A 72,089-nucleotide genomic window follows, 5' to 3' on the forward strand; every position below is an offset into this window, starting at 1 on the left:
CTGAAATTCAGTCTCTCCAACTCAAACATGTCAGGGCTGGAACATAACCTCTCTTAGTCCAGGCAACAATGCCTTTTGCTTATTATAGCAAGGATACAATTGGCCAAAGACAACAAATGGCTTTACAGAGTGACTTTTTAAACTTCTCTTCTGGGCCAACGCCTAGACCTTTTTAGATTCAAGCAGCTCTGCAAGACCTGTGAACAGAAGATTCCAAAGGTCCAGAGATCTGGCCGTTCCTTCCCAGACACAACATCAAACACATAAAATATGTCAGGTTTTTTTTGTGTATTTTGAAATATGGAAGCATATTTTAAATATTCTTAAGGCATTTATTTATTAAAATGTACCTTGCCAAGATTTCACATTAGCTTAAAATTCAAATCAGTCTTTACATTTTTTCTACTGAGGTATCTGCCTCAGCATATTACATAAAAACACTACCTCCTGGAGCACCTGGGTGGCTTAGTTCTTTGAGCATCCAACTTCAGCTCAGGTCATTATCTCCCGGTTCACAGGTTTGAGTCCACAGTGGGCTCTGTGCAGACAACTCAGAGCCTGAAGCCTGCTTCTGATTCTCTGTCTCCCTCTCTCTCTGACCTCTCCTGCTCGTGCTCTCTCTCTCTCAAAAATAAATGAACATTAAACAAAGTTTGAAAACAATGTCTTCCTCAATCAGTGTTACCAGCATCCACACAGGGAGCCCCAAGGTCAGCCTCTGTGAGCTGCAGCCTAGGTGAAACAGCTGGGTGTTAATACTGCCTCGCTATAAAATGAAAGCCCCTAACTCAAACTCATTGGAAAAAAAGTGAAACTTCTGCAGTGTTCTTTAAAAGAGGTACTTTTTGCTCATGAAAAGAAATCAGTGTGTCCCCTAAGAATAATAAAAGGAAATATTTTACAGTTAAGCATATGATTTGGAGTGAAGAATTTGGATATTGCTCTGCTGGTCCAGACTGTTAACACTCTTCTTCTTCCTCCTGTGGGCCCCATTCATCAGCTATCACAAAAGTTTTGTCTGTGGCATACAGATTGCCCATGGTACGCTGCAGTACAGGGTTGTTTTCCCCCTTGTTATTTTAGCAAATCAATTCAATGTTCCTTAGATTCCCAAAATAGAAATCTCTTTCTCCAAGTCTTCAACATTAAGTTTCAACACGTTGACCTGCTGCATCTATTAGCTGTTTCATCATCCCAGTTGCCCACACCAGATTCTTTAGCACCAAACCCAGGTCAACCTTAGGGGTTGCAGTAGTTCTGTGGGTCACAGAGGGCCTCTGTGGAGCTGCACTCCTAGAGCTGAGAAGTTTCTTCAGTTTGTTTAAAGCTGGGGCAACAAGGGAGTGAGCCACTAAAGTTTTCTCACCTTGTCTGGCAGCTATAGGGTCATAGTCTTTTCCATCATAGTTTGCATCAAAAAAGTTCTTGAGGGGCGCCTGGGTGGCGCAGTCGGTTAAGCGTCCGACTTCAGCCAGGTCACGATCTCGCGGTCCGTGAGTTCGAGCCCCGCGTCAGGCTGTGGGCTGATGGCTCAGAGCCTGGAGCCTGTTTCCGATTCTGTGTCTCCCTCTCTCTCTGCCCCTCCCCCGTTCGTGCTCTGTCTCTCTCTGTCCCAAAAATAAATAAATAAACGTTGAAAAAAAAATTAAAAAAAAAAAAAAGTTCTTGAACCACTGAACAAATTCAAAATTGCCTTGAAAATTTCCTTTTCTAATTTGTCCACAGGGATTATTTTGTCAATACCAATTGTCTTAAAACCTGCTTGTAGTATTTTGAAGTTCTAGATGTATTCGTGTTCTAGCTTAGTGTGGAATTTCACTTTCTTCAAGGCAATGGAGCAAAGGAACAGCATGCCCATAAACTGATGATAAGCAGTTACTGAGTGCAACTGTTTGATCTTTGTCAGATTCAGCTGCAGAGACTCATTGACCCAGGCCCAGCATGTCGTGTTGTCTTAGATTATTGCTGGTGACGGACGTTGAGTATACATTCAGTGTGTTCTTTGGTTCTTGGTGGGACCATATCCCCTGTCTGTGCCTGGCTTTGGTTCTGTCTTGGTCTTGCTCAAACTGTCCCACCTTACTATATTAAGATTTTTATTTGTCACATTTTCCAAATTTTATAACAATATATCTTAGTGTTGGCTTACTTTTTTTTTAAATGAATTTCTCTGTGCCTTCTGCATCTGAATGTGTGTTTCCTTCCCTAGATTGTGGAAGTTTTCACCTATTGTTTCCTTAACCACATTTTCTGCCCCTTTTCCTCTCTCTTTTTCTTCTTCTTAGACTCCTATAGTTAAATGTTATTATGTTTAATAGAGTCACTTTTTGCCCTGAGTCTATTCTTGTGTTGCATTATTGTTTTATTTATTTTTTTCAGTTTTTTTCCATTCCTTTGTCTTTTTTGGTCACTAATTCATTCCTCTCCTCCCCCCAGCCCACTATGCATTGCATCAAGCCTTTTTCCAATTTGTTTATTGAATTTTCAAATGATTTATTTTTTTTAATTCTTTTAACTATGTGGTGTGTCACCGATGTCTTCTATTCTTTGCTCAAGCCCAGTGAGTATCATTATGATCAATGCTTTAAATCATCCATAATAGAATATTTATCTTATTATCTTTCTATTGTTATTTATACCTGTTTGGCCTAGCTCTCTGACTGTTACCTTATCTTGTTCTTTCATTTAAGATAAATTTCTCCTTCTTCGCATTTTGTTTATCTCTACCATTTTCTGTGTGTCAGAAATGCCAGTTTGTCTTCTGCTCCCGAAAGTAATGGCTTTATGAAGAAGTCATGTAATGTCCATGCCCTTTGGTTTCATGGAGTGTCTCTGGTGTGTGCTGTGTGTATTCTGATATTTTGTTCTGGCTGCTCCATCCTTCAGTCAAGTTATCTGCAGAGGCTCTCCTTGCTTTCTATGGACAGTGTTTGGTCTCTGACCTGAATTTGGCAAGTTTTACTTGGTGTGCTCTGGTCTGTTTGTGAAATAAAACTTGTCATCATCCCTACCAGGAGGAACTGGGGCCCTGCAAAACTCTCTGGTCAGTAGATGTGGTGTGGGTAGGAGTTTAGGCTTATCTTGTGGGGAATGGCCTCACTGTGCTGGACTGATGCAAGCTTGACTGAGAGTGGCAGTCCTACCAGAATTAAGGGGTCTGGAGCTTGGTGTAAACTAGTTAGGCAGCCAGTATAGATGCTGCTCTGCTTTCTGCAAGTAGCTCTGTCTTTATGCTAAGGAGCATGGGAGGGAAATAGTGCCAGCCAGCTCCTTTGTTCCAGGAAAGGTGTCTCTGAATGCTGCCTCTAAGAACTGTGCTCCAAAAAGAGCAAATAATCTCTACCTGTGTGCACCAGGCATTCTTCAGATTGCTGTTTCCACACCATCTGCCACTGGGTTGTTTGCTTGCCTTCTCTCTAAGAGGAGGACAGTGCCTTTGGGATCTATCACAGCCAAGGCCACTGACAATTAGGACTCCAGATTTTAATCCTCACTGATTGCAAGAACTCTCAAAATGTAGCCCCTGTCTTTTTCCAGAACAATGTTTTGAGGAAATGTTCTCCAGGTGTGTTCCCCGATTTTCTCCTCCCTCTCTCACTCTCTCTGTCTACACAGTTCCTCTGACCATTTTGTAAGAAAATTATTTCCTTTATTTGATTTTACGAGTTGTTTATATATTTTGGATACTTACCCCTTATTTAATATTGGGTTAGTAAAACTTTTCTCATTTTGTAGGTTGCTTTTTCATTTCTTTCTTTAATGGTTTCATTTGCTGTGAAGATTTTAAGTATATTTGATTCCTATTTGTTAATTTTTACTTTTGTTTTTCCTGCTTTCAGTGTCATTTCCAAAACACCATTGCCAAGACCATTGGTGAGGTGCCATATCTTAATGTTTTCTTCTAGTTTTATGGTATCATATCTTGTGTTTAAGTCTTTGATCGTTTTGAATTATCTTTTTGTGAGTGACATGAGAGGTGGGTCTAACATTATTCTGCATGTATGTATCCAGTTTTCCAAACTTTTGATAAATAAACTATTCTTTCCCTCTCTTTTTATTTTCCATATTTTCACCAGGTGTGACTGGTGACTACCTTAATAAATATTAGTTGATCATACATGTGGGTGTTTAATTATGTGCTGTCCATTTGCTTCCATTGGTGTGTGTTTATTTTTTTGTGCCAATAACATACTATTTTATTACTATAGCTTCGTAATATAGTTTGAAACCAGAAAGTGAAATATCTCTAGCTTTGTTCTTTCTTAGGTTTGCTTTGGTTATTTGCTCTTGCAATTCTTACAAATTTTAGGTCTTTTGCTATTTCTATGTCTGTGAATAATGCCATTGGAATTTGGATAAGAATTGCATTGAACCTATAGATGACTTTGTGCAGTATGGGCATTTTAACACTATGAATTCTTCCAATCATAGCACACTGGATGTATTTTCATTTGTTTGTGTCTTGTTTGATTTTCTTCAAAAAAGGCATGCATTTTTCCTTGTACATATCTTTAATTCCTTGCCTTAATTTATTCCTATATGTTGTATTCTATATATATATACACACACATATACATATATATATATACATATGCATGTATATATATACATAAATAAATGTGTAGAAATTAAACTGATTTCTGATATTGATTTTATATTCTATAGTTTTATTGAAATCGTTCATTAGTTCCAATAGTATCTTTGTTCAGTTGTTGAGATTTTCTATATACAAAATGATATCAACTACAATTACTGACAACTTTAATTGTACTTTTCAGAATCAGTTGCCTTTTATTTCTTTGTGTTGTCTAATTTTTTCTAGCTCAAACTTGGAGTATTATATAGAATAAGAGTAGTGAAAGTGAGCATCATTGTCTTGTTTCTGATCTTAGAAGATACACTTTCAATTTTTTCACCATTGTGTATAAAGCCTGTTGCAGTTGGATGTAGATAACCTTTATTAGGGTAAGGTATGTTTGTTCTATACCCAGTCTGTAGAGGGTTTTTTATCATGAAAGAATATTGTATGTGTCAAATGCTTTTCTGCACCTATTGTGATGATCAAGTGATTTTTATCTTTCATTTTATTGATGTAAAAGGTTGCATTTTATTTGAGTATGTTGAACCATTCCTGCATCACAGAGATAAATCCCAAATGGCCAAAGTGAACATTTTTAAATTGATTCTTGAATTAAGTTTGGAAATATTCTGTTGAAAATGTTTACATTAATATGTGCAGTGATATTGGTGTATAGTTTTCTACTTTGTAATGTTCTTATCTATCATTAGTATCAGTGTAATGCTGGCCTTGTAAAAAGACTTTGAAAGTGTTTCCACCTCTTCAATTTTTGGAAGAATTTGAGCAGGATAGGTATTAATTCTTTGGTAAATGTTTGGTAGAATATACCAGTGAAGCCATCTGATCTGGGTTGTTTTCTGTGTTGGGAGTGTTTGTTTCTTCTTTACTGTTTTTAATTCTTTCCTACTAATTGATCTGTTTAGATTTTATGTTTCTTCATGATTCTGTCCTGCTAGGTTGTATGTATAAATTGTAGGTATATAATTATTCATAGTAATCTCTTATGATCTTATGAATTTCTGTCATATTAGATGTAAAGTCTTTTTCTACAGTTATAATTTTATTTATTGAGGATTCTCAATTTTTTTCTTACCCTATGTAAAGTTTTCTTAATTTTGTTTACATTCTTGAAAGATGAACTCTTAGTTGTACTAATCATTTTTCATTACTGTTTTGAGCTTATTTATTTCTGCTCATATCTTTATTATTTCCCTTTTTTTTTTTTGCTTTTTTTTTAGCTTATTTTTTTCTTCTTTTTCTAGTTCATTGAGACCCTGCAAGGAAGATCTAGTGGTGGTGAATTTTGTTATATTTTGTTTGCTTAAGAAACTTTATTCTTCCTACATATCTGAAGGATAATCTTTCTTGGCATGGTATTGTTGGTTGCCAATTTTTGCTTTTCAACACTTTGAATATGCCATTCTACTCTTTCCTTGTGTAATTATAGTAGAAGGGACTAAAGCAGCTTCCCGACCTCCTTTGTATCTGCAGCCCTAATTGAGATATTGTTTTTGGGGGGCTGCACAGGAAAATTAGAAATGTCTCAGGTCTCTTGGTATAAAGTGCAGAGGCGCATTTGTTTGGTAATGGATGTCAAGTTAGTTGTATAAAAAAAAGGGCTAGAAAAGAATAATTTGCCCCACCATGGTACTAAAATCATTTTCCAGAACATAATAGATTGCGTTAATAAGTTTTTTTCTATCAGTAATGCCTTTTAAAATAAATTGAAAAAATTATCCAATTAAAAGGCATAAAGTGGATGAACTTAAAAAAAGGTGGGGGGGAGGGAGAAAAAAAGGGCCCCAGCTATATGCTGTCCACAGACCACATTAATTTTAAGGAAAATGTAGATTCATAATGAAAGGATGGAAGAAATGTTCCATATGAATGGAAAACAAAAGGCAGGAAGGCTAGCTATTGTTGCATCAAAGTACAGGTTCGGTCAAAATCTTCAGTAAAATAAAAGTAAGGTTATTATGTAATGACAAAGAGATCAATAAATCAAGAGAATATAATAATTGTAAATATATACAGACCCAACATCAAAGCATCTACATATATTAAGTCCACAATAACAGATCTAAATGGAAAAATAGACCCATAAGTATAGAAAACTTAATACCCCAATTCAACAATGAATAAATCATACACACAGAAAAGTCAATAAGGAAAAATTGGACTAGGACTATATTTTAAACCAAATGAGCATAACATACATGTATAGAACTTTTTATTCAACTGCATCAGAATATACATTCTTCCGAAGGTCACATGGTACATCCTCTAGGATAGATAACATATTAGCTCATAAAACAAGTCTTAGCAAATTTAAAAATATTAAAATAATAAAAAGTATATTCTTTCAATCACAATGATAGTAAACTAGAAAGAAATAACAAGAGGAAGCCTGAAAACTTCATAAAAAATTCATAAACTAGACAACTTACTACTGAACAACCAATTAAAGCACCATATATAAATAGGTATGAAATTCTGCTAAAGTAGTGCTAAGAGAAAAGTCTATTATGAAACACCAAAATTAAGGTAAAAAATCTCAAATAAACAACTATGTTTACTCTTTAAAGAAATAATTAAAAGAGACCAAAGCCCAAATTTATAAAAATAAACGTTTAAAGATATTATATAGATCACAAATAAACTACTAGAAAAAAAATAAAAATATCAATGAAACAAAGAGTTGCCTTTTAAAAATGAAAACAAAACAGAAAAAATTTAGCTGAAGGAAAGAAAAAAGGGAGACAATACAAATAAATAAAATAAAAATGATAGAGAAGACATAAAAAATGATAATTTAGAATTAAAAGAATTATAGTAGATTACCAAAATAATTTATACACCAAACGACTGGATAATCTAGATGAAATGTATAAATTCCTAGAAACATGACTTGTCATCTATGACTCATGAAGAAATAGAAAATCTGAACAAAGCAACGACAGGAATACTAAATCATTAATCAAAAACCTCCCAAGGCCGGGGTGGGGGGAGGGCATGACCAAATGGTTTCAATGGTGAATTCTAACAAACATTGAAGGGTTAATGCCAAAAATCTCAAATTATTCTGAAAAACTGAAGAAGAAGGTACACTTCCAAATTCATTTTACAACGCCATTTTTAAGATACCAAAACTAGATAAGGACTCTAAAAGAAAATAAATTTAAGGTCAATATTCCAGATAAATGTAGATACAAATAGTCTAAACAAAACATTAACAAACACAATTCAACAACATATTTATAGAAATATATAGCTTGACCACATGGGATTTATTCCTGTTATACAAAGATGGTTCAGCATATGCCAATTAATAAACATGATATACCATGATAAGAAACTAACGATAAAAATTATGTCATCTCAGTACATGTAGAAATAGCATTTGACAATATAAGATATCTTTCATGATACGAATCTTCAACAAATTGGGTATAGAAGCAAGATGAATCAAGAAAATAAAATCTATTGTCACAAGCCCACAACTGACATCAAAGGTAAAAGGTAAAAGGTAAAAGGATGAAAGATTTTCCCTAATTTCAGGAACAAAATAGTGACTTCACTCCCCACTTCTTTTCAACATAGTGCTGAATACTCTAGCCAAAGCAATCAGGCAAGCAAAACAAACAAACAAACAAACAAAATGCATCCCGATTGTAAAATTGTCCCTGTTTGTGGATGACATTATTTTATATGAGGGAAAACTACAAATTCCATGAAAAACTACTAGAACAAATAAAGAAATTTAATAAATTAACATGATACAAAATAAACACAGATTTAGTCATGTTTCTGTACTAACAATGAAATATATAAAAATAAAGCAATCCCATGCATAATAGCATCAGACACAATAAAACACTAAGAAATAAACAAAAAAAGATAAAATATCTATACACTAAAATTATAAAACATTAATTAAGATAATTGAAGAAGACAGAAATGAAAAGATATTCCATGTTCACTGGAAAAATTAATTGCAAATTATGAACATCATTAAATTTCCAAACTATCCAGAACATCTATAGATTCCATGCAATCTTTACCAAAATTCCAATGGCATTTTTCACAGAAATGGAAAAAAAAATCTGAAATTCATATAGAACCACAAGAAGATCCAAAGAGGCAAAGCAATTATGAGACAGAAGAACAAACCTGGAGGCATCACACAACCTGATTTCAAATTGCATTATGAAGCTATACCAATCAAAACAATATGATATTAACATAAAAAGAAAACTATGAAGCAAAAGAACCTACAATCAAGAAACTACAAATAAATCCATGCTTATGCATTCAATTAAAATCTGACAAAGGAGGATCACATAGGTAGCTCAGTTGACTAAGCATCTAACTCTTGATTTCAACTCAGGTTATGAACTGATGGTTTGTGAGTTTGAGACCCACAGAGCTATGAGCTGACAATGTGGAGACTGCTTGGGAATCTCTCTCCGTCTCTCTCTGCCCCTCCCATGCTCTTCCTCTCTCAAAATAGATAAATACACATAAAAAATAAATAAATAGAAGTTGGCAAAGTGTCCAAGGGTATTCAATAGAAAAACGGATATCTTCTCCAACAAATGATGTTGGGAAAGTTGGGTGTTCACATGCAAAAATAATGCTACCCCTATCTTACACCATTCATTAAAAACAACAGAAATTGTATGAAAAGTATGGACGTAAGACTGAAAGCCATAAAGCTAATAAAAATTAGAAAAAATGCACCTTGACATTGATCTTAGCAATGATTTTTTGGCTATGATGCATAAGGCAAAGGCTACAAAAAAATTAAGTAAGTGGGACTCTATCAAATTAAAAAGCATCTACCCAGCAAAAGAAGCAATCACCATCAAGAATTTAAATGCACCATACATAATGGGAGAAAATATGTACATTCCATCTATCTGTTGTGAGGTTAATATCCATAATATATAGGACTCTTAAGCAACTTAATAGCAAAAAAAAAAAAAAAAAAAGACAAATAATCCGATTGAAAAAATGGTCAGAGAAGTTAGGAATTGTTTAAAAAGAGGCATACACTGGCAAACAGGCAAATAAAAAGATGCTTGCGAAATGTAAATAAAATAAAAACAATTTATAATACCTCACAATTATTGGAATATCTCTAAATTAAGACAGGAGATAGCAAGAGATAGCAAGGTTATGAAAAGAAAAGTGTATATAACTACTAACACTATTTTGAAGATATATTTCCATGTTCATGTTCATTGTAGTGTTATTCACTATAGTCAAAATAAAACATAAACAATACCTAAAACACAAACAAAACATACCTGAACAAAAATAAAACAAAACATAAACAAACATAAAAAACAACATAAGACCCATTATGATATGTGATATACATAGATATCTATATATATACATATAGATATATATTGTTATTCCTAAAAAGAAGGAAATCCTGCCATTTGCAATAAGATGGATAAACCTGGAGGGTATTATTCTAAGTGTAATAAGTAAGGTAAATGTGGAAGATAAATATTGAATGAACTCATACGCACATGCAAGGTCCCAAATAGTATTACTTCAGCCAAGTCTCCAAACTGGGGCTCATAATGAATATAATGACAATTTCTAATACCCCTGATATATTTAAATATATATATATATATATATATATATATATATATATATATATATATATATATATATAAATTTATATACCCAGGATGATGTGAGAAAAAAACTGATGTTCTGGTTACATTTGTTTTTTGTAGGAGGTCTCTTGACCTTTTCTATCCCCCATACAGACCTTTTCTATCCCCCATAAGAAGATCAGATAAATCCACCTATTAAGACAAACTATTCCAAAATGAAGGTAAGATCACCTAATAATCTTTTTTTTTTTCTTTTCTGTTTATGACTTTTTTTGCCAAACCTTTAGTCTTTCCCTTTTGGTAGACATTTGGAGCTGCCCTCTACTTGCTAGATGGGATGCCACTCAATTCATGAATCATTTAATAAAGCCAAATAAAATTTTAAATTTACTTGGTTGAATTGTGGATTTAACACTTATAAGTAGAATCATAAAATGCTGAGCTCATAGATACAGAGTGCAAAATGCTGGTTGCCCAGAGCTGGGAGGTTGGAGTAAATGGGAGATGCTGGTCAAAAGGTACAGACTCCCAGTTATAATATAAATAAGTGCTGGGGACCTAATACATAGCACAGTGACTATAGTTAACAAATGTCTTATATATTGGAAAGCTACTGGGAGCAAATCTAAAATGTTCTTACCACACAGACAACAAATGTAATTTTATGATGTGACGGACATAAGAACTAACTTTACTATGGTAATCATTTTGTAATATATACATATATCAGGTCAATATGTTGTACACCTTAAACTTGCTCAATGTTGTATGTTAATTATAGCTTGATAAAGCTTTCACAATACTAGTAAATATGTTAATTTCCAAATACATATATGTAAACATTAAATTATTTTACAATTCTATCTGGTTTAAGATCTATCCTCAACAATAATTTGTAAATGGTGACATGTAAAATATTGAGAAAATCACCCTCAATGTTGCCCATGGGAGAACACAAAACTATAACAATTATAAATTTATAAATTTTAAATGTTATTAACTAAAAAGGATGTTTAAAAGAAAAACATGGAAATAATGACAAAGTAGAAATATTTGAAAATATATTGCTTGATAATGCCAGTAGTCACTAATTTCATTTAAATGAAGTAATAAGTAAGGAAGGGTGGTGCCCAAGTAATTCCAAGCTTTAAATACCATCCATTACAAAATGCAGGTTTTTTCCATTATATTTCCATAGTTTCAATGCAATATTTATTATTTATTACCAAATTTTCACACACTTTAATAGAGGATAATTTTCTACTTTTCTACGAAGTCTTGGAAGCTCTGGTATAAACAATATATGTAGTCTTTATTGCAGAGCTTTTTAGCCCAAATGTAAACAACTTCATAAGGGAAGAAATAAATGTCATAAAGGGTATAAATACTCTTAGATTAAATATGCCATGTCAAACTAGAGCATGCTAGAAAAGAGGAAAAACAATAACAGAACTCGATTTGGTTAGAGGGCATTTATTTACTCATAAGGGGACAAATTATATCTAGTAGTGTTCTGACCATCAGGTGATATTACTATCATTTTATATCTGATATTATGCATTAGAGAATATTTTAATTGAAACTCTTGGGAAATTTAACAATTTCCCAATCTCTATGGTGAAAACCTCTATAGTTGGATTACTGTGAATATAACAAAAGGAAGGAATAAAATTATAAATCTTCATTGTCCTCTAGAGAAAATGTCTCTGGGGCACACAACCGAGATTAAATATCTGCTTGGTATCCCTTTCTCATGGGGAATTGAACAGACTGTCCTGGAAGCTCCCTAAGAACATGTAAATGTTCTATGTGCTTCCTTACTTACCTCATTTAGTCCCACATTCTTCAGTTACATTATTATGTTCACTATCAATTCATCATGGGCAAGCTTTATCAGTGCCACAGAAGAGTAAACTGGTGGATCTATTCAACCCATTTATTGATGAAATGAATCAGAAATGAAAGCAATGAAAAGCATCCAAAAATATCACATTAATTTAGGTGCGTTATTTCAGCTTTTTACAAATGTCCCTTTCGCTGACTGCATATGATGCATATAATCTCTATGTGGGGAACTTTAGAATTTATAGAATGAGTATTCTCCTGCCACTGTAGAACTTGACGTTAGATATTTTGTGTTTTTTTTTTTATTCTAGATGTTTGTACACAGATGTCTACACAAATTTCTAACAAGGCTTAGAGGTATTGATACTATTTAGTATCTGAAAACTATAGTTACGGGTGGCAGTTTTCATTTTTAAAGAATGTTGAAATAAAACCTTTTCTAACAGTCTACTTCTATAAGTGTAGACAAAGCTATTGTAAAAATATTTAAATGTATATGACTTACACATTTCTGAATTTCTTTTTTTTGTAATATGAGATAAACTACTCATTGATTTTATGCTAATAAGACTACAAAACATGTAAACAATATCAACTTAATTTATATGGTAAATTCAACATTTCGAAAAATATGTTTATTTCATGAAACACAACTATGCAGGCAACACGTACAATATTTTGTTCTAGTATGTATTTGCTAAATATGCATATTATACACATGATCCTCTGTAATAAATATTACATATTTTGTCTATTCCAGGGATTGATCATGATATTTGAGCAAGAGCTTCTCTACCCAAGACCTGATAACTGAAACAAACACAATTGATTTGAGCCATAAATATATTCAGGAATTATAGTTATTTTCATGGACTCCTTTGGTACTGATTTTACATAATATCCTTTTAAGGTTCTACGTTTGAGTTCTTTAACCTTTAATATGGGAGTTTACTCTATCTTCTTTTATGATTGATTCAATAATCAGTACTTTGTTTTTCTTCATTTAGAGGTTACTTGTGTTTCAACAGAACCATACAATTGTCTATGTTTGGAAAATCCCTTTGTATCAATAAATATAAGACAAATTATTGTAGTTTCCAAAGACATGTTAGCTCTAAGGCCTCCAAATACCCCTTATATTTCAAAAATATATAAATTTTTGAAAGGATGATGTGAGAAAAAACTGACATTCTGGTTACATTTGTTTTTTGTAAGAGGTCTCTTGACAAAATTATATCTCAAAAATCCACACACTTTAATGCTTCTTGGAACTGATATATTACAAATTGCAAACTAAACTTCTATCCACTCCAAGAGCATTAAGTCGACTCAAAAAATAAACCTCTCATTCAACTGTAAGAAGTAGTAGAAACATTCAACAAGGTAGGCACAGGTGACCTAAATAACACAAATGGCAAGATGTCTGATCTTCATACTCACTCTGTAAAATTATTGCGATAATTAAAGTAGCTGTTTTATTTGATATTCTGTGAATCAGAAAACTATCAATAAGAGATTTTTATTTCAGAGCTACAGGGCTAATAATCTTTGAAGTCTTTTCTCTCCATGTTTTTTCACATGGAATTATGTAATTTTTATTGATATATTTAAGTCATTTATTTGCTAATTAATAATTGTCTGGTATGGATTTACTCCCAGAAATGGAGAGAACCAAAGTTTGTGTATTACTCCAATGTATTTTTTATGAATTACTTACTAATTCTTTTCTGAAAATGGAAAATATAGCTATAGTTTCACAAATTATTCTGTTTTAAGAATTATTCATCTAATTATTGCATTAAGCCTATGTTATTTAGTTCTATCATAAGCCAATGTCTTTTAAAACACTGACATACAAAAGTAGACATGACATAGACTTTATTATCCAGTGTCTTGCAGGTTAATGAGAGTAACATACATTAAGGGGTGACTACATTGTAATGGTTTAATTGTTATGATAAAGACAATAAACTCTGAGACCAGATGTAAAATAATCTAGAATGAGTCTTCTGGAGATAGTAAAGTAACAAGAAAATTGAATAGAGATCATAACTCTTACTTTTGATATAAGTACAAAAGCAACCAGGCTTAAATACTTTTATGTTTCACATTTTCATGGTGAAATTTAAGCCCCTTGTGAATTGAAAAAGAACATTTAGTCAGGAAAACTGTGTTGAAATATCATTTCCACTTATTTATATCTTTATGATCATGAACAAGTCTTAAACTCTATGTCTCCATTTCTTCTTCAGTACAATTGGATAATATTTCCAAGTGACATAAATTAAAATAAATTAGATAATGTATTTAAGAGCTCAGTTTGAATGTGATAAAATGTTAATAGAAAATAAAATTAATTTTGCACCAACTTGATGATGAGAAACATGACCACACCATACCCTCAAATAAAACTTTCTTATGATATTTTCAGAGTGAACACCTCCCATGGATTGATGACCTGATTAATTCTGTTTGATGAACTTCATACTACTATATTTATCACAAGAGTTACATACAGATGATGGAATTTATGAAGACACTAAACCAAAGCAACTTTTTTGAGTTCATCCTCATGGGGTTTTCTGATGATCCAGCCAAACAGCCACTCCTGTTTTTCCTGCTTCTCTGCATTTACCTGACCACCATGGTGGGAAACCTTCTCATAATCCTAACAAGTATATCAAATGTTTGCTTTCACTCCCCTATGTATTATTTCCTTAGCAATTTATCCTTGATTGACCTTTGTTTGTCTTCCACTACTGTTCCCAAAATGCTTGTAGACATCCAGACAGGAAATTCTACTATCTCATTTAATAACTGCATGATGCAAATGTGCCTATTTATCTGTTTTTCAGGGATGGAAACATTACCTCTCCCTATTATGTCTTATGACCGTTTTGTGGCCATCTGCCTTCCTTTGTCCTACTTATCCATTATGACTCCCAAATTCTGTGCTCGTCTGGTGGCCACCTCCTGGATCTTTGCAATCTTGAGTGCACAGATACACACCATCTTATTGGTTCAATTATCCTTCTGTAAGGATAACAAAATTCCTCAGTTCTTCTGTGATATTGGACCACTGCTAAAATTGTCCTGTTCAGATACCCATATCAATGAGTTATTTATTTTTATTGAGGGGGGACTGGTGGTGGTGGTAAGCTTTATCTGTATTTTAGTTTCTTACATACTCATTGGTTATTCTATAGTCAGAATGCCATCAACCATAGGGAAATTTAAAGCATTCTCCACATGCTCTTCTCATATCTGCGTGGTCCTCTTGTTTTTTGGCACAATAATTGGCGTTTATTTATGTCCCTCCAACTCCCATATAGCTGAAAAAGACCAAGCAGCAGCTGTCATGTACACTGTGATTACTCCCTTGTTAAATCCTTTCATCTATAGCCTAAGGAATAGTCATCTGACAGGGGCTCTTAGGAAAACTATTCAAAAGAAATTGTTTCTATAACACATTTCAAGGTGTGGAGACTTTTCAGGTAAACACATAGAGGAGTCAATGATTTTATTAATTGTTGTTCATTTATCTTTGCATTTTGTGATTGAAATGCCTACTGATAGTTTCTTCAGTAAATTACTGTTTTGTGTGTAGCAAGAAAATCCATGAACTATAAACTAGTAAAATTGTTACTGTATCATTTTTGACTGTATTATTCTGAGTTGCAGGAATATTGTAGATGGTATAGAAAAAGCTATATGTTGTGAAATTTCTGCAAATTCTACCAATCCTAACGTGTCAAACAAACCTCAAATATGATTGACAAAATTTGTTTCATTGGACATGACTAAAAGTATTTTACAAAAGGAATTACTATTTTTTGATATCACTTTTGATATTGTGTTTTGATTGAATATTTTGGATATACTAAGTGTATACTCATACCAAAGCAAATAAAAATATATTTCCTAATATATTTCCAATTTGTATTATTTGCATGTCTAGTTGGACTACATTGGTTAATAATTACAATACATGTCAAAAATAGACATAGTGAACTTCTGTCTTGTTTATGATGAAACATAAAATTTTCAATGCTACTTAGTTTTTAATATACTAGAATTTGGATATATATGGAGATTTATTTTTTCTTTTATTTTATATTAGGGTATGACTCTGTGTGTATGCGTAATCTATCATCATTTATTGAAAAGTTTATTGTTTCTCCTCGGTGCACTGTCAACATTCTCTTAGAATTTATGTATATATATGTGTGGTCTCTGAACAATCCATTGTATTGCAATTTTTAAATTCCTGAATCTTTCAGCAGTGCCTTACTACTTTATTTCAATTGTATAATAAAACAGGCTTTGAGTTTGAGCTACAATATGTAAAGAGCTTAGAAGTTGTTACCTTACAGTAAGAATAAGTTGGCATACTAAAAGTCAAGGATCGCTTTGACCTAACAGAAAACTGTGATTTCAGGACTAAAAATCACACCAAAATCTCAAAATGCAGGAGAATCCAGAGCCAAGATCTCATCTATTTTTGGCTTCTGTTGAGACTGCTGAGATACAAGTTCTTAAGTTCCAAGAGGAAGGATCTTGATTGAGAAGCTCCATAAGAAATATCCTCACTCCTATGTGAATAGCCTGACCTTTTGATTTTGAGAAGGTTTTAACAAAAGCTAGTACAACCATTCACTCAGCTATTTCCCAATATCATCCTTACAGTGGATATTTCTGAATATTGGCATATTTTACTGTGTGCATAAACTGACAATTTCCTTTAGTAGGGTCTGTTTTGTTGTTGTTGTTTGTTAGCATTGCAATCCTTGATTTATCTCTTTTATTTCACATTGTACTATAAGCAGCAAGGGTAAACTTGACTGTAACTTAGAAACTTTGCTTGAAAAGGTCCTTAAATATTCGAGTTGACTATGTCTGAGTTCTGCCTTCTGTGTAACTGACAAAAACACATTCTGGACTACATATCAATAATTCATCTGAAGACAGATTCCAATGATACACTCCCCATTTCCTTCTAAACTCCACTAGAAGTATTTTTAAGTCCAGATTCCCAATGTCAATTTGTTCAGGGTGATTTAAGCTTTCTCCAAAGCAACTTAAATCTTTTCTATAATTCTCCTATTTTTTTTGTTATGAATCTTATCACTGGCAGTATCTTTAATATCCAGATCTCAACTAATACTCATTTCAAGGAAATCTAGTCATTTTCTGTTATGCTCCTCAAAGTTCTTTCAGTATATATCCACTTCCTAAGCATGTATTATATTGACATACATGAAATGGCCAATTTTGGGGGGAAAAATCAGAAAATATTCTCACATATATTGTTTAACTTAATACATAACTTTAGCAATATGACTTGACATCTTGTAAACACAGCTTACATTAATACACTGGCTCTTTTCATAAAATGTTTTGGCCAGTTCATGATTTTATCTTTCCCCTCTGCAATAGGAAATTTAGAATAATTTCTCCGTTTTAAATTTTAAAATGTCTTCTTGTGTTGAATGTGATTGAAATGTCTTTCCTTTGTTAAATTTTCTTTTGTTTCATTTATTTATTTTATAGACAACTTTATAAAGCAAGTGTTTGCTACTTGCTTATTCTATTATTATGAAAACAAAGTGACATGCTGTTGACTTGAACTATTTCTGGTTGGGGTTTACATAATACAATTTTTTTTTTCCTAAAGGGAACATGACACCAGTTAAATTCACAATATTTTACTGTATTTATAGTGGCTAAAACACATCAGAGAGTACTGGAAGTTTTATTTATTTATTTATTTATTTATTTAGTATTTGTTTATTTATTTATTTATTTATTTATTTTAATAATCAAGAAATTCTCCAGAATGCAAAACAGTGCCCTGTTTATCATTTTTATCATACTACAAGCTTATTCTTTTTCTCTTCAACAGAAACAAATTTTAAAGTCTTACCATAATGCTCTTATAAGAGAAACCAGCTATATCAAGAGTAAGTTTGTTTTGTTTCGTTTTTCATATTATAGAGACACCTGTCTGACACATTTGGTAGAGCATGTGACTATTGATCTCAGGGTGGTGATTTCAAGCCCTTCAGTGGGTGTAGACGTTACTTAAAAAAATAAAATATATTATAAATTCTTAATCATTTGATGTAGCTATTTTTATTATAAGGTCATTAGCATTTGTATAGGCTCTGATGAATAGGTAAAAACCTTGGACAGATAAGAACTTTTTCTCCCTGGCTTTTCTTTGAAATTGGTCAATATTTTGTTTCAATTGTTTGTTTTCTCGATTGTTAACGGTTCAGAGTAGCATAAATCATCACATAATGTATTTATAAAATATTCAATAATCCTTTATTTCTTTCTTAATGAAAACTGGCATCTTAAACAAATTCCTTTACTTCTTGTTCCTCAAAATTTCACTGTAGTTTCAGGTCCCTGGTTAGATGGATTTCTTTCTTTTAGGTAAATATGAGCCTCATCATCTTGCATATATATGTATATACGCATATAAACAAGATATATGTGTATATACATATACATCATCATCTTGTATATATATTTTTTTTTCTGTAGACTAATGGCTGAAATGAGAATGTTTGCACAAAATATAAGAAAAAAGTAAAGTATGTAAGGTTTATTGTATTATTAGATATTAGAACTTTAAAATTTTAGATTATTTCACTCCAAATCTGTGAATGTCCACTTTAGTAGTCAACTTCCATGTGTGACTACTTAAATTTATGTTAGTTGAAAATAAATTGAACTAAAATCTTATGTCTGCATTGCACTAGCCACATTTTCATCACTGAAGAACATCTCCTGAATGGTGCTGCTCTACATGATTCAGTGTCATCAGAAGATTCTACTTAAGTACTTAAGCTATCTCACAGTCTACATCATTTTTTGGTATAAGCTTACAAGGCCCACAGGATAGTCTCTTTAGTAATCACATAGGGTCAGATGATTCCTATAAATAATTTAAATAGTGAACTCATAAGTATCTGTTCTGAGAAAATAACCTGGAGTTTTATTGTTTTCCATTCTATGCTTTCCAGATAACTGGTTGAAAATACTCAATACTTTCATGAACATATACTGACTGACCCATTCCTGTCTCTCTTGCAAAATTCTATACCATTTCAAAGGTTATCCTAGTTAGATCTGAAGTAGTTAATGGACTCAAAGTCCAAGTTGAATGAACAGATTTAGAGAGCACAATAAGAGGACAATACCAGACATTTGAGTTGTTACAGAAAGATGCCTTCAAAGCATATGACTGAAATAAATTAGCCCACAGTTTATTAGATTGCTTGCCATTCTGGACAAAGTTATCTTTCCAGGGAGAAAAAAACAACAAAGCAAAACAAACAAACAACAACAAAAACAACAAAAACAGAAACAAAAACACTAACTGAACTACATACTATGAATAAAGTAAAAGAAAAAGAAGAAACAGAAGGTAATTAGCAGTCTCCAAAATTAAACCCAAAGAACAATGGAGACATTGAGATCAGGTAACAAAATTCATCAATGATTCAGACAACAGATAAATTCCAATGTGAAGCCACACACAGACATCATTCTACACTTATGACTGAACTAGATGAATCCAAAATGATGTATCATCTCTATTTGAAATTTAGTTAAGGGGCATCTGGGTGGCTCAGTCAGTTAAGCTTTGAAGTCTTGGTTTCAGCTTAGGTCATGATCTCAGTTTGTGAGTTCGAGCCCTATGTTGGGCTCTGCACTGTCATACCCATAAAATATGTAGGACTCCTCAAATCAGTATAAAAATATGAATACAGGCAAAGTGCATGTGAAGAATTCCCAGAATAAGCATAAAGAATTAATAAATGTATGGCAAGTTATTTAATTTCATTAGAAAATCAAATTTAAATAATTATGGAATATTATTTTGTCAAATAGTTCAGAAAATATTAGAAAATTTTAAATAGTTACAGCAAAGATTCAAAGAGAAGCAAATATTCTGAAGCATTGGTGAATGTGGATTATAAAAAAAAGTTCTTTGAAGTTTTTAAAGATTTGGAATTTTAAATATCCACATATCTGATGGTGAATTTCAAGTTTTGAGTTGTTGAACTGGCAATATACATGTTTACATAGATTTTTGCTAAATAAGCTTAATAGCAGTGTTTTTTGCAAGCAAGGAAAAAATCAGAAAAATGCTAATATCTATCATCTATCTATCTATCTATCATCTATCTATGTCAATTAAGGCATAGAAGATAATGTTTAGTTGACATTGTGTAACACATATAGTTAGTAAGCTGGAAAATACATTTAAAATACACTTACATAAGAATAAATGCAAAGTGATTTCTCTTTCCAACAAAAGAGCCTGCTTGGGATTCTCTCTACCTCTCACTGCCCTTTCCCTACTTGTGCTGTCTGTATCTCTCAAATAAATAAATAAACTTAAAAAATCTAGTTAAATATCAATAGTGAATATTGTACATGAGAAAGACCAGATAATAGAGTTACAACATGACAGGATTTTGCCCAAATTTACCTTTCTTAGAGCATCTTTGATGTCTGTATTTCTCAAGCTGTAGATCATGGGATTTAGAGTTGGAAGTGTACCAAAGGGAAAAGATAGACAAAGGTCCAGAAGAGATGGAATACCTGACTTGGGCTTCAAATAGTGTTCACTGGCAGTTGAGAAAAAATAAGGTTATGGTTAAGAGATGAGGCAGACAGGTGGAGAAGACTTTCGATATTCCCTGTGCTAGTAGGATTGTCAGGAAGGTCAGAAATACATAAGTGTAGGGCATTATGAAAGTAATAAAATATCTAAGAGCTAGAAAATATGACAGTTGTGACAGGTTTTACAGTATGTGTGGCAAAGCATGAAATCTTCATTGAGGAAGAGACATCACAAAAATTTTTTTTTGTAAGAGGAAGCTGGAAAAGGTTAATAAGAAGGTGTACATGACCCCACTTATGCACCAGCTGAGCCAAAAGCTGCTGCAAGAAGTTCTGCACACAGAACTTCCTGTTTATGATGACCTCATAATGTAAGCAATAACAAATGGCTAGTTGGTGGTCATAGAGCATCACTGTAGGTAGGACCAGTTCTGAACATGCCATTTAAAGCAACAAAAACTTCTCTGTGACACAGCACAGAAAAGAGATGGTCCTTGTGTGTTTTATTGAATGAATAATAGATTTGGGTACAATGTCAGATTTAGAGGGGAATCTAAAAGTGGGAGGTGTTTCAGGAAAAAATACAAGGAGAAAAAGATTGTGGTCATGAGCAGTTATGGTGATGATGTGGATATTTCTCATTAGAGATGTCATCTAGTTCAATAAGAACAGAGTAGCATGTAACATTTGAAGGTCATGAATCTCTGAGAATCCAATGAGGATGAAATCTGTCATACTAGTGGTGTTGGCCATCTCCAATATGGAGGTTCCTTCAGCTGAAGAAAGTAAGGGTAAAATTAAGAAAGATAAATTTGGTACTATCAAGATGAAGCAACATCTCAATTAAGTTTCAGTTTAAATATTTTTTTTCTAAACACAAATATCCCATTCCCTTGACAGATGTGCATAATTGTTTGATAACTAGAGACATCAAATTTATTTGAGACATTTTATATTTTCATATAAACATACTATCCATACTGAGGAATTTAAGAAACTCTTTATGAAAAGTCACTTGTTTTTTTATACAGCTTAACTTTTTATTTTTATTTTTATTTTTTTATTTTTTTTTTTTAATTTTTTTTTTCAACGTTTATTTATTTTTTGGGACAGAGAGAGACAGAGCATGAACGGGGGAGGGTCAGAGAGAGGGAGACACAGAATCGGAAACAGGCTCCAGGCTCTGAGCCATCAGCCCAGAGCCCGACGCGGGGCTCGAACTCACGGACCGCGAGATCGTGACCTGGCTGAAGTCAGACGCTTAACCGACTGCGCCACCCAGGCGCCCCTACAGCTTAACTTTTTAATTTTTTCTCTATTACTCACCATCAACGACTCAACAAATAAAGACATGTAGAAAGGAAATGAAAGAAGGCTGTTTCATGTTTAAGCTCAATTGAAGAACCTTATGTATGACTTGGAATTCCCTTCAAACTCTCATTTGTATGTGTTTACACTGCTACCAGTCTGTTGTTGTGAACAAAAATATGGATATATAACCTTTGTCTACTATGAAAACAACCATATGAATCTCTAGGTCTATCCTTTATGGGGGTATTTAAAATTCTTGAAAACTTTAAATTATGGAAAAAGCCTAAATGTCCATCAACTGATAAATGGACAAAGAAACTCTGGTTTATATACACAATGGAATACTACTTGACAATGAGAAACAATGAAATATGGCCTTTTGTAGCAACGTGAATGGAACTGGAGAGTGTGATGCTAAGTGAAATGAGTCATACAGAGAAAGACAGATACGATATGTTTTCACTCTTATGTGGATCCTGAGAAACGTAACAGAAGACCATGGAAGAGGGGAAGGAAAAAAAAAGGTAGGAGAGGGAGTGAACCAAACCATAAGAGACTCTTAAAAACTGAGAATAAACTAAGGGTTGATGGGAGGTGGGAGGTAAGGGAGGGTGGGTAATGGGCATTGAGGAAGGTACCTGTTGAGATGAGCACTGGGTGTTGTATGGAAACGAATTTGAAAATAAATTCCATATTTAAAAAAATCTTGAAAACTTAAATTCATGTATTTTATCAAATGTAGAAAAATTTTGTCTATTATTTTCTCAGATATTCTTTCTGCCACTTTCCCTCTCTCCATCTCTTTTTCTTTTCCCTTAGGCTCTTATAATGTGTATACTTGTCTACTAGATGGAATTCAATACATTCCTATGTCTCTGATTATTTCTATCTTAATTCTGATACCCAGATTTAGTAATTTCAGTTGTCTTATCTTCAAATTTTCTGATTATTTCCTCTGTCTATTCAAATCTACTGCTGAATTTACTACTGAATGACTGATATCAGTTTGTATTCTTTCCACCTCTACTATTTCATTTGAGTCAATATCATAGTTACATCATTTCGTTTGTATAATTTTATGCATATATTTTTCTGATTTATATTTCCATGTTTTTATTTGTTTTATAATTTTATCATATTTTGTGTTTGTTGCTTTAAAGTCTATGTCTGGTCACTTCAAATTCTATGCTCTTTCTTGAATAATTTATGACAATTAATTTGTTCCTTTCAGCCATATTTTCCAATTTATTTTTCTTGTGTGTCATGATCTATTTGTTTGTGAATATTAGACGTTTGGCTATCGTAATGTGCAACTGGAAATTATATGGACAACGACATATAGAAAAAGGAACCTGGGCCACTTTCCTTCACCAGACACAAAAAGAAACACAAAATGGGTGAAAAACCGAAACATAAGACAGGAAGACATCAAAATCCCCGATGAAAAAGCAGGAAAAGCCTCTTTGACGTCGGCCACAGCAACTTCTTACTCAACACATCTCTGGAGGCAAGGGAAACAAAAGCTAAAGTGAACTGTTGGGACCTCATCAAAATAAAAACCTTCTGCACACCAAAGGAAACAATCAGCAAAACTAAAAGGCAACCGACAGAATGGGAGAAGATATTTGCAAATGACATATCAGAGAAAGGGTTAGTATTCAAAAATCTATAAAGAACTTAACAAACTCAACACCTAAAAAGCAAGTAATTCAGTGAAGAAAAGGGCAAATGACATGAACAGACACTTTTTCAAAGAAGACAAGCAGATGACAACCAACACACGAAAAATTTCTCAACATCACTCATCATCAGGGAAATACAGATCAAAACCTTGATGAGATACAACCTCACACCTGTCAGAATGGCTAACATTAACAACACACACAACAGAGGATGTGGAGAAAGAGGATCTCTTTTGCACTGCTGGTGGGAATGCAAAAAGGTACAGCCACTCTGGAAAAAATCATAAAGGTTCCTCAAAAAATTAAAAATAGAACTTACCCTATGATCCAGCAGTTGCATTACTAGCTATTTATTCAAGGAATACAGGTATGCTGTTTCAAAGTGGCATGTGCATCGCAATGTTTATAGCAATAATATCAACACTAGCCAAAGTATGGGAGAGCCCAAATGCACATCGGTGTAAAAATGGATAAAGGTGTGATATATATATCCAATGGAGTATTATTCAGTAATCAAAAAGAATGAAATCTTGCCATTTGCAGCTACATGGATGGAACTAGAGGGTATTAAGCTAAGCGAAATTGTTCAGAGAAAGACAAATATCATAACTTCACATCTGAGTGAAGAAATATTTTTCCTGCACTTCAAAGATTTTTGATCATTTTGTTTTCATTGTTATTTTCCCACATATTTTTAAGTTCTCTGTGATTTTTTTGGTGATCCCTTCATTGTTTAGTTTAGTATCATGTTATTTAGTATCCATGTACTTCTGTTTTTTTTTTGTTTTGTTTTGTTTTTCCAGGTTTTGTCTTGTAATTGATTTGTAGTTTTTACCTTCTTGGTCAAAATGATGCTGGGTATCATTTCAATCTTCTTAAATTCATTGAGACTTATTTTGTTGTCTAATATGTGATCTATTTCAAAGAATTTTGCATGTACACTGGAAAAGAATGTGTATTTTGCTGTTTTGGGATCAAATGTTCTGTACTTATGTTTTAGGTCCATTTGCTCTAATGTGATGTTCAGAAATACTGTTTCATTACTTTTGTTTGGATTATCTATCCACTTATGGAAGTGGGACATTAATATTCCAACACATTTTATACTACTGTTAATTTATCTCTTTATGTCTGTTTTATTTGATTTATGTATTAGGTGTTCTGATGTGTTGCCTAGATTTTTACAATTGTTATATCCTCTGGTTGGATCGATCCCTTTTTCATTATGTAGTGCCCAGATTTTTCTTTGGCTACACTCTTTGTTTTAAAGTCCATTTTTTCTGATACAACTATGGCTACTACATCTTTCTTTGTTAATCTGTTCAGTCACCTTAAACCTACTGAATGAAGATTTTTTTCCATTTACATAAAAAGTAATTATTTATAGATGTGTGCTTATTTTCATTTTGTTGGTGTCTTGTTGTTTTTGTCGTTCTTCTCTATTCCTTGTTTTCTCTCATTCTCTTCCCCTGTGGTTTATATAGTTTTCTGTCTTTAATATAATGCTTGGATTCTTTTCCAGTCATTTATTTGGGGTGTGTGTGTGTGTGTGTGTGTGTGTGTGTGTGTGTGTGTATCTATTATAGACTTTTGTTGTGTGGTTATCATTTGGTTCAAATATAACATTTTATGGGTATGGAAGTCTTTATTAAATTGATAGTTGCTTAAATTGAAACACATTGTAAATGCAGCAAATTTGTAATGCCCTCTTCATGTATTAGGCATGTGATGTCATATTTGACATACTTTTATTTTGTGTATCTCTACTAATTTTTATAAACATAATTTATCTTCTTTGTATTTTAACCTTCACATTAGCTTTATAAATTACTGATTTATTATCTTAATTGTGCATTTTGTCCTGTGATTTTTTTTTACCTTTTATAATTTTCTAAATTCTACTTATGGCCTCTTATTCCCAAAGACTTTCCTTTAATATTTCTCACAAGAATGGTTTAGCAGTGATGAGCTTCTTTAACATATATTTCCCCAGGTAATGCTTTACTTCTCTTTCCATTCTGATGATAATTTTGCTGGATAGAGTATTTTTATTTCCAGTATTTTTCCCCAGTACCTTGAGTATATCCTGTTACTCTCTCTTGGCCTACAGATTTCTGCTGGTTAATAAGATGATATAGCCTTATTGAATTTCCCCAATATATAACTTTTTTTTCTTGGTGGTTTTATAAATATCTGTTTTAATTACTATTTCCCATTTTAATGATGATGTCTCTTCTGTATACCTCTGTGGGTTCATCTTGTAGTAGCTCTCTGTGTTTCTTTGATCTGGATGTCTGTTACCTTCTCCAGGTTAGAGATGTTTTCAGCTATTGTTTCTTCAACTGAAAGTTTTCTGCCCCCTTCTTTCTCACTCATTCAGGGATTCCTATAATAAAATATGATTACACTTGATAATGTTGCTGAATAATCTTAAATTATTCTCAATTTATATTATTATTTTTTTTAAGTTTTTAGTTAAATTCCAGTTAGTTAACATAGAGTGTAATATTGGTTTCAAATGTACAATTTAGTGATTCTTGTTAAAATGTGCTAATCCGTGAATTTGTTTCAAAGGCTAAATTTTTGTTCTATAATTCAGAATGACTTGTGTAAGGATACAGGAATTTTCCATTCACATATTTAGTAAAATATACTGAAGAAATTATATGTGCTCAGAAATATTATAAAAACATACACAAAGAGGAAATTTTAATTTATCTATCATACTTCCATTGAACTTTTATTTTTTTGCCTTTTAAGTTTTTATTTTAATTCCATTAGTTAACATACAATGTTATATTAGTTGCAGGTGTAAAATATAGTGATTCAGCAAATCTATACATTACTGAGTCTTCATTACAGTAAGTGTATTCTTTTTTTTTTTTTTATCTTTAACGTTTATTTATTTTTGAGATAGAGAGAGACAGAGCATGAACAGGGGAGGGGCAGAGAGAGAGGGAGACACAGAATCTGAAACAGGCTCCAGGCTCTGAGCTATCAGCACAGAGCCCGACGCGGGGCTCGAACTCACGGACCGTGAGATCATGACCTGAGCCGAAGTCGGATGCTTAACCCACCAAGCCACCCAGGCGCCCCTACAGTAAGTGTATTCTTACACCCCTTCACATATTTCACCACTCCCATACCCACCTGCCCCGGTAACATTCAATTTGGTGTCTATATTTATGCTTCCTTTTCTTTGTTTTGTCTCTATTTTGTCTTTGTGCATTTGCTTAGTTTCTTATATTCCATATAGAAGAGAAATCTTATGATATTTGCCTTTCTCTGACTCATTTTACTTACATAATGCACTATAGACCCATCCATGTTTTTGAAATGGCAAGATTTTATTATTTTTATGGTTGAATTGTGTGACTACACAACATCTACTTTAGCCATCCATCTATCAATGGACCCAAGTTGCTTCCATAACTTAGCTACTGTAAATAATGATGAAATAAAGAATACATAGGTCTTTTTAAATTGTGTTTGCATATTCTTTAGGTAAATGCCCAGTGGAACTATCGGATCATATGGTAATTCTATTTTTAACTTTTTGAATGCACTCCATACTTTTGTCCATAGTGCCTGCACCAATTTGCATTCACACCAAAAGTGCATGAGTGTTCTTTTTTCTCCACATCCTTGCCAACACTTGTTCATTCTTGTGCTTTTCAAGTTAGACATTCTGACCTCTGTAAGGTGAACTCTTTGTGCTATTGATTTCATTTCCCTGATAATGAGGGATCTTGAGCATCTTTTCATGTATCAGTTGACCATTTCTAAATCTTCCTTGGAGGAATTGCTACTTGTGTTCTGCCCATGTGTTCTGTTTCTAATTGGATTATTTGTCTTTCTGGTGTTGATTTGTATTAGTTCTTCATACATTTTGGATACTCACACTTTATCAGATATATCATTTACAAATATCTTCTCCCAATCAGTAGGTTGTTTTTATTTCTGTTGATCGTGTCAAATTCTGCGCTAAAGTTGTTCTTGTCGTTGTTGTTGTTATCACAATACTTTTCTTTTTTCTTTCCCTTGACTCAGGAGACAAATCAGGAAAGATATTGCTATGACTGATGTCAGGGGAATTACTACCTTTGCCATTGTTTAGAATTTTTATGGTTTCAGGTTTCACATTTAGTTATTTAATTCACCTTGAATTTACTTTTTAGTATGATGTAAGGAAGTGGTCAAGTTTTCTTTGTTTTGTTTTGTTTTTCTGGCATATGTCCAGTGTCTTTAAACACTATTTCTTGAAGATACTATATTTTTCTATTGGATATTCACTTCTCTTTATTGAAGATTAATGGACCATACAATCTTGGGTGTACTTGTGGGTTCTATTTTGTTCTATTCATTTTTGCATCTATTTTAGTACCAGAATCATACTATTTTCATTACTATAGCTTTGTAGTATATCTTGAAATCTGAGGTTGTGATATCTCCAATTCTGTTATTGTTTTGGCTATTTAAGATACTTTGTGTATCCATACACGTTTTAGGGTTATTTGTTCTAGGACTGGAAAATATTGCTTGTATTGTGATAGGAAACACAATAAATCTGTAGTTTGCATTAAGTAGTACAGATATTTTAATAATGTGTCTTCCTCCAACCCATGAGCATGGAATATCTTACTATTCCTTTGTGTCATCTTCAATTTATCCATCAATGTTTTATTGTTATCACATACAATCATTTCACCTCCTTGGATATGTTTCACTCCTAGGTATTACAATATTTTTGTTGCAATTGTAAATGGGATTGTTATCTTTCTACTACTACAATATTAGCTTATAGAAATACAACATATTTATGTATATTGATTTTATATCTGGTGATTTTGCTAACTTTATTTATCAATTCTAGCAGTCTTCTAGTGGAGTCTTACCATCATACCTTTTAGTATGATGCTACCTCTCAGTTTTTCATACATTACCTTTACTCTACTGATGTATGTTCCCTCTAAACCTCCTCTGTTGAGAGTTTTCATCATGAATAGATGCTTTACTTTGTTAAATGATTTTTCTGCATCTACTGAACTAATCATATGGTTTCTATCCTTAAATTTTGACATCATGTTGTGTGTTGATTGATGTGTGAATATTGAAATACACTTGCATCTCAGGGGAAAAAATCCCAGTTGACTATCGTGAATGATTTTTTGATATATTATTGGATTCAGTTTCATAATAGTTTATTTTTTTCCTTCAAATTTTATCTGAATTCCAGTTAGTTAACAGAGTGTAATATTAGTTTCAGGTGTAGAACTTAGTAATTCAATACCTGGTGCTCATCACAAGTGCCCTCCTTAATCCCCATCACCTATGTAACCTATCTTCCACCTGCCTCCCATCTGGTAAGAGTTTGTTCAATATAGTTAAGAGTCTATTTCTTGGTTTTCTATTCTTTCCCTCTCCCACTATGTTCACTTGTTTCTTTAATTCCACATATGAGTGAAATCATAGGGTATTTGTCTTCTTGTGCCTGGCTTATTTCACTTAGAATAATCTTCTCTAGCTCCATCCACATCATTGAAAATGGCAAAATTTCATTCTTTTTCATGGCTGGGTATATACCACATCTTTATCCCTTCATCAGTCAATGGACACTTGGTCTGTTTCCATAATTTGGGTATTGTTGATAATGCTTCTATAAGCAATCAGGGTGCATGTGTCCCTCTGAGTTATTGTTTTTCTATCTTTTAGGATTGCTGGATTATAGGGTAGTTCTAGTATTAACTCTTTGTTTTCCAGAGTGGCTGCACCAATTTGTAATCCCACCAGCAGTGTGAGAGTGTTCATTTTACCCTCACCCTCAGAAACACCTGTTGCTTTTGTGCTGTTAATTTTACCATTCTGACAAGTGTAAGGTGGAATTTAATTGAAGTTTTGATTTGTATCCCCTGATGATGAGTGATGTTGAGCATCTTTCCATTTTTCTGTTGGCCATCTGTAAATCTCCTTTGGAAAAATGTCTATTTAAGTCTTCTGCCCATTTCTTTTTCTTTCTTTTTTTTTTTTTTTCTTTTTTCTAAAATGTAGTTAGGTAACATACAGTGCGATATTGGTTTCAGGAGAATACAGTGATTCATCAGTTACATATAACACCCAGTTCTCATCACAATTGCCATCCTTAATACCCATCACCAATCTAGCCAATCTCCAACTCACCTCTCTCCAATAACATTCAGTTTGTTTTCTTCCTCTCTTTTTTAAGTAATTTAATTATTATTATTATTTTTTAATTTACATCCGAGTTAGTTAGTGTATAGTGCAACAATGATTTCAGGAGTAGATTCCTTAATGTCCCTTACCCATTTAGCCCATCCCCCCTCCCTCAAACCAACAGCAAACCTCTGTTTGTTGTCTATATTTAAAAGTCTCTTATGTTTGTCCCCATCCCTGTTTTTATATTATTTTTGTGTTGCTTCATTTATGTTCATCTGTTTTGTATCTTAAAGTCCTCAGATGAGTGAATTCATATGATATTTGTCTTTCTCTGACTGACTAATTTCGCTTAGCTTAATACCCTCTAGTTCCATCCATGTAGCTGCAAATGGCAAGATTTCATTCTTTTTGATTACTGAGTAATACTCCATTGGATATATTTACCACACCTTTATCCATTTTTACACCGATGTGCATTTGGGCTCTCCCATACTTTGGCTAGTGTTGATATTATTGCTATAAGCATTGTGATGCACATGTCCCTTTGAGACAGCATACCTGTATTCCTTGAATAAATAGCTAGTAATGCAACTGCTGGATCATAGGGTAAGTTCTATTTTTAATTTTTTGAGGAACCTTTATGATTTTTTCCAGAGTGGCTGTACCTTTTTGCATTCCCACCAGCAGTGCAAAAGAGATCCTCTTTCTCCACATCCTCTGTTGTGTGTGTTGTTAATGTTAGCCATTCTGACAGGTGTGAGGTTGTATCTCATCAAGGTTTTGATCTGTATTTCCCTGATGATGAGTGATGTTGAGAAATTTTTCGTGTGTTGGTTGTCATCTGCTTGTCTTCTTTGAAAAAGTGTCTGTTCATGTCATTTGCCCTTTTCTTCACTGAATTACTTGCTTTTTAGGTGTTGAGTTTGTTAAGTTCTTTATAGATTTTTGAATACTAACCCTTTCTCTGATATGTCATTTGCAAATATCTTCTCCCATTCTGTCGGTTGCCTTTTAGTTTTGCTGATTGTTTCCTTTGGTGTGCAGAAGGTTTTTATTTTGATGAGGTCCCAACAGTTCACTTTAGCTTTTGTTTCCCTTGCCTCCAGAGATGTGTTGAGTAAGAAGTTGCTGTGGCCGACGTCAAAGAGGCTTTTCCTGCTTTTTCATCGGGGATTTTGATGTCTTCCTGTCTTATGTTTCGGTTTTTCACCCATTCTGTGTTTCTTTTTGTGTATGGTGAAGGAAAGTGGCCCAGGTTCCTTTTTCTATATGTCGTTGTCCAGTTTTCCCAGCATCATTTGCTTAAGAGACTGTCTTTATTCCATTGGATATTCCTTCCTGCTTTGTCAAAGATTAGTTGGGCATACTTTTGCGGATTAATTTCTGGGTTTTCTATTGTATTTCATTATCTGAATGTCTGTTTTTCTGCCAGTACCATGATGTCTTGATGATTACAGCTTTGGAATACACCTTGAAGTCTTGGATTGTGATGCCTCCAGCTTTGGTTTTCTTTGCCAAGATTGCTTTGGCTATTCCGGGTCTTTTCTGATTCCATACAAATTTTAGGCTTGTTTGTTCTAGCTCTGTGAAGAATGTTGGTGTTGTTTTGATAGAGGTTGAATTGAATATGTCGATTCCTTTAGGTAGTATTTACATTTTAATAATATTTGTTCTTCCTATTCAGGAGCATGGAATGTTTTCTGTTTTTTGGTTTCTTCTTCAATTTCTTTTATAAGCTTTGTATACTTTTCAGTTTACAGATTTTTCACCTCTTTGGTTATGTTTATTCCTAGGTATTTTAAGGTTTTTGGTGCAATTGTAAATGGGGTCGATTCCTTGATTTCTCCTTCTATTGCTTTTGGTATATAGGAATGCAACCGATTTCTGTGCATTGATTTTATATCCTGCAACTTTGCTGAATTCATGGATCAATTCTAGCAGTATTATTGGTGGAATCTTTTGGGTTTTCCATATACAGTATCATGTCATCTGTGAAGAGTGAAAGTTTGACCTCCTCCTGGCCAATTTGGATGCCTTTTATTTCTTTGTGTTGTCTGACTGCAGAGGCTAAGACTTCAAATACTATGTTGAATAACAGTGGCTAGAGTGGCATTCTTGTCTTCTTCCTGACCGTAGGGGAAAGCTCTCAATTTTTCCCCATTGAGGATGATATTAGCGTTGGGTCGTTCATATATGGCTTTTATGATCTCGAGGTATGCTCCTTCTATCCCTACTTTCTTGAAGGTTTTTATCAAGAAAGGATGCTGCATTTTGTCAAATGCTTTCTCTGCATCTATTGAGAGGATCATATGGTTCTTGTCCTTTTTTTATTGATGTGAGGAATCACGTGAATTGTTTTGCGGATATTGAACCAGCCCTGCATTCCAGGTGTAAATCCCACTTTCTCGTGGTGAGTAATTTTTTGTGATGTATGGTTGGATCCAGTTGGATAATATCTTGTTGAGGATTTTTGCATCCATGTTCATCAGGGAAATTGGTCTATTGTTCTCCTTTTTAGTGGTGTCTCTGTTTTTGGAACTAAGGTAATGCTGGCTTCACAGAAACCATTTTTTGGAATAGCTTCAAGAGAATAGGTGTTAACCCTTCTTTAAATGTTTGGTAGATGTCCCCTGGAAAGCCATCCAGCCCTGGACTCTTGTTATTTTGAAATTTTTTTTATTACTAACTTGATTTCTTTACTGGTTATGGATCTGTTCAAATTTTTTATTTCTTCCTGTTTCATTTTTGATAGTCTATATGTTTATAGGAATTCATCCATTTACCCCAGAGTGCCCATTTTATTAGTATATAATTGCTCATAACATTTTCTTATTATTGTTTGTATTGCTGCTGTGTTGGTTGTGATGTCTCCTCTTTAATACTTGATTTTAATTATTTGAGTCCTTTCCTTCTTCTTTTTGATCAAACTGGCTACTGGTTTATCAATTTTGTTAATTCTTTCAAAGAACCAGCTTCTGGGTTCATTGATCTGTTCTACTGTTTTTGTTTGTTTGTTTGTTTGTTTGTTTTGATAGCATTGATTTCTGCTCTAATCTTTATTATTTCCTGTCTTCTCCTGGTTTGGGGTTTTGTTTGCTGATTATTTCCAGCTCTTTCAGGTGTAGGATTAAGTTGTGTATCTGAGAGCTTTGTTTCTTCTTCAGGAAGGCTTGAATTACTACATATTTCCCTGTTATGACCACATTTGCTGCATCTCAGAGCTTTTGGGCTGTTGTGTTACCATTTTCTGTAGCCTCCATGTACTGTTTAATTTTCTCTTTAACTTCACGGTTAGCCCATTCATTGTTTAGTAAGATATTCTTTAGTCTCCAATTATTCGTTATCTTTCCACATTGTTTCTTGTCCTTGATTTCAAGTTTCAGGATGTTGTGGTCTGAAAATTTGCACAGCATGATCTTGACATTTTTGTACTTCTTGAGGGCTAATATGTGTCCCAGTATGTGATCTATTCTCGCGAACGTTCCATGTGCACTGGAGAAGAAAGTATATTCTGTTGTTTTGGGATGAAATGTTCTGAATATATCTGTTAAGTCCAACAGGTCCAGTGTATCATTTGAAGAAATTTTTTCCTTGTTGGTTTGCTCTTTAGATCATCTATCCATTGTTGTAAGTGTTGAAGTGTGCTGTAAGTTTGCTGTAAGTGTGGGGTTTTGAAGTTCCTTACTATTATAGTATTATTATCAATGAGTTTCTTTATGTTTGTGATTAACTGAGTTATATAGTTGGATACTTCCACATTTGGAGCATAAATGTTTACAATTTTTAGTTCTTCTTGGTGAACAGATCCCTTAATAATATAATGCCCTTCTTCATCACTTGTTACAGTCTTTATTTTAAAGTCTAGATATTCTGATACAAGTATGGCTACTCTGGCTCTCTTTTGGTGACTATTAGCATGATAGAGGGTTCTGCATACCTCACTTTCAATGTGAAGACGTTTTTAAGTCTAAAGTGGGTCTCTTGTAAACAGCATAAAGAGGGATCTTATTTTCTTATCCATTCTGTTACTCTATGTGTTTTCATTGGAACATTTAGTCCATTGATGTTTAAAGTGAGTACTGAAATAAATGAATTTATTGCCAATATGTTGCCTGTAGAGTTGGAGTTTCTGGTGTCGTTCTCTTGTCATTTCTATCTTTGTTGATTTTTTTTCCCTCCCCTCAGAGAATGCCCTTTAAAATTTCTTACAGGACTGGTTTAGTGGTCACAAACTCCTTTATTTTTTTTTTTTTTTGTCTTGGAAACTTTTTATTTCTCCTTCTATTTTGAATGACAGCCTTGCTGGATAAAGAATTCTTGGCTGCATATTTTTCTGACTCATGGCTCTGCTTCATCCATCCTTGTCTCGCGTGGCATCTATTCGAGATTGCCACTCTGTGTTGATATTTTGATAGGGATTTCATTAAATGAAGATTGCTTTGGGTCGTATAAACATTTTAACAATGTTCTTCCAATCAATTAGCATAGAATGTCTTTTTATTTCTTTTTATCCTCTTTAATTACATTGGTAAATGTTTAATAGTTTGCAGAATACAGATTTTGTACCTCTTTGGTTAGATTTATTCCTAGGTGTCTTATAGATTTTGGTGAATCGTAAATGGGATTGATCCTTGATTTCTCTTTCTATTGCTTCATTATTTGTGTAGAGAAATGCAACAGATTTCTGCACATTTATTTTGTATCCTATGACTTTATTGAATTTTTTACCAGTTCTAGCATTTTTTTTAGTGTAGTCTTTCAGGTTTCCTATATAGAGCATCATGTCATCTGAGAAGAATGAAAGTTTGACTTCATCCTTGTCATTCTCGCTTTTATTTCTCTTTGTTGTCTGACTACTGAGTCTCGGTCTTCTGGTATTATGTTAAATAGTGGTGGTGAGAGCAAACATCCCTGTCTTTTATTTGACCATAGAGGAAAACTCTGTTTTTCCCCATGAAGGAGGATATTAGCTGTGGGGTTTTGGTTATGGCCCTTGTTAGGTTAAGGTATGTTCCTTCTATCTTTACTTTTTTAAGGGTTTTTTATTAAGGATGTATGTTTTACTCTGTCAAATGCTTTTCCTGTATCTATTGAAAGGACTATATAGTTCTTGCCCATTCTTTTGTTAATATCACACTGATTGATTTGCAAATATTGAACCCCCACTGCAACCCAAGAATAAATCCCACTTGCTCGTGGTGAATGAATCTTTTAATACATGGTTGGCTTAAATTTGCTACATTGTTAAGAATTTTTGCATCCATGTGGATTAGGGATATTAGCTTGCAGTTTTCTTTTTTAGCATAGTGTTTGTCTCCAGTCAAAGTAATGCTGACCTCATAGAATGAGTTTGGCAGTTTTCCTTCCATTTCTATTTTTGAAATAGTTTGAGAAGAGTAGGTATTCAATCTTCTTTGCACCTTTGGTAGAATTCCCCTGCAAAGCCATCTAGCCCTGAACTTTTTGTTTCTTAGGTAATTTTTCATTACTGATTCAATTTCCTTCCTAGCTATTGTCTTGCCCAAGTTTTATATTACTTTCTGATTCAGCTTTGGTAGTTTATATGTTTGTAGTAATTTATGAATTTCTTCCAAATCGCCCAATTTATTGCAAAATAATTTTTCATAATACTCTCTTATAATTGTTTTATTTCTGTCATGTTCATTGTTATTTATCCTTCCCCACTTGTGATTTTATTCATTTGGGTCTTTTTCCTTTTCTTTTTGATAATTCTGTATAGGGGTTTATCAATTGTACTAATATTTTTGAAGAACGACCTCCTTGTTTAATTGATCTGTTTTACTGGTTTTTTTGTTTATTTGTTTCTATATCATTTATTTATGCTCTGATATTTATTATTTTCCTCCTTCTGCTGGTTTTAGGCTGTATTTGTTGTTCCTTCCCCAGCTCCCTTAGGTGTAGGGGTAAGTTGCTTATTTGAGACTTTTCTTGCTTCTTGAGGTAGGCCTGTATTGTTATTGTTATACACTTCCTTCTTATGACTGCTTTTGTTGCATCCCAAAGATTTGGGACCATCGTGTTTTCCTTTTCTTTCTTTTCTTTTCATTTCATGAAATATATTTTAAAAAGTTATTCCTAACTCATATCCAAACCGTTTTCTTAAATTATAATTTATTTATATTTGTTGTTATAATATTTTTCAAAATATTTTTGACCAATTGTATGTACTGCAAACAGTGTAATGTCACTTTTGTAACTCAGAAAAAAAACTGGAAAAAAAAACTGTTAGCACTTTTAGGGTGTTAATACCTACAGGTTGGTGTCATGGGACAAAAAAATAAGTCACACCAGTCACACCAGACACAGGAACATGGAATTAGGAACAATGCACACTAAGCAGCCAATGTCTGGGTTAGCTGTCCTCAGCAGGTGTCTCTGCAAGGATGGTTAGGGGAAATGAAGGGGAATGTCAACAAGATCTTTTGTCCCTGGAGAAGCAAAGATACATCTTTCAGCTGCACTCCAAGACGAGGGAATAGTTTCTCCCAGTGCATCTTCGATGATCCTGAGATGGCACCATTTGCCCCTGGGTTACCTGCCTGCTTTTACAGAAACACTACAGAGTACACAGTACACAGGACTCTACACAAGCCATGTTTGTGACCTCAAAAACTCCAATCTCTGAACCCTGCTGGTTGCAAATCTCACAAAAATCAGCCACTCTCCCCTTCCCCATCAATGGCTCTGTGGAAGTATTCTCTTTGTGGGATCCCCTGAGTGTTCCTCTCTCTCACCTTTCACTATGACCAGTGCTCTCACCCCTCTTCAACATCTATCTGTATTTTTCCCCAAAACCATCTCCACACATCCTACCTTCCAAAATGTGGCCTCTTCTCGCCGTCTAACTGTTCAATATTTTCTCAGTCTTCAGAAATTTCTTGTTTATTCAAAATGATTTGAAATTTATCTAGATGTGTTCAAGGGATGAGGGAAGCCTAGATTCCTCCTCTACTACATTACTAGCTCCTCCTTGATCAAAAATTTAAAATAAATATCATAAAAGGGAGCCAAGATGGCAGAAGAGCATGGAAGTTTTTTGTGTGTCTTGTGTCCATGAAATACAACCAGACCAACACTGAACCATCCTGCACACCTAGAAAACTGATCTGAGGATTAACACAACAATCTGCACAAACTGAACTACAGAATTCAGCAGGTACACAGTGCAGAGAGGTGAACTTGGGGAGAGAGAAGCTGTAGCAGACAGGGAGCTGCTTTTGCGTGCATAGAACAGAGATGGGGGAGTGGGCGTGGCAAAAGCAACCCCCCCAAAAGCAGCAGGAGATAAAGTGGAAAATTAGAAACAGCTGTAGGGACTAAACTAAAAAGGGAGAAATAAGAGGGTTTAAATTCCATTAAGACTGTAAACAGGGGGAGTGCAGTGTCTCCAACTCTGCAGCTAGATACCTGGTTGTGCTCTGGTGGGAAGAGCAAATCCCCAGGAGCAGAGTGGGATCCAGGAGGTTCTCATGCCACATGGGGAGAAGTGGTTCCATTGCTGGAAGGACATTTGGTAGAGACTGAGACCACCTGGTCCCATTAGACCCCAGAGAACGGCTACATTTGTTGTTGCTGGAAAAGGTCATTAAGGGTGAAGCCTGGTGCCACATGAGTGTTGTGATTTTCCATAATCCCTGAAACACTGCTGCTACAAAATCTTGTAAACTTTTTCTGGGGTGGGCTGGAACCAGGCTGCAGTCTCTGGGCATCAGCAGCAGCATGGTCCCATGAACTTTCCTGGATGCAGCCAGGATTCAACCTTTGCTCAGTGAGACCCTCTGCAGAGGGGTGGAACGTGTCAAAGCTGCAGACCCTCAGAAGTGGAGGGCCGGGGAAGGTAGCCACATCTGAGACAAAACTCAGGGGAGAGGTACTACTTGGGGCTTGGTCATGGACAGTGTAAAAGCGGGGAGTGGACAAAAGCTGAAGACAAAAGATGGGTGTGTGAATGCTGATTGGGGAGAACAGAGTTCTGATAGTAGAGATTAGGTAACTGTGTGACACCATTCTCAAGGCTCCCTCACAAGCTTATATACACCTACTAGTGCCACAACAATCCATCCCAGTAGGTTAGCAGCGCCATCTAGTGGAAAACAGAGCCCTTGCATTAAGCCACGCCCAACTGGGCCATCACTTCATAAACAGAAGTCTCAAGGCCTGATAAGTTTATGGACAATAAAGCGCTTCATAGCCTGACTTCTAGGGTAATACGAAGTAATTTAAGTCGTATTTCACTCTGTTTGCAGGTCCACCTTTTCAATTTCATTGTTTGGTTTTTTACTTTTTTTTCTGTTTTCATTTCTTTTATTTTCCTTGAATACAGAAAGAGAAAAAAATCATCTTTATTTTTAATTTTATTGAAATATTTTTCTTTACTTTTTACTATATTCTTTACTTTTGTGTAATTTTTTTCAAATTCTATTTTACTTCCATCATTTCATTTTAGTCTACTTCAGTGTATTCATTTTTACAAATTTTCAAACAATTTCCTTTTTTTCTACCCCCCCTTTTTTTCTCTAATCTTTCAAGCCACTTTCAAAACGCTGACCATAACACACCCAGGGTCTGGCATCATTTATTCAATTTTGTGTGTGTGTGTGTTTAATTTTTTAATTTTAATATTTTTTTAATTTTAATTTTTTCTACCTCATTAATTCCTTTTCTCCCTTAAAAATGACGAATCAAAGGAATTCACCCCAAAAGAAAGAGAAGGAAGACATGACACCCAGGAACTTAATCAACACAGATGCAAAAATATGTCTGAACCATAATTTAGAATCACAATAATAAGAATACTGACTGGAATCAAAAATAAATTAGAATCCCTTTCTATGGAGATAAAAGAAGTAAAAACTAGTAAGGATTAAAAAAAATGCTCTAACTGAGCTGCAATCACAAATGGATGCTGCAGCGACAAGGATGGATGAGGCAGAACAGAGATACAGCGATATAGAGGACAAACTTATGGAGGATAACGAAGCAGAAAAAAAAAGAGGGAGATTAAGGCAAAGGGGCACAATTTAAGAATTATAGAAATCAGTGACACATTAAAAAGGAACAACATCAGAATCATAGAGGTCCCAGAAGAGGAAGAGAGAGAAATGGGGGTAGAAAGGTTATGTGAGCAAATCAAAGCAGAAAACTTTCCTAACCTGGGGAAAGACACAGATATCAAAATCCAGGAAGCACAGAGGACTCCCATCAGATTCAACAAAAACCGACCATCAACAAGGTATATCAGAGACAAATACACAGAATACTCAGGCAAGGAGAGAATCATGGAAACAGCAAGGGAAAAAAGTTCTTAAACTACAAGGGATGACAGATCAGGTTTGCAGCACACCTATCCACAGAAACTTGACAGGCCAGAAAGGATGGGCTGGATATATTCAAAGCGCTGAATCATAAAGTTTTGCAGCCAAGAATTCCGTATCCAGTAAGGCTGTCATTCAAAATAGAAGGAGAGATAAAAAGTTTCCCAGAAAAACAAAAATTAAAGGTGTTTGTGACCACTAAACCAGCCTTGCAAGATATTTTAAAGGGGACTCGCTGAGGGGAGAACACATGAAAAAAAAAATATATATATATATATATATATATGCCAAAAGCAACAAAGATCAGAAAGGATCAGAGAACACCAGGAACTCCAACTCTATAAGCAACATAATGGCAATAAATTCATTTCTTTTAGTACTCACTCTAAACGTCAGTGGAGTCAATGCTCCAATCAAAAGGCATAGGGTAACAGAATGGATAAGAAAACATGATCCAGCTATATGCTGTTTACAAGAGACACACTTTAGATTTAAAGACACCTTCAGATTGAAAATAAGGGGATGGGGAACCATCTATCATGCTATTGGTCAACAAAACAAAGCTGAAGTAGCCATACGTAGACAATTTAGACTTTAATATAAAGACTGTATCAAGAGATGCAGAAGGCATTATATCATAATCAAGGGGTCTATCCACCAAGAAGACCTAACAATTGTAAACATTTGTGTGGCAAATGTGGCAGCACCCAAATATATAAATCAATTAATCACAAACATAAAGAAACTCATCAATAAGAAATACCACAATAGTAGGAGACTTCAACACCCCACTCACAGCAATGGACATATAATCTAATCAAAAAATCAACAAGGAAACAATGGCTTTGAGTGACACACTGGGCCAGAAGGACTTAACAGTTATATTCAGAACCTTTCATCCTGAAGCAACATAATATACATTCTTCTCCAGTGCACATAGAACATTCTCCAGAATAGACCACATACTGGGACACAAATCAGCCCTCAGCAAGTACAGAAAGATCGAGTTCATACCGTGCATATTTTTAGAACACAATGCTTTGAAACTCTAAATCAACCACAAGAGAAATTTGGAAAGACAACAAATACTTGGAGGTTGAAAGACATCCTACTAAAGAATGAAGCACTAACCAAGAAGTTAAAAAGGAAATTAAAAACTATGTGGAAGCCCATGAAAATGATAACAGCACAACCCAAAATCTCTTGGACGCAGCAAAGGGGGTCATAAGAGGAAAGTACATATCAATCCAGGCCTTCATAAAGAAGGAAGAAAAATCTCAGATGCAGAACCTAACCTTACACCTTAAAGAGCTGGAAAAAGAACCACAAATAAAACCCAAAATTAGCAGAAGTTAAGAAATAATAAAGATTAGAGCAGACATCAATACTCTTGAAACCAAAAAAAAAAAAAAAAGAAGAGATCAATGAAACCAGAAGCTGGTTCTTTGAAAGAATTTCCAAATTTATAAACCACTAGCCAGTTTGATCAAAAAGAAAATGGAAAGAACCCATATAAATAAAATCAAGAAGGGAAGAGGAGACATCACAACAAACACAGAGAAATAAAAACAATAATAAGAGAATATTATGAGCAATTATATGTCAATAAAATGGGCAGTCTGGAAGAAATGGACAAATTCGTAGAAATATATACACTACCAAAACTGAAACAGGAAGAAATAGAAAATTGGAACAGACCCATAACCAGTAAGGAAATCAAATTTGTAATAAAAAATCTCCCAAAAAAGAGGAACACATGGCCAGATGGCTTTCCAGGGGAATTCTCCCAAAGATTTAAAGAAGAGTTAACACCTATTCTCTTGAAGCTGTTCCAAAAAATAGAAATGGATGGAAAACTTCCAAATTCATTCTATGAAGCCAGCATTACCTTGATTCCAAAACCAGACAGAGACCCCACTAAAAAGGAGAGTTATAGACCAATTTCCTTGATGAACATGGATGCAAAAATCATCAACAAGATATTATCCAACTGGATCCAACCATACATCACAAAAAATTACTCACCACGAGAAAGTGGGATTTACACCTGGAATGCAGGGCTGGTTCAATATCCGCAAAACAATTCACGTGATTCCTCACATCAATAAAAAAAGGACAAGAACCATATGATCCTCTCAATAGATGCAGAGAAAGCATTTGACAAAATGCAGCATCCTTTCTTGATAAAAACCTTCAAGAAAGTAGGGATAGAAGGAGCATACCTCGAGATCATAAAAGCCATATATGAACGACCCAACGCTAATATCATCCTCAATGGGGAAAAATTGAAAGCTTTCCCCTACGGTCAGGAAGAAGACAAGAATGCCACTCTAGCCACTGTTATTCAACATAGTATTTGAAGTCTTAGCCTCTGCAGTCAGACAACACAAAGAAATAATTAAGGCATCCAAATCGGCAAGAAGGAGGTCAAACTTTCACTCTTAGCAGAAGACATGATACTCTATATGGAAAACACAAAAGATTCCATGAGAAAACTTCTGGAACTGATTCATGAATTTGGCAAAGTTGCAGGATATAAAATCAATACACAGAAATCAGTTGCATTCGTATACACCAACAAAGAAGTGACACAAAGAGAAACCAAGGAATTGATCCCATTTGCAATTGCACCAAAAACCATAAGATACCTAGGAATAAATCTAACCAAAGAGGTGAAAAATCTATACAGTGAAAAGTATAGAAAGCTTTTGAAAGAAATTGGAGAAGACACAAGAAAATGGAAAAACATTCCTTGCTCCTGGATAGGAAGAACAAACATTGTTAAAATGTCTATATTACCCAAAGCAATCTACATATTCAATCTAATCCCTATCAAAATAACACCAACATTCTTCACAGAGCTAGACAAAATAATCCTAAAATTTGTATGGAACCAGAAAAGATGCCAAATAGCCAAAGCAATTTTGAAAAAGAAAACCAAAGCAGAAGGCATCACAATCCCAGATTTCAAGCTATACTACAAAGTTGTAATCATCAAGACAGTATGGTACTGGCACAAGAACAGACACTCAGATCAAAGAAACAAAAGAGAGAACCCATAAACATCCCACAAACGTATGGGCAACTACTCTTTGACAAAGCAGGAAAGAATATCCAATGGAATAAAGACAGTGTCTTCAGCAAGGGGTGCTGGGAAAACTGGACAGCGACATGCAGAAGAAGGAACCTGGACCACTGTCTTACACCATGCACAAAAATAAACTCAAAATGGATGAAAGACCTCATTGTAAGACTGGAATCCATCAAAATCCTCGAGGAGAAAGCAGGCAAAAACCTCTTTGATCTTGGCCGCAGCAACGTCTTACTCAATATGTCTCTGGAAGCAAGGGAAACAAAAGCAAAAATGAACTCCTGGGACCTCATCAAAATAAAAAGCTTCTGCACAGTGAAGGAAACAATCAGCAAAACAAAAGGCAACCAACAGAATGGGAGAAGATATTTGCAAACGACATATCAGATAAAGGGTTAATGTCCAAAATCTATAAAGAACATACTAAACTCAACAGCTAAAAAACAAATCATCCAGTGAAGAAATGGGCAAAAGACATGAATAGACACTTCTCCAAAGAAGACATCCATATGGCCAACCAACACATGAAAAATGCGCCAGATCACTCATCATCAGGGAAATACAAATCAAAACCACAATGAGGTACCACCTTACACCTGTTAGAATGGCTAACATTAACAACTCAGGCAACACAGATATTGGCGAGGATGCAGAGAAAGAGGATCTCCTTTGCATTTTTGATGGAAATGCAAGCTGGTGCAGCCACTCTGGAAAACAGTATGGAGGTTTCTCAAAAGACTACACATAGAACTGCCTTACGACCCAGCATTGCACTACTAGGTATTTACCCAAGGGATACAATTGTGCTGTTTTGAAGGGACACATGCACCCCAATGTTTATAGCAGCACTATCAACAATAGCCAAAGTATGGAAAGAGCTGAAATGTCCATCAATGGATGAGTGGATAAAGAAGTATATAATGTGTGTGTATATAACGGAGTATATATATATATATATATATATAATATATATATATATATATTATATATATATATTGCTCGGCAATCAAAAGTAATGAAATCTTGCCCTTCGCAATGACATGGATGGAACTGAAGGGTATTATGCGAAGTGAAATTAGTCAATCAGAGAAAGACAAATGTCATTTGACCTCACTCATATGAGGGCTTTAAGAGACAAAACAGATGAACATAAGGGAAGGGAAACAAAAATAGTATAAAAACAGGGAGGGGGATAAAACATAAGAGAACCATAAATATGGAGAACAAACAGAAGGTTACTGGAGGGGATGTGGGAGGGGGAATGAGTTAAATGGTAAGGGCCACTAAGGAATCTACTCCTGACATCATTGTTGCACTATATGCTAACTAATTTGGATGTAAATTTTAAAAAAAGTAAAGAAAATAAATAAAATAAGATCATAAAAATACTCAATGACTTGAGGAAACAGTGGAGGACATCTTTTAATTCCTTACCACATAAATAAAAAAAAAATCAGAGATGAAGAACACAGTAAATGAAATTAAGAATATATATGATGGAATAAGTCAGAGGCTGAAAGTAGCAAAGGACTGTATCAGAGAAATAAATGTCAGTGTAATGCAGAATATTGAAGCCAAATAAATGAGAGAAGAAATATGCAAAGGAAAATAGATTTTGGGAATTCAGTGACTCCAGCAAGCATAATAATATTTTCATTATATGGACTCCAGAATAGGTAGAGAGAAAATGGGGCAAAAACATTATCTGCAGAAACGATAACTTAAAACTTCCCTATGCTTTGGAAGGAAACATATATCCAGATCAAGGGCACACAGAGATCCCCAGAAAAAAAAAAAAAAAAAACAAGGAGGCAATATGCTGATTTTTTAGCAGAAACTTTGCAGGCCCAAGTGCAGTAGCATGTCAGTAATGAAAGGAAAACAAGCAAACAAAAACTACAAGCAATACTTATACTTGAAGATTATAATTCAGAATTCAAGAAGAGATAAAAATTTTCCCAAACAAAAGTTAAAAGACCTTATCATCACTACACCAGACTTATAAGAAATGTTAAACAGATTTCTTCAAGTGGAAAGGAGGAAGTTATAATTAGATGTAAACTATGACACCATATATACATAAGATGTGGAGGAAAGAGTTATAAAAAGAAGATTTTAAGTAATATGTTTGAACGTATATGTCTGCCAATTTAATGTAGACCTCTTAAGGTGGACATAAGCATGTTCTATATAAACGTGGTAACCTAAAATATAAAATCTATAATAGATATATATAAAATAAAGATTATAAAACCCAAACATAACACTATAGAAACGCATCAATTACAAAAAAAAGGAGAACAAGACAAGAAAAAAGGAACAGAAAACTACAAAACAACCAGAAAACAATTAAAAAAACAAATATGTACTTAATAATTATTTTGAATGTTAATAGCCTAAATTCTGCAATAAAAAAAAAACATATACAGTGAAATGGATAAAAAGCACAACCAATCTAAATGCTTCCTACAAGACTAGCTTCACAGCTAAAGACACATACAGACTGAAAGAGAAGATGCGGAAGAACATTTATCACATAGACAGGAAAAAAATTGGAGAAGTAATAATTATATCAGAAAAAATAATTGTTAAAAGACATACTGTAGGGGCGCCTGGGTGGCGCAGTCGGTTAAGCATCCGACTTCAGCCAGGTCACGATCTCGCGGTCCGTGGGTTCGAGCCCCGCGTCGGGCTCTGGGCTGATGGCTCAGAGCCTGGAGCCTGTTTCCGATTCTGTGTCTCCCTCTCTCTCTGCCCCTCCCCCGTTCATGCTCTGTCTCTCTCTGTCCCAAAAATAAATAAACGTTGAAAAAAAAAAAAAATTTAAAAAAAAAAAAAAAAAGACATACTGTAAGAGTGTCTGGGTGGCTTAGTCTATTGAGTGTCCGACTTCAGCTCAGGCCATGATCTCAAGGTTTGGGATTTGAGCCCTGTGTCAGCTTCTGTGCTGACAGCTCAGAGCCTGGAGCCTGCTTTGGATTCTGTGTCTCCCTCTCTCTCTGCCACTCTCAACCCCAACTCTCTGTCTCTCTCTGTCTCCGAAAAATGAATAAACCTTCCTTAAAAAAAAAATTAAAAGAAATACTGTAACAAGAGACTAAAAGTGCCATTACATAATGATAAATCAACAAATCCAACAAGAATATTTAACAATTATAAATATTTATGCTCCCAATATTGGAGCACCTAATTACATAAAGAAAATACTAACATACATAAAGTGAGAAATTGATGGTAACACAATAAAAGTAAGGAACATAAAACCACCCTTGCAACAATGCATAAATCATCCCAGCAGAAAATCAATAAGGAAACAGTGTCTTTGAACGAGACATTAGCCCCAATGGACACTACAGATATATACACAAAGTTCCACCCAAAAACTATAGAATGCATGTTCTTTTCATGTGTACACAGAACATTCTCCAGAATAGATCACACTAGACAACAAAACAAATTTTAATAAATTTAACATAATTGAAATAATACCATGCATATTTTCTGACCAAAACAATATAAAACAAATCAGAATAAAAAAAAAAAAAAAACAGAAACAAACATGTGGAAGTTAAATAATAATATGCTACCAAATAATCATTGGATCAATGAAGAAATTAAACAAAATATCAAAACATACATGAAGATAAATAAAATATAAATATAATTGTCAAAAATCTTTGGGACAAAGCAAAAGCAGTATAAGAGGGAAATACAAAGTGTTACAAACCTTCTCACAGATATAATCAACACATCTTTGACAAAGCAGGAAAGAATATCCAATGGAAAAAAGTCCCTTCAACAAAATGTGTTTGGAAAACTGGACTGTGGCATGCAGAAGAATGAATCTGGACCACTTTTTTACACCATACACAAAAATAATTTCAAAATGAATGAAGGATCTAAATGTGAAACAAGAAAACATCAAAACTCTGGGGGAGAATGCAGGCAGCAATCACTTTGACATTGTTCACAGCAGCTTCTTACTGGACACATCTCTGGAAGGAAGGGAAACAAAAACAAAAATGAACTGGGGCGCCTGGGTGGCGCAGTCGGTTAAGCGTCCGACTTCAGCCAGGTCACGATCTCACGGTCCGTGAGTTCGAGCCCCGCGTCAGGCTCTGGGCTGATGGCTCAGAGCCTGGAGCCTGTTTCCGTTTCTGTGTCTCCCTCTCTCTCTGCCCCTCCCCCATTCATGCTCTGTCTCTCTCTGTCCCAAAAATAAATAAAAAACGTTGAAAAAAAAATTAAAAAAAAAATGAACTACTGGGGCCCTCATCAAGATAAAAATCTCCTGCATATTGAAGGAAACAATCAAGAAAACTAAAAGGGAATGTATCGAATGGGAGAAGATACTAGCAAATGACATATGGATAAAGGGTTAGTATCCAAAATCTATAAAAAACTTATTAAGTTCAATATCCAAAAATCAAACAACCCAGTTAAGAAATGGGGAGAACACCCGAATAGACATTTTCCAAAGAAGACATCCAGATGGCTGACACATGAAATATGCTCAACATCACTCATCATTAAGGAAATACAAATCAAAACCACAATGAGATACCACCTCACAACTGTCAGAATGGCTAAAATTAACAACAGAGAAAACAACAGAGGTTGTTGAGGATGCAGAAAACGGGAACCCTTTTGCACTGCTGGTGGGAATGCAAACTGGTGCAGCCACTCTGGTAAACAGTATGGAGGTTCTTCAAAATTCAAAAATAGAAATGACCTATGACCCAGCAGTTGCACTAGTAGGTGTTTATAAAGAGTGTACAAAAATATAGATTCAAAGGGGTACATGCACCCCAATGTTTATGAAAGCATTATCAACAATAGGCAAACAATAGAAAGACCCCAAAGGTCCATCGAGTAATTAATGGATAAAGAAGTTATGGAATATATTATATAAATAAGTAATATTACTGGGTAATCAAAAAGAATGGCTAACAGACAGATGAGAAAATGCTCAACATAATTCATTCTCAAAGAAATACAAATCAAAACCATGACGAGATATGACCTCGTACCTGTCAGAATGGAATCATGAAAATTTAAATACAGGAATTAAACATACCTAAAGAGGTATGAATTAGAATACTCAATACAGCTAAATGTCAATCCTTCTGAAATTGGTATAAAGATTTAAAGCAATTCCAGTTTAAATTTTTTTTTAATGTTTATTTAATTTTGAGACAGAGAGAGACAGAGCATGAACGGGGGAGGGGCAGAGAGAGAGGGAGACACAGAATCGGAAGCAGGCTCCAGGCTCTGAGCCATCAGCCCAGAGCCCGACGCGGGGCTCAAACTCACGGAGCGTGAGATCGTGACCTGAGCTGAAGTCGGACGCTTAACTGACTGAGCCACCCAGGCGCCCCAAAGCAATTCCAGTTTAAATTTTACTGTTTTCTTGCATACATGGATAAGATTATAATAAAATTTCTAAGGAGAGATAAAGAACTGAAAAAGCTAAACAATTTTAAAAAATGAGAGTGATGAGAATTATTTTATACAAATGCTAACTTGTCACACAGTTATGGGTATTAAGACTTCAGCATTAGTGGAAGTTTAGAGATATAAGTCATTGAAACATAACTGAGAATCTGGATAAAAACTCACACAAATATTTCCAAACAATATTTCACAAGATTGCAAAAGCAATCTCTTGAATTCATTGAACACCAGGAAATCAATCTGCCTAGTGGCAGAAGAATCGTCACAGGTGAAGGGAGACAGCTTGGCCTGACAGAGGCGGATTTATGTGAATTGGGGGAGATAAACGGAATGGACACGGAGGGGAGGGATCCCTACTGTGGAGAGACAAAGGGTGAGAAAGAGAAGCTGTGGACTGTGGTATAGTGTTAGAAACAGAGAAAAACAGAGGCTAAAGTCTGGGATTGTGATGCCTCCCACTTTGGTTTTCTTCTTCAATATTACTTTGGATATTCGGGGTCTTTTGTGGTTCCATACAAATTTTAGGATTGCTTGTTCTAGCTTCAAGAAGAATGCTGGTGCAATTTTGATTGGGATTGAATTGAATGTGTAGATAGTTCTGGGTAGTATTGACATTTTCATAATATTTATTCTTCCAATCCATAAGGACGGAATATTTTTCCATTTCTTTAATATGTTCTTCAATTTCGTTCATAAGCTTTCTATAGTTTTCAGCATACAGATCTTTTACATCTTTGGTTAGGTGTGTTCCTAGGTATTTTATGATTCTTGGTGCAATTGTGAATGGGATCAGTTTCTTTATTTGTCTTTCTGTTGCTTCATTATTAGTGTATAAAAATGCAACTGATTTCTGTACATTAATTTTGTATCCTGCAACCTTGCTGAATTCATGTATCAGCTCTGGAAAACAGTGTGGAGGTTCCTCAAAAAATTAAAAATAGATCTACCTTATGACCCAGCAATAGCACTGCTAGGAATTTACCCAAGGAATACAGGAGTGCTGATGCATCGGGACACTTGTACCCCAATGTTTATAACAGCACTTTCAGCAATAGCCAAATTATGGAAAGAGCCTAAATGTCCATCAACTGATGAATGGATAAAGAAGATATGGTTTATATATACAATGGAATACTACTTGGCAATGAGAAAGAATGAAATCTGGCCTTTTTTAGCAATGTGGGTGGAACTGGAGAGTGTTATGCTAAGTGAAATAAGTCAGAGAAAGACAGATACCATATGTTTTCACTCTTATGTGGATCCTGAGAAACTCAACAGAAGACCAGAGAGGGGGTGAAGGGGGGGAAGAAGGTAGAAACTGAGGGTTGATGGGGGTGGGGGGAGGGGAAATTGGGTGATGGGCATTGAGGAGGGCACCTGTTGGGATGAGCACTGGGTGTCGTATGGAAACCAATTTGACAATAAATTTCATATAAAAATATTAAAGTCGGGTTTTAAAAAAGGCAAAAAAAGAAAAAGAAAAAGAAAAGGAGAAAAACATCTCCAGAGCAAAGACCGGGGATCAAGAAATACAGAGTGGCAGTCTCTACTTTGCAAACGGCATCAGGAGCTAAAGATCAGAATTTTGAAAAGTACAGGAGTTTCCGCAGACCAAAGACAACAGTATGCGCATGCCTCCGGGTGAAGGGAGCTAACCCTGGTGCTTGGTAGCGATCTGGGGCGTGTTCCCTCCTTTGAGTTCTGTTGGAAGAGGATATAATGCCCCCCTCCAAGGACAAAAGACCTTGCAGGGGCCAGTTATATTGGCACGGAAGAGTGGTGCTACCCCAGAACCAGGTCTTCATGGTGGGAGATCCCTTAAGATATCAGGTTTTAGGGACACCTGGGTGGCTCAGTTGGTTAAGTCTCCAACTTCTGCTCAGGTCATGATATCACAGTTTGTGAGTTTGAACCCACATCAGGTTCTGTGCTGACAGCTCAGAGCCTGGAGTCTGCTTTGGATTTTTTCTCTCTCTCTCTCTCTCTCTCTCTGCCTCTTCCCTGCTTTCACTCTATCTCAAAAATAAATAAAAATAAAAAACAAATAAATAAGACCTCGGGTTTAGAATCCCAGCTGGGCACCTAGATGTTGCAGGAGACTGTGGATCAGGACAAGCCAAGCCCCCTCCATGCTACTCTGTGAGGGCTGCCTGAACAGAACGGTTGGAGTTGCCCAGGCCAAGGAGGAGAGACTGGTGGTGTCACCATTTTCTCCACATAACCAACAGGGTGGGACTTCAGGAAACGGGACAGCAGCGGCCACAAGTGGACGTGGCACCTGCTTAAACCAAACCTTGCCTCTCCCTGCCTGGCAACTTATCTATAGGAAAAGGACTGACAATGAGCTAAGCAGACCACTCTCCTCCAGACCAGCACAGCCACAGGTCCCAGGCACCAACAGACAGCTGTCCTGCAGTTTGTATATCAGTCTGTTGCTCCTTTTCCCCCCTCTTTTCTCTTCTTTCCTTCATTTCTGTTTTATTTTCTTATTCTTTCTACCCTCTACTTTTTTTTTTCCTTTGGAATCAGGCTTATAGTTTCTAATTTTATGTCTGGCCAATTCATATATGTGTATATATATATATATATATATATATATATATATATATGAATCTTCTCTGTTTGTTTAATCAGGCATTAGTATACTATTTTTCTTAAATTTTTTTCTGTATCTCCTTCTTTATTTTCTTTTCTTTCTTTCTGGATTTAGCTTTAAGTTTCTTTTATTCTCTGCTTGGTCTTTGTTGTTTCTTTTTCACTCCTTTCATTTTTTTTCCTTGTATGGGATCAAGTCCCTTTCCACTTCCTTTTTCACAATGTTATTTCAACAAACAAATCAAAGCACACCTGGTGGAAGGTCTAAACAATCCACCACTATGAGTAAGGAGGAGCTTTGTAGAAGAATGACCAGTGGGATAGAACAGCCAAATACACAACAAGAGAGTGGATAAAACACATTCCAAAAACACTTAGTGAAGTGTCAGTTCTTGGACAATCTATAACCTCCTTTTAATATAATAGTTCTCACAGGTACAGGACACATAACAAGCTATTAAAACACATAAAAGACAGAAACAACCAAAATGACAAAACAGAAGAATTTCCCCAAAGGAAATTCCAGAAAGAAATGATAGTCAGAGAATTACTCAAAAAAAGACATAAAAACATATCGAAACAAGAATTAAGAATCTAAGTCATAAGACTAATACCTGAGCTTTAAAAAGCATATAAGACAGCACAGAGTCTATTGCTACAGAGGTCAGACTTAAGAAATAGTCACAATGAACTAAGAAATGCTGTAAATGAGATGCAAAATAAATTATGTTCAGTGACAACAAAGATGGAAGAAGCAGAGGGGAGAAAAGCTAAAATATAAGTTAAATTATGGAAAATTATGAACTTCAGAAAAAGAGGGAAAGGAAATTACTAGACCATGAAAGGATAATAAGAGACCTAAGTGATTCAATCAAATGAAATAAAATCTGTAAGGTAGGCGTTTCAGAAGAAGAAGGGGGTAGGTGGGTGCAGGCTTATTTGAACAAATTAAAGCTGAGAACTTCCCTTATATGGGAAAAGAAACAGGCATCCATGTCCAAGAGGCATAGAGAATTCTCTTCAAAATCAACAAAAACAGGTAAACATCATGACATATCATAGAGAAACTGGCAAAATAAAAGGATAAAGAGAGGATAAAGATTCTGAAAGGATAAAATTCTGAAAGCAGGTAGAGACAAACAGGCCTTACCCTACAAGGGTAAATACATAAAGGTAGTAGCACACCTGGGGGCACCTGGGAGGCTTCAGCACAGATCATGATCTTACAGTTCATGAGTTCAAACCCCACTTCAGGCCCTGTGCTGACAGCTCAGAGCCTGGAGCCACTTCAGATTCTCTGTCTGTCTCGCTCTTTCTCTTTCTGTCTCCCTCTCTCAAAAAATAAATAATAAACATTATTTAAAAAAAAGATAATAGCACACCTATCCAATGAAACTTTGCAGGCCATAAGGGAGTGGCAGGAAATACTCAATGTGCTGAATAGGAAAAATATGCAGGCAAGATATCCAGCAAGGCTCTCATTCAGAATACAAAGAAAGATAAAGGCATTCCCAGACAGACAAAAACTAAAGGAGTTCAAGGCCAACCATAAAGGATATCTTATGGGAGACTCTGTGAGTAGAAGGCAGCAAAGAGTACAAAGAAAGAAATACATAATCACAATCATGACACCTACAGATAACACAATGACACTGAATCCATATTTTCATAATCACTCTCAGTGTAAATGGACTAAATTCCCCAAGAAAAGACATAGGGTATTACATGTAAAAGAAAAAAAAAATCCATTTGTATACTGCCTACAAGAGACCAAATTAAGACCTGAAGAAACCTGCAGATTGGAAGTGAGTGGATGGAGAACCATCTATCATCCTACTGGATGCCAAAAGGAAAGGTGGAGTAGCCATACTTATATCAGACAAACTAGATTTTAAGGCAAAGACTGTAACAAGAGATGAAGAATGGCATCGTATCATAATTATGGGGTCTATCTATCAAGAAGAATTAACAATTATAAAAGACTATGCACCCTAATATATAAAACAATTAATCACGAACATAAGCAATCTTATTGGTAAGAATGTGGTAATTGCAAGGTACTTTAATACTCCATTTACAACAATGGACAGATCATTGAGGCAGAAAATCAATGAAGAAACAATGGCCCTGAATGATACACTTGCTCAGATGGACTTGACAGATATATTCAGAACTTTTCAGCCAAAAGCAGCAGAATACACATTCTTCTAGAGTGCACATGGAACATTCTCCAATATAGATCACATACTGGGTCACAAAACAGCCCTCAATAAATACAGAAGAATTGAGATAATACCATGCACATTTTCAGATCACAATGCTATGAAACTTGAAATCAACCACAGGAAAAGTTTGGAAAACCTCCAAATGCATGGAGGTTCAAGAAGATCCTAATAAAGAATGAATGGGTCAACCAGGAAATAAAAGAAGAAACTAAAAAATATATGGAAATAAATGAAAATGAAAATACTACAGTCCAAACCCTTTGGGATACAGAAAAGGCAGTCCTAAGAGGAAAATACATTGCAATACAGGCCTATGTCAAGGAACAAGAAAAATCCCAAATATAACCTCTAACAGCAACTAGACCTCTAACCTCTAACCTCTAACTTTAGAGGTTAGGTTACCTCTAACCTCTAACTAGAAGCAGAGCAGCAAAGAAACCCCAAGGTCAGCAGAAGAAGGTAAATGATAAAGATGAGGGAAGAAATAAAGAATATAGAATTGAAATAAAACAGTAGAACAGTAGAACAGATTAATAAAACTAAGAACGGGTTTTTTGAAAAAAAAAAAAAAAAAAAAAAAACTAGATAAACCCCTACACAGATTGCTCAAAAAGAAGAGAGAGGACCCAAATAGGTACAATCATGAATTAAATTGGACTTATGGCAACCAACCCTTCAGAAACACAATCAATTATCAGAGAATACTATGAAAAATTATATGCCAACAAACTGGACAACCTGGAAGAAATGGACAAATGCCTAGACACGTACACACTACCAAAACTCAAAATAGAAGAAATAGAAAATTTGAACAGACCCATAACTAGGGTAGAAATTGAATTAGTTACCAAAAATATTCAAAAAATTAAGAGTCCTCGGCAAGATGGCTTCCCAGAGAATTCTACCAGACATTTAAAGCATAGTGAATACCTATCCTTCTCAAGCTGTTCTAAAAAATAGAAATGAAAGGAAATTTTCTGGTCTCATTTTATGAACACAGTATTACCTTGATTCCCAAATCATACAAAGACCCGCACATAAAGGGAGAATTAAAGGCCAATATCCCTGATGAACATGGATGAAAATCCTCAACAAGATACTATCAAATTGAATTCAACAGTTTATAAAAATAATTATTCACCATAATCAAGTGGGATTCATTCTTGGGCTGTAGGGCTGGTTCAATATTTGCAAATCAATCAATGTGATACATCACATTAATAAAACAAAGGATAAGAATCATATGATCCCATGAATAGATGCATAAAAAAGCTTTTGACACCATCCTTTCTTAATAAAAACGTTTCAAGAAATTTGGAACAGAAGGAACATACCTGAACATCATAAGAGCCATGTATGCAAAACCCATAGATAATATCATTCTCAAAGGAGAAAAATTGAGAGCTTTCCCCCTGAGACCAGGAACATGAAAGGGATGTCCACTGTCACCACTGTTGTTTAACATAGGGTTGGAAGTCCTAGCATCAGCAATCAGACAAAAGATGAAATAAGTCATCAAAATTGCCAAAGAAGGAGTCACATTTTCACTTTTTGCAGACGACATGATTCTCTACATGGAAAACCTGAAAGACTCCACCAAAAAGCTGCTGGAACTGATACATGAATTCGGCAAAGTCGCAGTATACAAAATCAATGTACAGAAATGGGTTACATTTCTATACACCAATAATAAAACAACAGAAAGAGAAATCAAGAAATCAGTCCCATTGACAATTACACCAAAAATCATAAAATACTGAGGAATAAACCTAACCCAAGATGTAAAAGATCTCTATGCTGAAAACTATAGAAAACGTATGAAAGAAATTGAAGAAGACAAAAGGAAATAGAAAAATATTCCATGCTCATGGATTGGAAGAATAAATATTGTTAAAATTTAAATACTACCTAAACCAATCTACACATTCAAGGCAATCCCAATCAAAATTGCACCAACATTCTTCTCAAAGCTAGAACAAGCAATCCTAAAAATTGTATGGAACTGCAAAAGACACCGAATAGCCAAAATAATATTGAAAAAGAAAACCAAAGTGGGAGTCAACACAATCCCAGACTTTAGCCTCTACCAGAAAGCTGTAATCATCAAGAAAGTATGGTATTGGCACAAAAATAGACATATGGATCAGTGAAATAGAATAAAGAACCCATAATTGGACCCACAAATGTATGGCCAACTAATCTTTGACAAAGTAGGAAAGAGTATCCGATGGAAAGATGACAGTCTCTTTAGCAAATGGTGCAGGAGAACTGGACAGCCACTGTAGCAGAGTGAAACTGGACCACTTTCTTACACCATACACAAAAATAAACTCAAAATGGATGAAAGTCCTAAATGTAAGACAGAAAGGCATCAAAACCCTAGAGGAGAAAACAAGCAACAACCTCTTTGATCCCAGCCACAGTAATTTCTTGTTCAACACGACTCCAAAGACAAGGGAATTAAAAGTAAGAATTAACTATTGGGAAGATAAAAATCCTCTGCAATGCAAAGGAAACACTCAACCAAACTAAAAATCATCCCACAGAATAGGAGAAGATATATGCAAATGACATATTGGTTAAAGGGTTTGTATCCAAAAACTATAAAGAACTTGCTAAATACAGCACCTGAAAAACAAATAATAGTGAAAAAAATGGGCAGAAGAAGTGAATAGACACTTTTTCACAGAAGACATCCAGATGGTCAACAGACACATGAAAATATGCTCAGCATGACTCATCATCAGAGAATAGAAATCAAAACCATAATCAGATACACCTCACACTAGGCAGAGTGGCTAAAATTAACAACTCAGGCAACAACATATGCTAGTGAGGATGTGGAAAAACAGTAAACCTCTTGCACAGTTGTTGGGGATGCAAACTGGTGCAGGCATTCGGGAAAATAGTGTGGAGGTTCCTCAAAAAAATTAAAGATATAACTACCCTAAGACCCAACAATTGCACTTTCCAAAGCATAAAAGAGTGCTGATTCACAGGGTCACATATACCACAATGTTTATAGCAGCACTTTCAACAATAGCCAAATTATGGAAAGAGCATAAATGCCCATCAACTGATGAATGGATAAAGAAGATATGGTTTATATATACAAAATAATACTACTTGGCAATGAGAAAGAATGAAATTTTGCCATTTACAGCAACGTGGATGCTACTGGACAGTATTATGCTAAGTGAAATAAGTCAGTCAGAAAAAGAGAGATATAATGTTTTCACTGATATGTGGGACTTGAGAAACTTAACAGAAGACCACGGGGGAAGGGAAGGAGAAAATACAAACAGGGAGGGAGTAAGTCAAACCATAAGAGACCCTTTAATACAGAGAACAGACTGAGGCTTGATGGGTGGTTAGGAGAGAGGGGAAGATGGGTGATGAGCATTGAGGAGTGCACTTGTTGGGATAAGTACTGGGTGTTGTATGTGAGCTATGAATCATGGCTATATGCTCCCAAAAAGAAGAGCACACTGTATTCACTGTAATTTAGCCAACTTGTCAATAAATTACATTTGACAAAAAAGAGAGAGGACTCAAAAAAATAAAGCACAAAATCACAAATGAAAGAAGAGAAAGAACAAGTATCACCAAGGAAATTCATTATAAGGGAATATTAATTAAAAATATATGCCTACAAATTGGACAACCTACAAGACATGGATTCCAGAAAAATAAAATGTATCAAAAACTGAAGCAGAAAGAGATAGAAAAATTTGAACAGATTTATTAGCAGCAATGAAATTGAATCACTAATCAAAAAACTCCCAAACAAACACACCTCCAGGATCAGATGGCATCACAGTGGAATCAACCTAACGTTTAAGGAAGAGGTAATACCTCATCCTCATCAAACTATTCCAAAAAAAAAAAAAAAAAAAAAAAAGAAGAGAAAGTAATACTTTCAAATCATTCTCTAAGACCAGCTTTATTGTGATACCAATAGCTCTGATGAACACGAATGCAAAAATTTTCAAAAAAATCCCAGCAAACCAAATCCAACAATACATTTAAAAAAATCATACACTATGGCCAAGTGGGATTTATTCCCAGGATGCAGTAGTGTTTCAACATTTTCAAAACAACCAACGTGACACATCTTATCAAAAAGAGAAAGGATTAAAACATGATCATTTCAGTAGATGCAGAAGAAGTATTGAACATCCCTTCATGATAAATACCTTAACAAAAAAGGACTAGCAAGAACATATCTTAACATAATAAAGGTCATATATGGAAAATCCACAGTGACAATCATACTCCATAGGGAAGACTGAGCTTTTCTGCTAAGGTCAGGAACAAGACAAGGATGTCCACTCCCAACACGTTTATTCAAGATAGTACTGAGAGTCCTAGCCACAATAAATATACAATAAAAGAACAACAACAAAAAATCCAAATTGGTAAGAAAAAATAAAATATTCACTATTTTCAGATGACATAACACTATATAGAGAAGACCCAAAGACTTCACAAAAAATTGCTGGAACTAATACCTATTCACTCAAGTTGTAGGAAACAAAATCAATGGTCAGAAATATGTTGCATTTCTACACACTAATAATGAAGCAGCAGAAAGTGAAATTTAAAAAATCACTTTCAATTGGACTAAAAGAAATAAAATATCTAAGAACAAACTTAACCAAGGAGATGGGAGAACAATATTTTGAAAATTATAAAACAAAGATCAAAGAAACTCAAGGGAAATAAAAGAAATGGAAAAACATCCCATGTCCATAGATTGGAAAAACAAATGCTGTTAAAATGTCTATACTACTTAAAGGAATCTACAGTTTTATTGATGTCCCTGTGAAAATACCAATAACATTTTTCACAGAAGAAAAGCAGAAAATCTAAAATCTGTAAGGAACCAAAAAAGAGGCCTTGGATAGCAAAATCAATCTTCAAAATGAAAAACACAATTGGGACTATCACAATTCTAGACCTCAAATTATATTACAAAGTTGTAGTCATCAAAGCAGCATGGTACCGACATAAGATGTAGAAACATAGATCAGTGGAATAGGGTAAAACCCCAGAACTAAATGAATGCTTATATGTCAATTAATCTTTGACAAAGGAGGAATGAATATTCAATGGGAAAAATATAGTGTCTTCAATGAATGATGTTTGGAAACTGGACAGCTTTAATAAAAAGAAAAAAAAGTGGACCATTTTCTTACCATACACAAAAACAAATCCAAAATGGACTAAAGATCTAAATGTGAGACTTGAAATCATAAAAAAAAAAAATCATAGAAGAAAGCAAAGGCATTAATTTCTCTGACATCAGCCATGTAAACAATTTTCTACATGTGTCTCATGAGGAAAGGGGGGGAAAAGTAAAACTAAATTATTGGGACTACATCAAAATAAAAAGGCTTCTATGTAGCAAAGGAAACAATCAACAGAAACAAAAGGCAACCTACTGAATGAAAGAATATATTTGCAAAAGACATATCTGATAAAAAGAGTATCCAAACTCTATTAAGTGCTTATACAACTCAACACCAAAAAACTTCAATTAAATAATGTTCAAACACACGAACAGATATTTCTCCAAAGAAGACATCCAGATGGCTAACAAACACATAAAAAGATGCTGAACAACACTCAGCATCAGGAAAATAAAAATCAAAGCTATATTGAGATACCACCTCACACTTGTCAGAGGAGCTAAAAAAAACAAAAAAACAAAACAAAAACAAACAAAAAACAAGAAACAGCAAGGGTTGGTGAGGATGTGGAGAAAAGAAACCTTCTTGAACTATTGGTTGTAATGCAACCTGGTGCAGTCACTGTGAAAACCATTAGTTTCCTCAAAAATGTTAAAAATTACCCTATGATCCAGCAATCACAGTACTGGGTATTTACTCAAAAAATAAAAATCACTAGTTCAAAGGGATATATGCGCCCCTATCTTTAGAGCAGCATTATTTACAATAGCCAAATAATGGAAGCCATCCAACTCTCCACCAGTAGATGAATACACACACACACATACAGAGAAATAAATCAGAGAGGAATGTACCATATGATTTAACTTTTATGTGGAATTTATTAAGGAAAACAAATGAGCAAAGGAAAAAAAAAGAAGAGAGAGAAGGTGAAATCAAGAAAAAGACTCAACTCTGGAGAACAAACTGACCGTTCCCAGAGGGGAGGAGGGTGGGGGGATAAATGATATAGATGATGGGTATTAAGGAATGCACTTGTCATGATGATCTCTGGGTGATGCGTGAAATTGCTGAATCACTATATTGCACACCTGAAACTTGTAGACCATTGTATGTTTAATATGCTGGGATTAAAATAAAAACAGACTATATAAAAATAAAGTACAATAAAAGTAACTAAATGTACCATGAAAATAAATTAATAGACTCCATATTGTAATCCTGGATTGATTGACTTTTATCATGCTTCTTTGCTCACTTACCACAGGGGAATGCCTGCTCTTACCCTGAAATTCACAAAGTTCAACCCTAATAAGTCAAACTTAAAGAGTTATAGAGTCTGAAAAAAAAATAAAAAGAAAGAAAACAGTAAAAAATAAATAAAACTGGGGCACCTGGATGGCTCAGTCGGTTAAGCGTCGGACTTCACCTCAGGTTATGATCTTGCGTTTTGTGAGTTCCAGTCCCATGTCGGGCTCTGTGCTGACAGCTCAGAGTCTGGAGCCGGCTTTGGATTCTGTGTCTCCTTCTCTCTCTGCCCCTCCCCCACTTGTGCTCTGTCTCTATCTATCAAAAATAAATAAATGTATAAAAAATTTTAAAAATAAATAAATAAATAAATAAAATTGTACCAGAATGAGATATCATTAAACATCTATCAGGATATTTAAAATAAAGAGTTGCTATAAAAAATACTGAGAAAAGGGGCCCCTGGGTGGCGCAGTCAGTTAAGCGTCCGACTTCAGCCAGGTCACGATCTCACGGTCTAGGAGTTCGAGCCCCGCGTCAGGCTCTGGGCTGATGGCTCAGAGCCTGGAGCCTGTTTCCGATTCTGTGTCTCCCTCTCTCTCTGCCCCTCCCCCGTTCATGCTCTGTCTCTCTCTGTCCCAAAAATAAATAAACGTTGAAAAAAAAAATTAAAAAAAAAAAAAAAAAGTACTGAGAATGGTGCAGAGTAACTAGATTACTCTCATACTGCTGATGTGAAAGTAAAATGAGACAATCACGTTGGGCAATGATAAGGTAGTTTCCTTAAAATAGTGAACAAATGTCTATCACAACATTTTGGTAATTACTTTCTGCGCATTTTAACCAGGGAATTGATTAATTTTGTTCAGAGAAAAGTCTGTGCAAGAATACTTATAGAAGTTAACTCAAAACGGCCCCAAACTGGAAACAACCTATATGCCCTTCCATAGACAAATTGTTAATAAAACAGTATTACATTTATATTATGAAATACTCAGCAATGTAAAGCAACAATCTCTTGATGCATACAAAAACTTTGATTTATCAAGGGCTTCATGCTAAGTGATGCAAAGGTCAATATCAAAAGATTATGTACTCTATGATCCTATTTATATAATGTTCTTAACCTTAAAAATATTATAGAGATGATGAATATATTAGTACATGCCAGAGTTTAGGATGGGTAGGTGAATACAAGTGAATGTTGCTATTGAAGGGCATAATGACAAGTTTTTGTGGTGTTGGAAATGACTATATCAATATCACTATTCTGGTTGTGTAATTTTACTAGAGTTTTGTTAAATGCTATCAATGTGGAAAGTATTTCTTTTTTTAACTTTTTTATGTTTATTTTTAAGAAAGAGAAAGACAGAACATGAGTGAGGGAAGGTCAGAGGGAGAGATCCAAGCAGGTTCTGGGCTGTCAGCACAGAGCCCCAAGTGCAGCCTGATCTCATGAACCCTGAGATCATGACCTGAGCCAAAATCAGAGTTGGACACTTAACTGACTGAGCCACCCAGGTACCCCAAAAGGGTAAGCATTTCTTTATGTGAATCTACAACTATATGTGAATCTACAAACACCAAAAAAGTTAAATATAAAAAAAAAAAACTAGGTGCCTTGATTTATCCAGCATTTCTATTAAAAAAAATGTTATTTAAAAAAAAAAGAAATTATTGTATTATAATAGAGGGATGTAACTTACATATTAAACAATAAAAATAAACAAGTATTGGGGCGCCTGGGTGGCGCAGTCGGTTAAGCGTCCGACATCAGCCAGGTCACGATCTCGCGGTCCGTGAGTTCGAGCCCCGCGTCAGGCTCTGGGCTGATGGCTCAGAGCCTGGAGCCTGTTTCCGATTCTGTGTCTCCCTCTCTCTCTGCCCCTCCCCCATTCATGCTCTGTCTCTCTCTGTCCCAAAAATAAATAAACGTTGAAAAAAAAATTTAAAAAAAAAATAAATAAACAAGTATGTTCAAAAAATAAATAAAAAATGAAAAATAAAATGAAATTCTTCAAAAAATTACTATCACTTTAGAAACCCATCAATTTTAGGTATGAGGTTATCTTTATTTAACAAGCATTTATTGAAATGGTTATTAACCATGTTTTAAAATTGTTAGAGTATAAACTATTCAGTTTTATTTGAAATTTTTTGATTAGCTATAAACTATTTAAAAAAATTTACCACGGAGGTAAGTTATGTTTATTATACATGGTCTCTTTTTCTTTAAAAATTAAAATTTTCTATGACTATGAAAAATCCTCCCTAAGCTTCCTTATGCTCTTAGTTTAGTCTTCTGTGTTCTTTGTCTTACATTCTACACTCTTGGTTCTGCCTTCTGACTCTGAGTTCCACCATCTGATACCTTACTTTTTTTTTTTCTCAAAAGTTAGCACACAATTGAAAGTATTTGTTATCGCCCTGCTTTCAGCCAGGATAATTTTCATAACTGCCATACTTTCATCATTTTATGTCCTCTCTGTTTCTCAGTCTCAAGCTGACAGTGTTTCCCCCTTATTAAAATTCTCAAAAATGCTGTTGATATGGCATAGATTTCATAGGTGCTCCATTGCACAATAGCCAAATTCAAAACTTTTTAATATATTTCCTTCTTCCTTTTTGATCTAGGTTGACATGGCTGAGGTACAAACATTTAGATGTATCAGTGGACATATAGTTTGATTAAAAAGATCTCTAAGAAATATCCCTTCATTCTTATAACTAAATACTTGCACCTTTTGATATTGTCAAGGTTTCAACAAAATATATTACAGACATGCACTCATTTTAATTTCTATGCCATGCTTTGTGCAAGCATATCTGAATTGTAACAACTTTTGATCTCTGTATAATCCGATAATTTTCTAACTCATCAATTTATGGTTCCTTTTTTAAAATTAATTTATTTTAATTTTTTATTTTTATCTTTTTTTCCTTTTTTAATTTAAATTTTATTTAATTAACATACAGTGCAATATCAGTTTCAGGAATAGAATTCAGTGATTCATCACTTACATATAATACCTAGTGCTCATCACAACATGTGCCCCTCTTAATGCCCATCACTCATCTAGCCCATCCCCCCCACTTCCCTCCATCAACCCTGTTTGTTCTCTATTTTTTTTTAAAGAATTTTTATTTTTTTTTTAATTTTTTTTAATATATGAAATTTATTGTCAAACTGGTTTCCATACAACACCCAGTGCTCATCCCAAAAGGGATACCCATAACCCACACTCCCCTCCCTCCCACCCCCCATCAACCCTCAGTTTGTTCTCAGTTTTTAACAGTATCTTATGCTTTGGCTCTCTCCCACTCTAACCGCTTTTTTTTTTTTTCCTTCCTCTCCCCCATGGGTTTAAGTTTCTCAGGATCCACATAAGAGTGAAACCATATGGTATCTGTCTTTCTCTGTATGGCTTATTTCACTTAGCATCACACTCTTCAGTTCCATCCACGTTGCTACAAAAGGCCATATTTCATTTTTTCTCATTGCCACGTAGTATTCCATTGTGTATATAAACCACAATTTCTTTATCCATTCATCAGTTGATGGACATTTCGGCTCTTTCCATAATTTGGCTATTGTTGAGAGTGCTGCTATAAACATTGGGGTACAAGTGCCCCTCTGCATCAGTACTCCTGTATCCCTTGGGTAAATTCCTAGCAGTGCTATTGCTGGGTCATAGAGTAGGTCTATTTTTAATTTTCTGAGGAACCTCCACACTGCTTTCCAGAGCAGCTGCACCAATTTGCATTCCCACCAACAGTGCAATAGGGGTCCTGTTTCTCCACATCCTCTCCAGCATCTATAGTCTCCTGATTTGTTCATTTTGGCCTCTCTGACTGGCGTGAGGTGATATCTGAGTGTGGTTTTGATTTGTATTTCCCTGATAAGGAGCGACGCTGAACATCTTTTCATGTGCCTGTTGGCCATCCAGATGTCTTCTTTAGAGAAGTGTCTATTCATGTTTTCTGCCCATTTCTTCACTGGATTATTTGTTTTTCCGGTGTGGAGTTTGGCGATCTCTTTATAGATTTTGGATACTAGCCCTTTGTCTGATATGTCATTTGCAAATATCTTTTCCCATTCCATTGGTTGCCTTTTAGTTTTGTTGGTTGTTTCCTTTGCTGTGCAGAAGCTTTTTATCTTCATAAGGTCCCAGTAATTCACTTTTGCTTTTAATTCCCTTGCTTTTGGGGATGTGTCAAGTAAGAGATTGCTATGGCTGAGGTCAGAGAGGTCTTTTCCTGATTTCTCCTCTAAGGTTTTGATGGTTTCCTGTCTCACATTCAGGTCCTTTATCCATTTTGAGTTTATTTTTGTGAATGGTGTGAAAAAGTCGTCTAGTTTCAACCTTCTGCATGTTGCTGTCCAGTTCTCCCAGCACCATTTGTTAAAGAGGCTGTCTTTTTTCCATTGGATGTTCTTTCCTGCTTTGTCAAAGATGAGTTGGCCATACGTTTGTGGGTCTAGTTCTGGGGTTTCTATTCTATTCCATTGGTCTATGTGTCTGTTTTTGTGCCAATACCATGCTGTCTTGATGATGACAGCTTTGTAGTAGAGGCTAAAGTCTGGGATTGTGATGCCTCCTGCTTTGGTCTTCTTCTTCAAAATTCCTTTGGCTATTCGGGGCCTTTTGTGGTTCCATATGAATTTTAGGATTGCTTGTTCTAGTTTCGAGAAGAATGCTGGTGCAATTTTGATTGGGATTGCATTGAATGTGTACAGCGCGTTGGGTAGTATTGACATTTTGACAATATTTATTCTTTCAATCCATGAGCAGGGAATGTCTTTCCATTTCTTTATATCTTCTTCAATTACCTTCATAAGCTTTCTATAGTTTTCAGCATACAGATCTTTTACATCTTTGGTTAGATTTATTCCTAGGTATTTTATGCTTCTTGGTGCAATTGTGAATGGGATCAGTTTCTTTATTTGTCTTTCTGTTACTTCATTGTTAGTGTATAAGAATGCAACTGATTTCTGTACATTGATTTTGTATCCTACAACTTTGCTGAATTCATGGATCAGTTCTAGCAGACTTTTGGTGGCGTCTATAGGATTTTCCATGTATAATATCATGTCATCTGCAAAAAGCGAAAGCTTGACTTCATCTTTGCCAATTTTGATGCCTTTGATTTCCTTTTGTTGTCTGATTGCTGATGCTAGACTTCCAACACTATGTTAAACAACAGCGGTGAGAGTGGGCATCCCTGTAGTGTTCCTGATCTCAGGGAAAAAGCTCTCAGTTTTTCCCCATTGAGGATGATGTTAGCTGTGGGCTTTTCATACATGGCTTTTATGGTCTTTAAGTATGTTCCTTCTATCCCGACTTTCTCAAGGGTTTTTATTAAGAAAGGGTGCTGGATTTTGTCAAAGGCCTTTTCTGCATCAATTGACAGGATCATAGGGTTCTTCTCTTTTTTTTTTGTTATGTGATGTATCACGTTGATTGATTTGTGAATGTTGAACCAGCCCTACATCCCAGGAATGAATCCCACTTGATCATGGTGAATAATTCTTTTTATATGCCGTTGAATTCGATTTGCTAGTATCTTATTGAGAATTTTTGCATCCATATTCATCAGGGATATTGGCCGGTAGTTCTCTTTTTTTACTGGGTCTCTGTCTGGTTTAGGAATCCAAGTAATACTGGCTTCATAGAATGAGTCTGGAAGTTTTCCTTCCCTTTCTATTTCTTGGAATAGCTTGAGAAGGATAGGTATTATCTCTGCTTTAAACGTCTGGTAGAACTCCCCTGGGAAGCCATCTGGTCCTGGACTCTTATATGTTGGAAGATTTTTGATAACCGATTCAATTTCTTCGCTGGTTATGGGTCTGTTCAAGCTTTCTATTTCCTCCTGATTGAGTTTTGGAAGAGTGTGGGTGTTCAGGAATTTGTCCATTTCTTCCGGGTTGTCCAATTTGTTGGCATATAATTTTTCATAGTATTCGCTGATAATTGTTTGTATCTCTGAGGGATTGGTTGTAATAATTCCATTTTCATTCATGATTTTATCTATTTGGGTCATCTCCCTTTTCTTTTTGAGAAGCCTGGCTAGAGGTTTGTCAATTTTGTTTATTTTTTCAAAAAACCAACTCTTGGTTTCATTGATCTGCTCTACATTTTTTTTAGATTCTATATTGTTTATTTCTGCTCTGATCTTTATTATTTCTCTTCTTCTGCTGGGTTTATGCTGCCTTTGCTGTTCTGCTTCTATTTCCTTTAGGTGTGCTGTTAGATTTTGTATTTGGGATTTTTCTTGTTTCTTGAGATAGGCCTGAATTGCAATGTATTTTCCTCTCAGGACTGCCTTCGCTGCATCCCAAAGCGTTTGGATTGTTGTATTTTCATTTTCGTTTGTTTCCATATATTTTTTAATTTCTTCTCTAATTGCCTGGTTGACCCACTCATTCTTTAGTAGGGTGTTCTTTAACCTCCATGCATTTGGAGGTTTTCCAGACTTTTTCCTGTGGTTGATTTCAAGCTTCATAGCATTGTGGTCTGAAAGTATGCGTGGTATAATTTCAATTCTTGTAAACTTATGAAGGGCTGTTTTGTGACCCAGTATATGATCTATATTGGAGAATGTTCCATGTGCACTCGAGAAGAAAGTATATTCTGTTGCTTTGGGATGCAGAGTTCTAAATATATCTGTCAAGTCCATCTAATACAATGTCTCATTCAGGGCCCTTGTTTCTTTATTGACCGTGTGTCTAGATGATCTATCCATTTCTGTAAGTGGAGTGTTAAAGTCCCCTGCAATGATCACATTCTTATCAATAAGGTTGCTTATGTTTGTGAGTAGTTGTTTTATATATTTGGGGGCTCCGGTATTCGGCGCATAGACATTTATAATTGTTTGCTCTTCCTGATGGATAGACCCTGTGATTATTCTATAATGCCCTTCTTCATCTCTTGTTACAGTTTAATTTAAAGTCTAGTTTGTCTGATATAAGTATGGCTACTCCAGCTTTCTTTACGCTTCCAGTAGCATGATAAATAGTTCTCCATCCCCTCACTCTCAATCTGAAGGTGTCCTCAGGTCTAAAATGAGTCTCTTGTAGACAGCAAATAGATGGGTCTTGTTTTTTTATCCATTGTGATACCCTATGTCTTTTGGTTGGTGCATTTAATCCATTTACATTCAGTGTTATTATAGAAAGATACGGGTTTAGAGTCATTGTGATGTCTGTATGTTTTATGCTTGTAGTGATGTCTCTGGTACTTTGTCTCACAGGGTCCCCCTTAGGATCTCTTGTAGGGCTGGTTTAGTGGTGACAAATTCCTTCAGTTTTTGTTTGTGTGGGAAGACCTTTATCTCTCCTTCTATTCTAAATGACAGACTTGCTGGATAAAGGATTCTTGGCTGCATATTTTTCCTGTTTAGCACACTGAAAATATCATGCCAATTCTTTCTGGCCTGCCAAGTTTCAACAGAGAGATCAGTCACGAGTCTTATAGGTCTCCCTTTATATGTGAGGGCACGTTTATCCCTTGCTGCTTTCAGAATTTTCTCTTTATCCTTGTATTTTGCCAGTTTCAGTATGATATGTCGTGCAGAAGATCGATTCAAGTTACGTCTGAAGGGAGTTCTCTGTGCCTCTTGGATTTCAATGCCTTTTTCCTTCCCCAGTTCAGGGAAGTTCTCAGCTATTATTTCTTCAAGTACCCCTTCAGCACCTTTCCCTCTCTCTTCCTCCTCTGGGATACCAATTATGCATATATTATTTCTTTTTAGTGTATCACTTAGTTCTCTAATTTTCCCCTCATACTCCTGGATTTTTTTATCTCTCTTTCTCTCAGCTTCCTCTTTTTCCATAACTTTATCTTCTAGTTCACCTATTCTCTCCTCTGCCTCTTCAATCCGAGCCGTCGTCGTTTCCATTTTGTTTTGCATTTCGTTGAAAGCGCTTTTCAGCTCCTCGTGACTGCTCCTTAGTCCCTTGATCTCTGTAGCAAGAGATTCTCTGCTGTCCTGTATACTGTTTTCAAGCCCAGCGATTAATTTTATGACTATTATCTAAATTCACTTTCTGTTATATTATTTAAATCCTTTTTGATCAGTTCATTAGATGTTGTTATTTCCTGGAGATTCCCCTGAGGGGAATTCTTTCATTTGGTCATTTTGGATAGTCCCTGGAGTGGTGAGGACCTGCAGGGCACTTCCCCTGTGCTGTGGTGTATAACTGGAGTTGGTGGGCAGGCCGCAGTCAGTCCTGATGTCTGCCCCCAGCCCACCGCTGGGGCCACAGCCAGACTGGTGTGTGCCTTCTCTTCCCCTCTCCTAGGGGCAGGATTCACTGGGGGTGGCGTGGCCTGTCTGGGCTACTTGCACACTACTTGCACACTGCCAGGCAGTGGTGCTGGGGATCTGGCGTATTAGCTGGGGTGGGTAGGCAAGGTGCACGGGGGCAGGAGGGGCAGGCTTAGCTCGCTTCTCCTTAGGTGATCCACTTCACGAGGGGCCCTGTGGCAGCGGGAGGGAGTCAGATCCGCTCCCGGAGGTTTGGCTCCGCAGAAGCACAGAGTCGGGTGTTTGCGTGGAGCGAGCAAGTTCCCTGGCAGGAATTGGTTCCCTTTGGGATTTTGGCTGGGGGATGGGCAGGGGAGATGGCGCTGGCGAGCGCCTTTGTTCCCCGCCAAGCTGAGCTCTGTCGTCTGGGGGCTCAGCAGCTCTCCCTCCCTTTGTCCTCCAGCCTTCCCGCTTTCTGAGCAGAGCTGTTAACTTATGACCTCCCAGACGCTAAGTCGCGCTTGCTGTCGGAACACAGTCAGTCCGGCCCCTCCGCTTTTGCAAGCCAGACTCGGGGGCTCTGCTTGGCCAGCGAGCCGCCCCTCCGCCCCAGCTCCCTCCCACCAGTCCGTGGAGCGCGCACCGCCTCGCCGCCCTTCCTACCCTCTTCCGTGGGCCTCTCGTCTGCGCTTGGCTCCGGAGGCTCTGTTCTGCTAATCCTCTGGCGGTTTTCTGGGTTATTTAGGCAGGTGTAGGTGGAATCTAAGTGATCAGCAGGACGCGCGGTGAGCCCAGTGTCCTCCTAAGCCGCCATCTTCCCTCCTCCTCCAACATGGATCTTGTTCTCTATTTCTAAGAATCTCTTAGTTTGTTTCTCTATCTTCTCTTCCTCCTCTTTCCAATATGTTCATCTGTTTTGTTTCTTAAATCTCACACAGGAGTGAAATCATATGTTATTTGTCTTTCTTCTATTGACTTGTCATTTATCATACTACATTCTAGCTCCATTTTGGGTAGTTCTATTTTTAGTTTTTGAAGAAAACTAAACTAGTTGTTCTTCAGCGTGCTGCACCCGTTTGCATTACCATCAACAGAGCAAAAGATTTCCCCTTTCTTCATATCCTTGCCAACACCTGTTGTTTCTTGTTTTATGTGTTGTGAATGTTAGCCATTCTGGAAGATGTGAGGTGGCATCTCATTGTGGTTCATGGATTTGATTTGTATTTGCCTGATGTCGAGCATCTTTTCATGTGTCTGTAAGTCATCTATAGGTCTTCTTTGGAAAAGTGTCTATTTGTGTCTTCTGCCCATTTCTGAATGTTGTTGTTGTTTTGTTTGTTTGTTTGTTTGTTTAGAAAAAGTGGCTTTCTTATTTTTTTATTTTTTCATTTTTATTTTTTAAATATAATTAATTGTCAAGTTAGCTAACATACAATGTATGCAGTATTCTCTGGCTTTGGGAGTAGATTCCCATGATTCACTGCTTACATACAGCACTCAAGTCTCATCTGAACAAGTGCCCTCCTCAATGCCCATCACCCATTTCCCCCTCTTCCCTGCCCACCCCCATCAACCCTCAGTTTGTTCTCTATATTTAAGAGTCTCTGATGGTTTGCCTCCCTCTCTTTTTGAAACTATTTTTCTCCTTCCCTTCGCATGGTCTTCTGTTTAATTTCTGAAATTCCGCATAAGAGTGGAAACGTATGATATCTGACTTTCTCTGACTGACTTATTTTATTTAGCATAATGTCCTCCAGTTCCAACCATGTTGTTGCAAATGGCCAGATTTCATTCTTTCTCACCGTCAGGTAGTATTCCATTGTGTATATAAACTATATCCTCTTTATCCTTTCATCAGTTGATGGGCATTTGGGCTCTTTCCATCATTTGACTTGTCGATAGTGCTGCTATAAACATTGTGGTACATGTCCCCCTATGAACCAGAACTACTGTATCCTTTGGATAATTTCTTAGTAGTGCTATTGCTGTGTCATAGGATAATTCTATTTTTAACTTTTTGAGGAATCTCTACACTGTTTTCCAGAGTGGCTTCACTTTGTATTCCCACCAACAGTGCAAGAGGGTTCTCATTTCTCCACATCCTCACCAACATCTATTAATTCCTGAGTTGTTAATTTTAGCCACTCTGACTGGTGTGAGGTAGTATCTCAGTGTGGTTTTGATTTGTATCTCCCAGATGATGAGCCATGTTGAGCATCTTTTCATGTGTCTGTTAGCCATCTGGATGTCTTCTGTGGAAAAGTGTCCATTTCTGTCCTATGCCCATTTCTTAACTACTTTGTTTGTGTTTTGAGTGTCGAGTTTGATAAGTTCTTTATAGAGCAATCCTCAGTTTGTTCTGTACAGTTAAGAGTCTCTTATGGTTTGCTTCCCTCTCTTCTTTTCATTAACATAATACCCTCTAGCTCCATCTTCATTGTTACAAATGCTAAGATCCCATTCTTTTTGAAATCAGAGTAATATTACACTATATATATGTGTATATACACATATATACACACACACACATATATATACATACATATATATATGTATATATATACACATACATATATATGTGTGTATATATATATATATATATATATACATATATATACAAATACACATATAACTTTTTATTGACTGATCAGTGGATGGACATTTGGGATCTTTCCATAATTTGACTATTGTTTATAATGCTGCTATAAACATTGGGGTGCATGTGCCTTTCAAATCAGTATTTTTGTATCCTTTGGGTAAATACCTAATAGTGCAATTGATGGTTTGTAGGGTAGTTCTATTTTTAACTTTTTGAGCAAGCTCCATATTGTTTTCCAGAGTGGCTGCACCAGTTTGCATTCCCAAGAGCCATGCAGAAGGATTCCTCTTTCTCTGTATCTTCACCAACATCTGTTGTTGCCTGAGTTGTTAGTTTTAGCCATTCTGAAAGGTGCGAGCTGGTGTCTCATTGTGGTTTTGATTTGTATATATATCCCTGCTGATGAGTGATGTTGAGAACCTTTTCATGTGTCTCTGGGACATCTGGATGTTTTCTTTGGAAAAATATCTATTTCTGTTTTATTTTCTTCCCTGGATTATTTGTTTTTGGGGTGTTGCTTTTGGGAATTTTTTTATAGATTTTGGATACTAACCCATTATCAGATATGTCATTTGCAATTTCCTTCTACCATTCCATTCTTTGTTTTGTTGACTCTTTCCTTTGCTGTTGAGAAGCTTTTTATCTTGATGAAGTCCCAACAGTTGCCATGCAGAAAATTCACTAGAAAAGAGTTATTGACCTAAATTTAAAATATAAAACTGTAATTTTTCTAGAAGAAAATAATAGAAGAAATCATCATAATTTAGAGTAGACTAATCCTGATATAATTCACATACCAAAAAGCATAAACCCTGAAAGATAAAAATGATAACATTGACTTCATGACAATTAAAAACCTTTTGCTCCTTAGGAGACTTTGTTAAAGAAATAAGTAAGGAAGTTAAAATTTGAAGAAAATATACTCACATGCACATATCCAAAACATACATATACACATTTTAAATGGAACTACAACAATGTAATAATATGTGAGAAAATAACCCAATTACAAATGTATACCACATATGAACACTTAAGTTTCATTGTAATGGTCAGTGAACACATGAAAAAATTCTATCATTAATTATCAGAAAATTTCAAAGTGAGACATAAGATACCTACACACTCATCAGAACATCTAAAATTACATAGGGACAATAGTAAGCATTGGTGAGAATGTGCAGAACAGAGCTATCACTACTGGGGAATGTTAAATGGCACTTACCATATAATCTTGCAATTATACTCATTGCTATTTATTCAAATAAAAGGAAACACATTTTTGCCAAGGATTTGTACATGAGAGTTCAAAGCAGCTTTATTCTTCTTAAACCAAAATAAGAATGGACATCAAAATCTATAAAAGTTAATGGATGATTAAATTTTGCTATATTTATTCAAGGGAATACAACTCAGCACTAAAAAGAAATAGGCTTATGAAATACATAAGCAGCATAAATTCAATCTATAATTTATTATACTGTATGAAGTAAGTCCAGCACCAGAAATATATGCTTTACGATTGTGCATATATGAAAACCCAGAAAAAAATAGCTAAGCTATGATAGCAAAAAGGAAAGCAGTGATTGCTTGGTTCTAAATGAAAAAAAAATAATAATAATTGAGTGCATGAGGCATGAGAAAACTTTCTGAAGACTATATAACTTGAATGTGGTTGTAGTTACATACATTTATATATTTGCCAGAATATTGAAATCTACACTTACAATAGGTGTATTCCATCATATACCAAATATAGTTCCAAAATCTATTTTAAGTTTACCTCTCATCACCTTTTGGAAAATTATTCTCAGTAAGAACATAACTAATACCTTGGTACAGTATTTGGCATCCTTAGATAATTAGCATTTTTCAAGTATCTCCTTGGTGATTTCCACTTACACGTTGATAACCACTGTTAACAGTTTCATTCTTTTTTTTTTTTTTTTTAATTTTTTTTTTCAACGTTTATTTATTTTTGGGACACAGAGAGACAGAGCATGAACGGGGGAGGGGCAGAGAGACAGGGAGACACAGATTCGGAAACAGGCTCCAGGCTCTGAGCCATCAGCCCAGAGCCCAACGCGGGGCTCGAACTCACGGACTGCGAGATCGTGACCTGGCTGAAGTCGGACGCTTAACTGACTGCGCCATCCAGGCACCCCAACAGTTTCATTCTTTATTAAATAAGTGTTTGATTTTCTTGGGATCTTTGCATACAATGTGAGTTTTTAAT

At 35.3% G+C, this 72,089-nt stretch overlaps 1 pseudogene; it reads right to left on the bottom strand.

Annotated features, from left to right (window-relative positions):
• Nucleotides 1-959: 959 nt before the first annotated feature.
• On the bottom strand, nucleotides 960-49,552 carry LOC123576946 (annotated as a pseudogene).
• Nucleotides 49,553-72,089: the final 22,537 nt, after the last annotated feature.

This window comes from Leopardus geoffroyi, chromosome A1, assembly GCF_018350155.1.
Source record: "Leopardus geoffroyi isolate Oge1 chromosome A1, O.geoffroyi_Oge1_pat1.0, whole genome shotgun sequence".
Lineage (NCBI taxonomy): Eukaryota > Metazoa > Chordata > Mammalia > Carnivora > Felidae > Leopardus > Leopardus geoffroyi.